The 72,089-nt window shown below is 38.4% G+C and overlaps 3 protein-coding genes and 1 pseudogene across 3 annotated transcripts; 3 read left to right on the forward strand and 1 right to left on the reverse strand.

Moving 5' to 3' along the window:
* Positions 1 to 16,750: 16,750 nt before the first annotated feature.
* LOC104657041 (olfactory receptor 6N2) lies at positions 16,751 to 17,779 on the forward strand. Its single transcript, XM_010356749.1, has one exon. The coding sequence runs from the start codon at positions 16,751 to 16,753 to the stop codon at positions 17,777 to 17,779; it is 1,029 nt and encodes a 342-aa protein (XP_010355051.1).
* A 10,037-nt stretch (positions 17,780 to 27,816) lies between these two features.
* Positions 27,817 to 28,831, forward strand: LOC104657029 (olfactory receptor 6N1). The gene has a single exon (XM_010356739.2). The coding sequence runs from the start codon at positions 27,831 to 27,833 to the stop codon at positions 28,767 to 28,769; it is 939 nt and encodes a 312-aa protein (XP_010355041.2). The 5' UTR covers positions 27,817 to 27,830; the 3' UTR covers positions 28,770 to 28,831.
* Positions 28,832 to 36,096: 7,265 nt separating this feature from the next.
* On the reverse strand, positions 36,097 to 37,256 carry LOC104657027 (olfactory receptor 6K6). The gene has a single exon (XM_010356738.1). The coding sequence runs from the start codon at positions 37,164 to 37,166 to the stop codon at positions 36,135 to 36,137; it is 1,032 nt and encodes a 343-aa protein (XP_010355040.1). The 5' UTR covers positions 37,167 to 37,256; the 3' UTR covers positions 36,097 to 36,134.
* A 15,278-nt stretch (positions 37,257 to 52,534) lies between these two features.
* LOC104657040 lies at positions 52,535 to 53,482 on the forward strand (annotated as a pseudogene).
* The last annotated feature ends 18,607 nt before the right edge of the window (positions 53,483 to 72,089 follow it).

The raw sequence follows: 72,089 nt of genomic DNA on the forward strand, positions 1-72,089 counted from the left end.
TCAGACTTTGGAATGCTAACTGGGCACCCAGTTGGTACTTCTCTGAAGGTTCTCTTAAGACCAGGTGTGGAATTGTAGGATCCTACTAGGAGATTCCCTGTCTGAGGATAACATAGCCATAGCTTATTGAAGATACAAAAAGAAAACTTATTTTTGAAATACAAACTCTCTGGGCAACCTTTTAAAATTTCTTTTTAGTGATAGCGTGAGGTTTGGGTTTCCTGGTTTTGAAAAATGATGTTGAAATGCTTTCTTTCCAAATGCAGGGATGACTTGGCATTTATTTTAGCTTATTTTAAGAGAAAAGGTATGTGTGGAGAACAGTGTTGTGGAGTAGCATACAGAAGCAGTATCTCCTTCTCAATTTAGTAAATTTGACTAAGATCACAGAATGTTCTGGGACCCCCAACTATTAAATGTGGATAAATTGTCCAATTTGAGGTTTTTCTATGACAATATACCCTCAGGTAAATTTTCCCTCAGTATCCAGCTCAGATATGGACTATATTCTCTTTTCTGACATTTGGTGGATCCTAAATAAAGGCAAACCCATTATAATATTGTCAAACCTTAAAAATTAATGCTGTGGAGAAAAACAACAGCAGCAAGATAGTAGAAATTAAAACCATGATTTTTTTTTCCTAGGTAAAAGCAACTTTTCCTTTGCGGGTAGATAGGTTCAAGTGTTGGGGTAAGCCAACATATAACTTTTGAAGACTTGCTTTGAGCAAACACCATTTGCAGCTAGGTGAATTCCACCAGAAGTCACTGAGAATCATTGAACTTCTGATTTAGATGGTGCTTAAGAAGCCATCTGATCTAAACCCCTCTGTCTTTACAAAACATAAAACTGAAATCAAGAGGTAGGGAATAACTTAATTAATTAAGGTTACATGGCAATTTAGAAAAAGACTGAGAATGGGATAGCACCAACATTTTCTAACGCTTTCCAGTATACCTTTTGGAATTTTTTTTTTTTTTTTCATTTTATCTGAAGTAGTAAGCCTCTGGCACCAAGAACCACGCAGCAGATGTAGGTGGGAAATCAGATTCAATGGGTCATAGACTTCTTCTAGGTCCCTGACTATCTTCCCATAGAGTAACTCATACCTATAGAGAACATGGCTGGCCGTGGAGGTTCACAAGTCTTGTCCAGCCAGACTTTCTTCTCTGACTCCTGCAGTCTCAATTTTCCTTTCCAGAAGTAAGTTTCGGTTTCATACTTCACAAACCATCTCATGATCTCGCTTAATTTCATGATCCTTGATTATACAAGGATCCCTGATTACACAAACATATGATTATAGGTGGATGGCCTTTGTCCATTTTCTCATTAAATCTCCCACAAAAGGTAAATAGATAAATGTCTTTTCAACATTAGTTAGTAGATAGATTCTAAGCTTAATCCAGAAGATTTAACTTTCATTTAACAGTCGAGAGGATCTAATCATGCTGACTGAGGCTTCATCCTCCTTACCATCCCTGACAACTGTGGGTTTTTAGAACATATATGACCCCACAGGTCAGCCTACATATGACCTTTCACTTGAATGACCTTCTACTTAAACGTAGGATAGAGAAAGAAAATCCTTTTAAACCTGATTTATATGAGCTTGCAGAGTAATTATTGGGAAGGTATTTTTTGTCTATGTTTATTAAGATCTAAAAGTAATGTCAATTTTTATAGGTATGTTAGTCATTTCTTTGGCTAATATGGTGAACAAACCATAAAATCTTTTTAAGCTTTCTCCCAACATTGATTAGGTGTGGGATAAATGGGGATCAAGTCACCTGGAATCTTCTCAGGTAAAAACTTTAGCAATAGAAAAATATTTTATTTTAATGAGAATATATATCTCAGATCAACTAAATTAGATGCTTTGCAAGTGGGATCTAGTAATTAGTGTTTTAATAAACCTCAAGAAGTTATGCATGCAAGTTAAAGAACTTGGAGAACCACAGGTCTACTCCAATCAGTGAGATTGAAAGGAGGAACTGGGCGTATGTAGCACAGTTCTTTCCTGCGCTGTTCTCCCAGGGAACCAGCCTGCCCGGTTTGTGAGTTCTGCTCTGCTTTCTGCCATTCAGTGGAAGGAAGTCTGTGGCTTTCCATGCTGTACAGTAATTACGTGAAAGCACCATAAGGAAAATTAATACACCCACTATCAGAGTAAGACATTTGAAATCTCTCCCCCGAGTAATAAAAACAACAGGCAAATAAATCATAAGTTTATATACAAATTATTTGTAGAATAATTAACAAGGCCCACCTACTGGAGGCATATGGAATAAAGATTGATTTCAAGCACAGTGGAATTAAACAAAAGCTAGTCCATAAAACAAGTCTCAATACAGTTAATAGAATTAATAATATTAACATAATATAGACCTCTGCTTCTACTAGTGGTATAAATAAATAAGAAATAAATAAATGATACATTTAACATGTCCACATATTTGATATTTAAAGAAAATACCTCTATACAACTTACTCTCAGAGGTAGTCATAGGAAAAGTAGAAAACATCTATATCTGAACAATAACAAAAAGTATAATTTCAAAATATTTGGGAAAAAGTGCTTTTTAGAAGTTTATATCATTTAAATTTAATATTATTAAAAAAGTATAAAATTAATTAACTAAAAACTAATTCAAATTTAAAATTAGGAAGATAATGTTAGGGAGAAAAAAGAAAGTGTAAGAAAAAATGTAGGAGCAGAAATTGATAGAATAAAAATAAATATATGACAAAAATGATATACTAATAAAAATATTGGTTCCTAAATATAAAAATAAACGCCTGACAAGACTAATAAAAATAAAGGAGAGAGGGGGGCAAAAATAAGAAAGATTAAGAATGAACAATTGGCAGAATTACAGATGCATTAATGTTTAAAGTTATAATAAGATATTATCAAAGACATATGCCAATTAATTAAAATTTTAAATTGACTAGATTCATATCTAGAAAAATTACAAATTAGAAATATCAATGTCAGAATTAATACAAAATCTAAATAATATTAAATTAGGAGTTAAAAAATCACTAGAAAGAAAACATCAGTGGCAGCTTGCTTAATAAGTGAGTTCTACCTAATATTGAAGAAAAACATAGCTCTTATTTTTATAAACTTTCTTCTGATAATTAAAACACTGGAAATACAACTCAACAGTGCATTTTATAAAGACAGCCTAACAATGATTCCAAAATAAATAAAACTAGTAATGTGAAAAAATGGACGATAATCTCATTCATTAACATATATGCAAAATTCTTCCTCCAAATATTCCTAAGCCAAATTCAATAATTTCCATTAAGAACAAAACAAGATTCATTACTAATATTACTTGTATTTAATATTGTACAGAAAAAATATGACTTACATCACCAAAATGATAGAGTGAAATAACCTGGCTCCACTACCCTCGATCTCATAGAAAACAAAAAACAAATAACAAAAAACAAATACGCAGTGCAGAAATTATCGCCAGCAATATCTCAGAACCCAAATAGAAGGATGAGATAGTTTCTGGGGTTGCGGAGAAGTAAAAACACTTTGCAGAGGGTAACAGAATCAGATTTTTATAACTATAATGCTTTTCCCCCAATTTGCCATGAACCAGGCATTTGGGAAATTTCCCCTGATTCACAGTTACTACACTGGAAAAGGTAAGTTCAAGATGGACAACCAGCTTCCTGAACATCTTGGCTTTCCAGGCAGGAGATCTGTTCCTGCCTCAACACACAGAAAGCTGCACAAGTACTTGAATGGAGAAAAATTCCTGAAGACTGACAGAGACAAAGTTGGCAGGTGGGTCTAGCAGCATCCCCAGCCTGGGAAACTCTCTGTATCTTGGCTGAAGGAGATGCCAAATTAGAGTGTTCAGTAGAACCTCACTGTAGGAGGTATGTTCTGTTAGTCTCTTGGGCACAAAATCCTAGACAGCTTTCCCATTTTGCTATGTGATCCCCTTTGGGACCTCCCCCATCCTGGACAGGCAGCACTCTGAACAGTTGCTAAAACAGAGGTAAACCTGGACTTAGTTGCATCTTAGTGCTGAAGAGGAGGCAGTGACCTAGTGAAAAATAAAATAAAATTTAAAAAAAGACGACAGGTAATTGTAAAGAAAACGCTAAGCAAACATATCCAATAAAAACAAAAATATATCAGATAAAGGAGACTGGAATAAATAATTTTTTCAATTCAAAGTCATAAATGTACATACACAAACAGAAAATCATGAGCTCTCCAAATTGACAAAGCAAGGAACCAGTAACCAACCCTAATAAGACAGCAATAGGGAAGCTCCCTGATTAAGAATAAAAAGAAGTTTTAAGAAAACTCAAAGATATTCAAAATAATACAAAAAAGCAATTTAGAAATGTATTAGAAAATTTTAACAAAGAGATTGAAATAACGAAAAACAAATCAAATAGGAACCCTGGAACTTAGAAGTATATTTACTAATCCACAAAATTATTTAGAGACTCTCAACAGCAGAATGGATCAGGCAGAGGAAAGAAAAAGTGAGCTCAATGACAGGGTGTTGGAAAATATATAGAGAAGAAAAAAGAATGAAACTAAATGAAGGAAGGCTACAGGATATAGAAAATTACATCAAAGGAGCAAATCTAAAAATTATTGAAGTTCAAGAGGGAGCTGGGCATGAACAAAGAATAGAAAGCTTAACAAAGAGATAACTGATGTACCTTTAAGGTACCAAATAAGAGCCCTCCAGTTTGCCCATGATTACGGAAAACTCTGAAGCATCCTGGGTCATTGAGCCATCCCTCTGACTCTAAGTACTTTCCGAGAAGCCCCTTTTACGTCCTTGTTCCTGCGGCTGGAGATGATGGGTTTTATGAAGGCAGAGACAATGCTGTAGAACAGCACCACCTGTTTTCCCGCTGTAGGTTATACTAGGAGTAAGACCTCATACACATGATAATGGCTGGCCCTTAGAACATGGTGACCACACTTTTACTTTTTTTCCATGATGGTAGGTTGAAGGCATTGTTAACATGATTCTACCATGTAGAAAGACAAAATGGTGTGTAGAGATTCATGCTGTGGACTTTTTCCAAGGAGCAGCACAGGAACTTAACAGAAAAACTGAAAGAAGCCACAAACTCTGTGAAAATAGTAGTGTGCAGCAGCCTACACTGTGAACCAAACAGAAAACGATGAGTCTCCAGAGCATAAGAAGTGGGGAGACTGCTGCCATGACACACATTCCCACAGTGGGGAGACTGTTGCCATGACACCCTTTCCCACAGGAAAGCTGGGCAATCCAGGCCATGCGGGGAGGCCTTAGCCCTCCTCAATGCTGGGGCTGATTTAGGGAGCAGTGGGTAAAATATGAGAAGGAACAGCATGGGGACATACTTTGCATGCACCCCCAGATGCCACTGGAGATGGAGGGAAGCCATTTCTGATCCTACCTCACAGGGGACCTTGCAGAAGTCTTCTGGCATCAGGCAGTGGTCACAGGTTGAGAGAAGCCCCCAACTGAGATTTGCAGTGTAATCTGAGTAGGGGCGAACTCTAGTGGCCAGAACCAACAAGCCAGTGAGAAGTGTGCTATAAACATGGGTATAGAAGCTGGGTGCTCCTGCTTTATGAGCAAACCGGAGGGGTATGGCCTGAAAGCCATAGTTTCTGTCTCCCTTGGGGTTTGGGTTCAAGCCAGTGAATAATGGTTTGGGGCATAAGCCTTCTGAGTGAAGGCTGCCTGGAACTCAACTAACTGCTGCCAGCAGAACACTGTGTATGTGAGACCTACCCTGCCAAGTGCGTGAGAGCCAAGTGGGGCTTATTGCCACTTACTACACCCCCCTGCCTGTTTGGAGTCTTTTGTGCAGCAGAGGAAGCTACACTCTTCCTCGGAACATTACCCCAGAAGCCAGGGAACTGCCCTCTGGGGCCACTGCCTGCACCCACACGTGGGGAGCCAGAGTACAGACTTACCTGACTCAGCCCCCACCTGGCTTTGCTCCTAGACCCACCTTGGTAGTGTAACACAATGTGTAGAGATATTAGGAATTCCATGGGAGCTTTGGGACACCCACCAATTGCTTGAGATGCCAGACCACCTTCCCTGGGTAACATATGGCAAGCACAAATTCCATTGCCATTATTGCAGCTGGTGTTCTTTTAGGAGTACCACCTCCTGGCTGGAAGCAACCAGGATAGCCTTTTACAACATCTGGAGGCACAATAACACTGTGTTTAGGAAGGAGAAAACTTTTGTGTAATCTCTGCTATTGCCATTGACTGCATCATCCTGGGTAGCCAGGAGGTCTTGAATCTATCCACATGCTCCAATACATTATTTCTACAGCTGACATTCAAGAAAACCAACACACTAAGGCTATTTCTAACTAAGGAAACCTTACAGTCTACTAACTTCCCTCCCATCCCCATCAGAGCTGGTGCTGGTACCTGCTGCTGGGAGACTAGAGGAAAGGTCATATCACAGGATCCCTTGCAGACACTCCCCAGCAACAGTGTGGAGTGTGGAAGCCCCACTGGGTGGCTCGACCCAGGGGAGCAGCAGGATTCACAGTAGTCTGGCCCTAAGGGACTGCTACTTCTAGGGGAAGGGGGAGTGCACCACACTGAGGGAGTATCCCATGAGAGAGAAGAGGCCATATTACGGGCCTTAAGTCTCTGAAATTTCCGCTTATGGGACTGAAGAGGCACAGGTGCAGTGCTGGGCTAGTTGGGGAATGTCTGTGAATCTACTCTGACAGTCAGGCAGCCCTGATGCTTGTGAAGAGTATAAGAGAAGGGGACTTTTCTCCCCACTGATTACCACTGCAAACACAGCTGAGACTTCTGCTATGGGAACTCAGCATGTGTGCATCTGTAGACAACCTTTCTGAAATACTTTGGTATGACACATCTCCATAGGAGGAGTGCCCTCCAGGTTCAGGCATAAGAGGTAGAGTCACAATCCCCCTCTACATGGAATGTCAGGATACCTGCAGATAAAAAGAAGTGCCTGTCTAATCTGAATAACTGGAACATCAGGTTAGGAATATGACTGGAAGAAGGATCACATTTCTGATGGCTGGGAAGGAAAACTGTGGTGGCTCCTGCTCCTCCCCCTGAAAAGACCTAGTGCATCTCACTGAGAGATTCCCCAGCTACCTCTGGCAAGGCTGGGACCTCTGCTCACCATTGAGGTATTGCGTTTACCCACCTGCTTTAGCTGCAATTGGATTTTACCCATGGGCACCTCCTACTGACCTGAAGCCTAAACTGTTCAACTCAGTAAATCAAATACTAGGAAATTAGTAGTAGTAGTAGTAGTAGTATTTTGCCTAAGTATTCATAGTGCATTTTTTATTTTATTTTATTTTTATTATACTTTAAGTTCTAGGATACATGTGCACAAAGTGCAGGTTTGTTACATATGTATACATGTGCCATATTGGTGTGCTGCACCCATTAACACATCATTTATATTAGGTATGTCTCCTAATGCTATCCTCCCCCATGCCCCCACCCCACGACAGGTCCCGGTGTGTGATGTTCCCCTTCCTGGGTCCAAGTGATCTCATTGTTCAATTCCCACCTATGAGTGAGAACATGTGGTGTTTGGATTTTTGTCCTTGCCATAGTTTGCTGAGAATGATGGTTTCTAGCTGCATCCATGTCTCTACAAAGGACATGAACTCATCCTTTTCTATGGCTGCATAGTATTCCATGGTGTATATGTGCTACATTTTCTTAATCCAGTCTATCATTGATGGACATTTGGGTTGGTTCCAAGTCTTTGCTATTGTGAATAGTGCCGCAATAAACATACATGTGCATGTGTCTTTATAGCAGCATGATTTATAATCCTTTGGGTATATACCCAGTAATAGTGTGGCTGGGTCAAATGGTATTTCTAGTTCTAGATCCTTGAGAAAATGCCACACTGTCTTCCACAATGGTTGAACTAGTTTACAGTCCCACCAACAGTGTAAAAGTATTCCTGTTTCTCCACATCCTCTCTAGCACCTGTTGTTTCCTGACTTTTTATTATCGCCATTCTAACTGGTGTCAGATGGTATCCCATTGTGGTTTTGATTTGTATTTATCTGATGGCCAGTGATGATGAGAATTTTTTCATGTGTCTGTTGGCTGCATAAATGTCTTCTTTTGAGAAGTGTCTGTTCATATCCTTTGCCCACTTGTTGATGGGGTTGTTTGTTTTTCTCTTGTAAATGTGTTTGAGTTCTTTGTAGATTCTGGATATTAGCCCTTTGTCAGATGAGTAGGTTGCAAAAATTTCCTCCCATTCTGTAGGTTGCCTGTCCACTCTGATGGTAGTTTCTTTTGCTGTGCAGAAGCTCTTTAGTTTTATTAGATCCCATTTGTCAATTTTGGCTTTTGTTGCCATTGCTTTTGGTGTTTTAGAAATGAAGTCCTTGCCCATGTCCTGAATGGTATTGCCTAGGTTTTCTTTTAGGGTTTTTATGGTTTTAGGTCTAACATTTAAGTCTTTAATCCATCTTGAATTAATTTTTGTATAAGATGTAAGGAAGTGATCCAGTTTCAGCTTTCTACATATGTCTAGCCAGTTTTCCCAGCACCATTTATCAAATAGGGAATCCTTTCCCCACTTCTTGTTTTTGTCAGGTTTGTCAAAGATCAGATGGTTGTTGATGTGTGGCATTATTTCTGAGGGCTTTGTTCTGTTCCATTGGTCTATATCTCTCTTTTGGTACCAGTACTATGCTGTTTGGTTACTGTAGCCTTGCAGTATAGTTTGAAGTCAGGTAGCATGATGCCTCCAGCTTTGTTCTTTTGGCTTAAGATTGTCTTGGTAATGCGGGCTCTCTTTTGGTTCCATATGAACTTTAAAGTAGTTTTTTATAGCTTTGAGAGTTCCTTTGGAATTGATTTCTAGTTTCATTTTGCTGTGATCTGAGGAGACACTTGACATGATTTTAATTTTTTTTTTTTTTTTTTTTTTTGAGACAGAGTCTCACATGGTGGAGCGAGAGCAAGAGGGGAAGGAGATGCCACACACTTTTAAACAACAACATCTCACAAAAACAAATGATGGAGAATAGAACCAAGCCCTGAGCAATTCACCCCCGTGACCCGACATGACCCAAACACCTCTCACCAAGTCCCACATCCAACATGAAATTTAGAGAGGACAATATCGAAACTCATTACAGTTCAACATGAGATAAAAAAAAAAAAAAATCAATAGTGTTCAGAGTACAGGTGGTTTTTTGTTATATTGATAAGTTCTTTAGTGGTGATTTCTGAGATTTTGGTGCACATATCAACTGAGCAGTGTGCACCATACCCAATATGTAGGCTTTTTTTTTTTTTCTTTTTCTTTTTCTTTTTTTTTTTTTTTTTGAGACAGAATCTCTCTCTGTGGCCTGGGCTGGAGTGCAGTGGCCGGATCTCAGCTCACTGCAAGCTCCGCCTCCTGGGTTTACGCCATTCTCCTACCTCAGCCTCCCCAGTAGCTGGGACTACAGGCGCCTGCCACCTCGCCCGGCTAGTTTTTTGTATTTTTTAGTAGAGACGGGGTTTCACCATGTTAGCCAGGATGGTCTCGATCTCCTGACCTCGTGATCCGCCCGTCTCGGCCTCCCAAAGTGCTGGGATTACAGGCTTGAGCCACCGCGCCCGGCCAATATGTAGGCTTTTATTTCTCATCCTCCTTACCTTTCCCCCGAGTCCCCAAAATCCATTGTATCATTCTTATGCCTTTGCATCCACATAGCTTAGCTCCCACTTACAAGTGAGAACGTATGATATTTAGTTTTCCATTCCCAAGTTACTTTACTTGGAATAATGGTCTCAAGCTCCATCCAACTTGCTACAAATAACATTATTTCATTCCTTTTGATGGCTGAGTAGTATTCCATGGCGTATATACAAACATTTTCTTTATCTACTTTATCTACTGGTCGATGGGCACTTAGGTTGGTTCTATATCTTTGCAATTGCAAATTGTGCTGCTACAAACATATAATGACTGCTTTTTCTTTGAGTAAATATCTAGTAGTGGGATTGCTGGATTGAATGGTAGTTCTACTTTTAGTTCTTTAAGGAATCTTCGTACTGTTTTTTTTTTTTTTGGTGGTTTTTCTACTTTACATTCCCACCAGCAGTGTAAAAGTGTTTCTTTTTCACCACATCCCTGCTAACCTCTATTACTTTCTAACTTTTTGATTATGGCCATTGTTGCAGGAGTAAGTTGGTATCTCATTTTTAATTTTCATTTCCCTGATAATTAGTAATGTTGAGCATTGTTTTCATATATTTGTTGGCTGTTTGTATATTCTCTTTTTAGAATTTTCTATTCACGTCCTTTGCCAAGTTTTTGATAGGATTTTTGGTTGTTTTGAGTTCCTTGTAAATTCTGGATATTAGTCTTTCATTGGATGCATAGTTTGTGAATATTTTCTTCCACTCTGTGGTATGTCTGTTTACTCTGCTAATTAGTTCTATTGCTGTGCAGAACTTTTTAGTTTAATTAGGTCCCATTTATTTATTTTTGTTTTTGTTGTATTTGCTTTTGGGGTTTAGTCATGATTATGAGATTTAGAGGGGACAACATCCAATACGAGATTAAGAGGAGGGCTTGAAAAGTCTAAAATAATTACTATATGGCCCTTTAAGAAAAAGTTTGCCTGCTCCTGCCCTGAAGTATTTATTAGTATCCTGTTTAGATTGGTAAATTTCATATTGATTAAATTATAATCTTAGAATAAATTATATTCTCAGGACAAATTAATAGTGGTTACATATTATTTTTATGTTAGTTTCCAACTTGGCATCTCCCCACTAATAAGTCTGAATTCTGAGCCAGCATCCTTAGGTACTTTGCACAATGTCTCTCCTAGCTCTATGTAGTTATTACTAGGGATCTTAATTTTTATTTCGCTCTCTCTGCATGATCCCAGTCTTAGGAACATATCCTGGATACACTTTGGGGAGAAAAACAAAAATGTGGCTTGGATGAGAGTATTGTCAGGAGAATTTATAGGTAGATGGGTAGTTTTTCCTAAAGAATGTTTATTTAAAAATGGCTTTCAAGAGAAGGATCTAGGAGTGTGTCACAGTAGTCTCTACTCAATCAACAGTAACACTCAAAAGTTAATAACCCAGATGGGAACCTGGGTTATTATAGACAAGCTGGAGGCCATTTAGCTGGAAGAAAATTCATCAAGGCAGGGTTTGAAAGTTTGAAAGCTGGATTCTAGTATTGGCAGAACTTAGCGTTATGCTGGATTCAGAAAGTTGCTATAGGACCAATGAGGGGAAGTGAAAAGGGGAGAAGTGACGAGGAGATGGATTTCAGTTCATGAAAACTAAATTTCAAACAATCCAGAGTTACATGTTTATTGTGACTGTTTTGTAATACAGTTCTCTAATAGGGAACATTGTCAATTAATGTTAGAAACACTAAAAAGGAAAAGAGTATAACGGGTAGGAGGGAGAGAGACTTAAAGTTTATGGATCACTTACTATGTACAAGACTTTATATTTTGCTCTTTATGTATTTTACCTGAGCAAAACACAAGCTAGCTCATGATATTCTCACAGAATACCAACATCAGACAAAGTCACTCTGTGACCACAATGAAGTGAGAGGAAAAAAAATACCACTTAATAATCCTGTCTAATTACATATAAGACTGTAAAATCAGAAAAATATATTTACTTTTCTAGTTAAAATGAGTGACTGATATGATCTTTCTCAATTACAGATTTAGTCTACCTTAATAAATAGATTCATTAAGATACCTAATCATGGAATTATTTCTAGTAATTGACAGGACCAAATCCAGAGCAAGCTTAGCTTTCTTGAACCCTTCCTCTTCACCTAAAATTGCCTAATGTGAGCCCACATCCTGTAATAATTTCTATCTAACACTGTCTTACAGAAATGTCCCACAACTCCAGCGGTGTGTGATCACCCACATTGCAGTGAGTCAATAAACCTAATTTTGTTAGATTATGGGTATGTTCCTTTCTTTTGCTGGAAGGCCCTGTCCTGTCATTTAATTCTCAAAGCAACCCAAATATGTTCAGTTTAAAGGTAAAGAAAATAAGGCTGTGAGATGCTGAGTCACTTAGGCAAAGTTACTTATTTGGAGAAGTTTAGTTGCCAAACAGGTATTCTACATCTGCAACATGAAGTGGAAAATGTAAACTAACACACTTTAAAACTATTGTAGTTAGTGTTTACATTTTATCTTACTTAATTCTCACAACACACATTTATACATAATAAAATACTGGTTCAAATAAATACACAACTGCCTGAGGGTACATAGGTAAAGAGTAGTAGTTAAGAGCACAGACTTTAAAACAGGTAACACTTTATGGTAATGTGACCTTGGTTATGCTCCTTTGACCATTAGGAACATTTCTGAGGCAGTGGAGCTTAGAGGTGATGATCATGGACTCTGGGGTCAGAGTGATTGGGTTTATAATTCTGTAGAGCACTTGTAAGAGCTTGTACACATTATTAAACTCTCTGTACTTCAGTTTTCTCAAATGTAAAATGGGAATAACAGTCATACCAACCTCATAGAGTAATTGTGAGGACTGTATTAGTACATACATTGTGCTTAGAACAATATGTGTTGCTTGGCAAATGGTCAGGTAAACAGGTCTTTAATTGAAACTGCAATTCAAATTAAGGTTTCTGAAGCTCCACAACCCCAGTTTGTTTGTTTGTTTGTTTGTTTTAAAACAGGCAGCTCTTATCAGAGAGGCTTCTCAAAGGAAGAATATTAGGTGGGATTCAGCACATTATCAGGAAAAGTAATTGGCTAAAATGATGAGGGGAAACAGTGTCTCTTTGGATTTCTGAGGTGAGTCAAGAAATGTGAGAGTGCATGTGTTTGTGATAAGAGTGTTGGGAGGATTAGGGTCATATTTTCGGATCCAGAGTCCAAGAGTCTAGGTTCGGAAGTCACTAGTGATGAGGGAATAGGAGTGGCAAAGGAGGGTGATGAGATAGCAAACATTTGGGAAAGACTTTTCTGAGCCCACCTCTGCAGGTGAGAGGTAAACTTGGCTTCCCAGGAGTCTCTCCTGAGCCTGATTCTCACCTGCCTCTGGGGTTGGAGGTCTCCCTTCCTTCTGTCACTGTGGCAAAAACAGTTAGTGTTAGCTCTGGGGACTCTGCCTCAGGAGGATGAGACTTGCTATAAAGGAGAAAGGGTTTATAGATCCAGTGTCCATCTCCCACACATATACTGATCCAGGCAACATCAAAGCAGACACTGAATGATGTTCAGTGGTTGGTAGGTGAACTAGGGGGCACATTAACTGTATTGATCAGGGATTGCAAAGGTGGGACTGATAATAAGGGACTTGAAAACAGACACTACTTTGAAATCCAACAATCAGTTTAGTGAAAAATGTGAGTTAAGCAACTGGGACTTGAAATAATTCAATTTTCATAATCTTAGAGTATCAGATTTGGAAGAGACTTTGAAGGCCATCTTGTCCACTATTCCCTCAATTTGATTCTTACTTCATTCTACAACCAAGAGTTTAGCAAACATTTGCTTTTAAAACGTTGAGAGACAAGAAATTATCTTACGTGTGTGCTGTCACAGATTGGTCAAGTGCTGACACAGATGGTAGAAAGTAGAGGTTTCTTAAACAATCATTTGTAAAATAGAGGCTATGATTGAGAACATCTAAAGAGGTATAGACAGTCTCCAATGAACAATAATTCTACTTACAATTTTTCTACTTTACAATAATATGAAAGCAATACATATTCAACAGATTAATACATGAGATATTCAATACCTTATTATAAAATTGGCTTTGTGTTAGATGATTTTGCCCAACTGTAGGCTAATGCAAGTTCTCTGAGCACATGTAAGGGAGGCTAGGCTAACATATGATGTTTGGGTATATTCCAAGCATTTTCAACTTATTTTCATTATGGTAGGTTTATTGGCTGTAATCCCTTTGTAAGTTGAGGAGCATCTACATTGTATTCTCTCAGGAGAAGCTGCATTTGAAAATGCTTATCCTAGAGAAGGCCTTACACAGATTTTCTATTTGGAAGAGTAAAGACATTTGGTCATGCAATAATTTGGGGTCCAGAGGCCTTTAGGGTGCTCCTGAAATTATTATGTTTGCTAGACCTTACTTGATCTATACATACAGTTGGCTTCAGAAAAGCTAACTGGTATAAAGGGGAAACATTACCAACAACAGTTCCTTGCACACAAAAGATGATCAAAACCATTTCTTGAATTTAATTTCTCTGAGTCAGGGGGAGTAATGACGGGTCTTTCAACAGGATTAGGGAAAGTTGAGGCCAGACTAAATTTGAGAAGCTAAGTTTATTATAATACTGTAAGCTTTGAATTGCTAAGAAGACAACAAAAAGGATATGTTCAGGTGCAATAGAGAAAATGTAACTTAAATTTAGGCTAGAATACAACATTAATTGAGTTCACAATTCTATGCTTATTGTTTCAGGCATCAGCAGGAAAATATATAATAATTAATGAAGTACTACATTTGCTCTCAAAGATCTTAACAATTTATGGGGAAGACAGACTTGTTAGAAAGGTAACAATATGCTAAATGTAAATATTATGAGGGCATAGAAAAGGAATAAATAATTCTTTTTCTGAGGGATTCAATAGAAGTATATTTAAGGAGTTAAGATTTGATCTGATTTTGAAGGATGAGAAGCAGTTCCCAGATGGAGAAAAGAAGAGAGATGACTTGGAAGAAAATGAAATGTAATGAGGCAAGAATTTCTTTTTTAACATATCTGTTTCCTGTAGTTGGAGAGGTGAATGTACAGTCTCTTTAGGTTAGAAGAGAATCAAGAAGAGTCTTTTAAGTGTCAGTTGCTTCCAGTGAATTTTGTATTCTAAAATATCAAACCCAGAAGTTTATTTCTACTGCAGGGCATTTGAGTTTGAAAGAAATGTTCGGTGTTGGGTGAGTGGTAGAGGTGCAGGGAAAGTATTGGTCTACTAATTATTAAATGAATTGTTTAAATTAATTCATTTGGTTATTAATATCTTATTGAATACTTTTAATGTGACAGCCATTGTGACGAGTGTTAGGATGATGAAAATAAGCAAGAGACTGGTTTGTCAGTATGATAACTAGAATTGGGCAGTTCTCTTCAATTGCAGTATGATCTACACAGGGTCTGGTGTGACTGGCACTGGTTGCCATTTTATGCATTTAAAGTTGCATTGTGATTTTTGTTGTTGTTTTCTTTTTGCATCTGTTACACATTTTGCTTAAGAATAATTAGAATAGTATTTTGTATGAAATTTCACCAAGCCAGCTATATACTTTTAACCTGTATTTATATAATTGATTTTATGAAAACATGAGATGCATGTTTATTGCCACTTATCATGTTTGTTTTTGAATCTGCATTCTTCTTCTTTTCTTTCCTTTTCTTTTTTTTTTTTGAGATGGAGTCTCGCACTGTCGCCCAGGCTGGAGTGCAGTGGCGCGATCTCAGCTCACTGCAAGCCCCACCTCCTGGTTTCACACCATTCTGCTGCCTCAGCCTCAGGAGTAGCTGGGACTACAGGTGCCCGCCACCTCGCCCGGCTAGTTGTTTTGTATTTTTTAGTAGAGACGGGGTTTCACCATGTTAGCCAGGATGGTCTGGATCTCCTGACTTCCACCCACCTCGGCCTCCCAGAGTGCTGGAATTACAGGCGTGAGCCACCACACCCAGCCGAATCTGTATTCTTACACTAAACACGCTAACCACCCTAACCCGTCTTCCTGTCAGCAATACCCACAAGGCAAATTCACACCTTCATCTCCGAGCTTGAGGTCAGAATAGCTAAATTTTAGTTATGTTTTAAAAGTCTACATCTGACCAGGTCACTCGTGTATCACACATTCTTCAGTTATGCTCTACATCTATGGAGCTAAGGTCTTAAAGCACTGAGTGAGCTTTCCCGGTTTGCTTACCATAGAGGGGAACATGTGTTTCCTTATCGTGGGCTGCTTGCTGCTCAGTGCTTTTATTTTTGTCTGAAATATTTCTTTTTCTCTTTTACATAGCTGATCCCAGATCTTCTTGGAAAATTCATCTTATGGGATTCCTCTAAAAGTTTTTTTTCAGTCATCCGGGCATGAGAAATGAGCCACTTCTCAGGCACTCAGAAGTGTTCTGTACTTTACAAATCCTATTGAGATGTCTGCTTCTTTATAGGGTTGTAAGCTTTCTGGTGGCAGAGACTGTACATTGCTGAATTTTATGTTCTTTCTGCCTGACACATATTTGCTCAATAAATATGAACTGAACTGAACAATAAGAAAAGATTTGCTACTATATTAATCTCATGCCCAAAATTCACTCTTTAAGACTTAACTGAAGGAAAAACTATGACCTGGGAAGAGGAGTTAGAATGTTTGAGAACAGTCATATAGTACAGAGCTAGAATGTTTGAGGATGGTCTAAATATTGTTTCCTTTAAAAATGTATCTATAGGAAATAGAAAAGTGTTCTAATTGCTTCTTTCTCTCTATTCCCGAATTTTCTTATTTGCAAAATAGGCAAAACAATGGTGCTTATCTCATTGAAGTATAAAAATTAAGTAAATATCGAATGTAAGACACTTGTAAAACTGTTTCATGAATAGTTAAGGGCTAATAAGAGTTAGCTATTATTATTTTCACAGTAATAGTAATAGTAGTGAGAGTAATAGTAGTAATTTTAGTGCTACTTTTAAGTTAAAAAGAGGGAGAGAGAAATGAAGTTTTGGCATGGATTCAGCAGTCATATCAATCCAATGTTTTCTTCTTTTCTTCTTTACCTCAGCCTCCCATTGGATCAACACAACCATTCAAGCCTGGCTGAATTTGTGTTCCTTGGCTTTGCCAGTGTGGGCTATGTCAGGGGCTGGCTTTTTGTCCTGCTGCTGTTGGCATACCTGTTCACCATCTGTGGCAACATGCTCATCTTCTCAGTCATCCGACTGGATGCAGCTCTGCACACACCCATGTACCACTTTGTCAGTGTTCTTTCCTTCTTGGAGTTGTGGTATACAGCCACCACTATCCCTAAGATGCTAGCTAATATTCTCAGTGAGAAGAAAACCATTTCTTTTGCAGGATGCCTCCTTCAGACCTACTTCTTCCACTCCTTGGGAGTTTCTGAATGTTACCTTCTTACAGCCATGGCCTATGATAGATACCTGGCCATTTGTCGGCCCCTCCAGTACCCTGCAATTATGACCACCACACTCTGTGCCAAGATGACTGCTGCTTGTTGGATTTGTGGCTTCCTGTGTCCCATTTCTGAGGTCATCCTGGTCTCCCAGCTCCCATTCTGTGCTTACAATGAAATCCAACACATTTTCTGTGACTTTCCACCTTTGCTGAGCTTGGCCTGCAAGGATACGTCCACTAACATTCTGGTGGACTTTGCCACTAATGCTTTCATAATTCTTATCACTTTCCTCTTTATCATGTTTTCTTATGCAAGGATCATTGGGGCTGTGCTGAAGATAAAAACAGCATCAGGAAGAAAGAAGGCCTTTTCTACCAGTGCCTCACATCTTGCTGTAGTCCTCATCTTCTTTGGGAGCATCATCTTCATGTATGTGCGGCTAAAGAAGAGCTATTCACTGACCCTTGACCGAACACTTGCTGTGGTTTACTCCGTACTAACACCAATGGTCAATCCAATTATCTACAGTCTTCGTAACAAGGAACTCATTAAAGCCATCAGGAGGACCATCTTCCAGAAGGGAGATAAAGCTAATCTTGCTCACCATTGACTTTCTTCCAATGTCCTTTCTCACCACAATGTTCAATTCATAAAAGTTCTATGTCCCTTTAGCTTGGCCTTGAATAATCTTCCCATCATCACACATGCTCTGAGTTTCACTTCCTTTCACCTCTTCAAATACTTCATTTCTTTATGGTTTTCTCATTTTCTACATCTCTACTTTTTCCATTTTTTACTTGATCACTTATGTCAGCATTTAAGAATATTTTAGAATCTACATTCTTCTTTTAAAAAATAAGCATGTATATTTCCTTGGTCACACATTTGCATCCAGCTAGAGATCAATTTCTCTGCTCCTTTTTCCAGTCAAACTTCTCAAAACACCGTGTCTCCTCTTCTTTACTTCATATTCACTTCTCAGCTTATTCCAATCTTATTTTGGCTCAGACCGTCCAACTAATATTTTTGTGAAGGCCATTATTGACCTCCATGCTGCCAAATCCATCAGAAACTTCTTTTCCTTCCTCTCTCCTGAACTCTTGACACATACAACCAGTTTTTATACCTCAACTCTCTTAGCTTTTTACTTCTTAAGTCTCCCTAAATCTCATGACATCATTACCTCCCAATTTTCTTCTTATCTTTCTGGTGAGTCTTTCCCAGCTTTCGTTGTCCTGCTGTGCTATATCTCTAGATACTCAGAGTTATTCTTATGGATTTAAATACGATCTCTGTCTATCACAAGGGCTCTTAAATTTTTATCTCCAAACCACATTTTTTTCTCTGAGATTTAGACTTATATATTCAACTTCCCACTTATCAACAGTGCCTGGATTGGAATTCTCAATAATTTAAAACTCAACATGTCAAAATTGATTTCTTAAAATTCCTAACCATGAAATCTTGATGCTTTTGTTTCCCTATGTTTCTTCTAGAAAATTTTAAATATTCTATTTTGCTTCCTTTTCTTCCACTCACAATTGCGATCAATTATTAATGTGTGCCAATCTTTTCACAAAATATATTCTTAAATCAATTTATTTCTTATTCACTTTAGTGTTTCTACCCTGGTGTAAATTGCCAACATCTCTCAACTGGATTAATATAATAATATTCTACCCACGTTCCTTTCTCCTACTCTCATTTTATTCGAATATATTTTCCACATCAAATATAAAGTAACGTGTTTGAAATCTGAATTGTATATACCATTTTATAAAAACATGAGAAATTCTCAATTGCCCTTAAGATAAAATTAAAAGCCTCACCATACTTTATAAGGCTAAACAAAATTCTTCCCTGCCTTCCTCGCCAACATAGACTCATACCTCTTCTCCCTCAACTCCCTCTTCCCTAGCTACATGATTACTCTTTCAGGTCTTCAAATACATTATGGATTTTTCTGGCTTCAGGATCTTCACCCTGTTTTTTCCCCAATATTTCATTTGGCTCACTCCTCCTAATTGTGTGATTTTTCTGTTCAAATATCAATTTCCAGTGATGCTAGCTTTGAGAGGACTTCTGAACCCTCAGTCTAATTTATGTCACTCATTTTTATCTCTGAAGTGTGTTTTGCTTCTCTTCAAAATATGTATGGCAATTTATTTGTTTGTGGACATTTATGTATATATAGATAGATGTAGTTTGTCATTCTTTGCTACAAGCATCTATAAACTAGATTTTGTCTCAAATTATTTCAGTTTTTTAATTTGTCATATGTCCAGAATCTAGCACAGCACCTAAATAGGATGAGTATTCAATGCAAGTGTAATGAATGAAACATGTAATGAATCTTACCCACACCTGGTCAATAACATATTTGGCCTTTAACAATGACATAATGATTCTAATCATTACTGAAACTCTTCCACAGAATGCATTGGTCTTCCCTAGTTGTACTCACCTGTTTTCTGCACATCCCACCTCAACTTGTCTCACATCTGCCTTTTGAATTTCCTTGGATAATACTGGTAACTGGTCCTTACTTAGTCACTGTGCATCATACTAGGTTGTCTTTTCTGGATCTGTATTTAATTTTTACTCACAGACTTCAGTGAGCCGGTAAACTATCTCTAGATAATATTCATTTTTAACATGATATGATTATGTGTAAACATAAATTTTCGTGTTGTTTAAGAAAATGCATAAGTGTAGGATTGCTAGGACGCATGATAAATGTATGTTTATAATTAACTGTCTATCTGTTTTCCAAAGACTAGTGCTTTTTGGGTCCCTCCGCTGTGGTGCAGTGTGGGGTATGTATAGTAAAAGTCCATTCAGTCTGGACAGCTTTCCTGAGCTGTGGGAATGGGCTTGTCATGAACCCCAGGCTTCTGTTTCTCATTGCTGCCTGTCTATGAGTAACAAACCTGCTTTTCTTGATTTGTTATGTGTTTTGTCTCACCAGATTCATGAACTAGGTAGAGAACCTTTGCATATATATGTATGTCCTTTATTCCAAATCCTCCCTGCTGTCATCCACACTATTTTATCATATATTTTTGTAAAATAAACACACAGTACATTGCTACTATTTTTCTTTATACAGTCATTTTCTGTGAACAGTGATGGTAAAAGACATTGCAAAAGGGTGAGAGGTTAGTGAGTATTGAGGAAGTCAATGGAGTTGCAGTTTCAAGTCATGTGATAACATAAAAAAGACCGGCAGTTATGTGCTAAAGTCTGCTCATAGTTTTTGAGAAATGATTGACAACTTATTAGAAATTCTGTGGCACCAATAGCTTGGAATCAGATACAGTGGGAGTATTAGCACTATGCCAATCAGCAAATGTTATAAATCAGGGTCTTTTTAAAAACGATAGGCTATGTCAAAGCTAAACAATGCAGATGCTAAAGTGGTAAGGACAGATTTAATCAGTAATATACAGATATACAAATATATATACACACACACACAAACACACACACACATGCACACACACACACATAGACATAAATTGTTTTGGTAGCTTTGAATTTTCTCAGGCAGGCACTTAAAGAGATGCTAGGATCATCTATGGCCTTGAGCTCTTAGAAACTATATCAGTGTTTAAGTCTTTTAATACATGTGGTGGGGGAGGGAAGGTGGGTGGTGAAATCATTTTTGCTGACAGTCTATAGATTTTGTAAGCCAAGGTTGAGGTTTAGTCAAAAAGAGAACTAGAGTTCAATGAAGTAGAGAATCTTTGTTAGAGGAAAGTCAGTTATTAAACATTTACCCCAACACAAGTAGAGACAGAATAACATTTGGAGGGAGGGTAGCAGAACTGATGGACATATTTTAGGGATAGATGATATTCTAGCAGAATTGATGGACATATTTTAGGAATAGATGATATTCTAGCTCACAGAAAAGAAGTAATTGAAATGAAACTGACAGAGGTGGAAACTTTAATTTAAAAGGTAGTGGTTATTTAACCCTTAATTGCCCAATAGGGATTTAGAAAACCTGAATAAACTTTTAGTCATTAAGTAAATAAAATTATTACTTAAACTCTATGTATACAAATCAAAAAACAAAATAATGCTTTGACTCAAAAATTATGTTATTAGTTAAAAATCTGTTTACCACAAACAAAATATTAAATACTTGCAACTCAGTTTGAAAAAAATTATCTTCCAGAAAGAAAGTAGGAGATAGAAAAATATAAACTTGGGTGAAGAGTATTGAAAGTGTGGGTGGGATGGGGAAAGTGACAAAAATTATTTAATTCTTCTCATGGTTTATATTATAGTTTGTAAGTACTTTTTTTTACGCTATCACATTTGATTATTACTTTTATATGAGGAAAGTAAATCTTCTTTATACTTTTTAAAATTTTTATCTGACAAACAATTATATATGTGATGTTTTGATACATGTACGCAGAGTGGAATGCTCAAATTAGGCTAATTAACATATTCATCACCTCACATATAGTACTTATCATTTTTATTTTGTGGCAAGAATATTTAAAATCCACCCTTCTGGCAATATTGCCAACCAAGGCTTAATGAAGTGCCTAATGTCACATAAGTATTTGGAAGAAAGGTTGGAACTGAAATCCAAGATTCTGAAGCAGCACTCTTTACGGAGCAGGTAACATTAGAGTAGAGAGGAGAATGCAGTGGGTAAGACAACATATAACTGCTATAAATATGAGCAACAGACAAGATGAGGAGTCGGCCTTGATGGTATTTATGTCCTCAGTGTCTCCCTGTCCTCAAGCTTTCAGGGTCAGAGAAGGTCAGTTACATTTTATAAAGATCCTATCATAATTGAAAGTTGTATGCTTACTCCCAAGTCATGCAATACAGGAACCCATTTGAACCTAGTTTTCACATCAGTTATTGTTATTTACTAAAGGAAGTAATTGCCTTGAGACATGTTCTATCTCAACTTGGACTGGTCGTTATAGTTGTAGTAACTAATAGGTAATGAAGGACTACTAGCTAATGAACTTGCTGTATGTCAGTTCCCTTCCTGAGAGACCACTTTAGTGACCCCAGGAGGTCTGCTCAGAAGGCCCATGGGCTTCTGCCTCTGTAAGAACCCTATCAAGAATCCAGGTTTTATGAGAGAAGAATTTGTTTTATGGTTTAACTTATTCCCACAGGTTCCATCAAAGTGATAAACTTCAACCCCTCCAAGCCCCTGGAGTGGCTGGGTATAATACTGCAAATGACACATAGGAAGTGAGCAGGAAGTTCTTTTTGAATTTCAGACCAGACTCTGAGCAGTGGCCGGGCTTCCAGAGTTAAGCTGTAGCAGAGCCCTCCCCACCATCAATCTCTAGGTAAGACTTTATCAAGCAGGTATTTTCATCTTCACATTCCTTCTTAGCCTGATCACTAAGAGACCTAGAAGATTCAGAAATATGGAGAGGTTTTGAATAACCAGGGCCCATAAAACGTATAATTCAAACACAGAAACTATTTTAAAAAACAGTTATTCTGTTTTCAAATGCTATAGTGAAGAGTCTGGCTTCAAAATTAGTAAATTGACTATATTTTTCATTAATTGTGTAAACTGGAACAAGTCTTCTCCCGTTTCTGGATCCCAGTTTTTTTTTTTTTTTTTTTTTTTTTTTAAGTGAAGACATTGAGTGAGATAATCTCTAAAATGGCATCCCCCTTCTCACCCCCAGATCTTTGGCCCTATGCCTAAACAATTATGAACTATGAATAATGCAGCTGTGGTATCTGAAGAAAAGAATGCAAGGCATATATTCTAAAAGCTTTCTAGAATTAGGGAAATAAACTAGGATTTCAATGGACCTAAGTAAGATAAATGTAAACTTGTATATGTGGTAGGTTTTAAGAGAGCCCTGATTCCAATATCAGGAAATGGGAGTAGATGAGTAACTGATGAGTGAAAGAGCTGCACAAGTCATCTCGATCACCCTCTTTTTCATTACCCACCGTAACTCTGATATATCAGGCATTGTGCTAAGTACTCTAGGAGGTATGACATGGTATGAAGTTTCCTCATTAATTTCAAGAAGCTCACAAAGAGCTTTGGAGTGATAAGACATATGCATGGAAAATAATTGCAGTGCATTACAGGATATATTTGGGGGGACAGTGAGAAAGTACTACTGAGAATTTAGAAGTGTGAAAGAACAGTATTTAACTTAGATGGTTGGGAAAAAATGACAGACTTGAGCTAGAAAATGGTTCAAGTGTCTTCAGACTGATAAAAGATAAAGCGTATTTCTAGTGAGGGTACACTGCAAACAAAGGAGTCTAGGCTAAATACAGAAACTCACTTGGCAAACACTGAAATTACTATAATGGTGATGAAAAGAGTGTTTAAAAACATGACTCTGGACCAGAGCAGTAGGGTTGTATCACAGAGCAAAGCAAAGAATAATGGTGAAAGCCAGGTTTCTGGTCATTGGAAGGGACAGTTGTAAACTAAAGTATTTCAAAAATGGAAAGAACTGTCTTATGGGTCAGGAAGCTTCCACTGCTGTAAATCCAGGCAGAGGGTGGATGCCCATTTGTGGGGACATGAATTCCTTTATGAGTGAGAAGATATCAGTTTTTCCTGGGCTGAATCAAAATTAGAAACATAAGTACAATATGAAGTTTGATACACATGATTTATCCTTCTATTTTAGCCTTCCTTTTTGTGATATTTAAAGGTCTTTTCTTTTTATGAACTGTTGGAAATACATAATACATTTAAGATATTCTAACCATCCAATGAAATCCAAAATTATGGGGGCCACTGGAGAGGCATTGTTCCTAAAGCTTTTTTCAACACTAACTTAAGGTTTGTCAGTACTAGAAGTTACAATCATAATTAGAAATAATAAAAGAAATGTTTTTTTAAAAAAGGGAAAACCATCAGTATTTTTGCCATATTAAAGGAAGTGTGAAGAAGAGAAGGAAATGGTCCAAACCTCTGAGAACTGTGAACTTGTAAGATGAAGGAGTTGGGGGTGCCAGTTTTCCATGGGAAAATAATACTTGATCTAATCCTGATGACTTTGATTGCTTAGGCAGAGTATGGAGGGAGTGAACAATAGCTGGTCATTAATGAGTGATGATACAATGTATAGTGTGATAATAAGTATTTGGAGTTATGTGGAAACTTTACCTTCTTAGAAAGGAGAAGACAAGATACTGGCTTCTCATATTCAATCTTCTGACCAGCCATCCATGTAGATCTGAAAATTTAGTTAAGGGTTCAGAGTCTAGACAACTCATCTGTGAGTGGGACTGGAGGCCAGAGAAGGAAAGAGGCAGCTCTAGAATAGAACCTTTAATTTATATTTAGAAGGGAAGGAATGTAGAACATCTAGAAAATAAGGTTCTGAGAAGACGTAGACATTTAGGGATAATCCTTTATAGAAGGCAGGTATGCATCCAAGACTCGAAGGAAACAGAAGGCAGAATTGGGCAGTGGATAGACATGGATATGCAGTGAAAAAAACTAAGACAAAGAAATTTTGGATAATAAAGTAATTATGCTAAAGCAAAATCACCCATATAAAAGTCTGGCCCAGAAGTAGGTCTCTGGAATCTTAGTAGAGAAACGTCCTATATTAAGTCTTGTATTGAGAAAGGCTTTTGTGTATGGGATGGACATGCTCCCTAGGTTTAGAAAAATGCCAAGAAAAGTCAGAGTAAACAAAGTTAGTCTGGATGAATTTTAGGATCCTGGAGAGGGAAGAAGCGATAAGAAGACTGGAAGGCAGAAAGAGAAGACTCAGTGTCTTTTGTAACTCTTGGCCTTTGCACAAGCACTCCCTTCTGTTTCAAATACTGTTTTTTCATTTTTCCATCTAAAAAATTCTGACACTTTATTCACTTCAAATAAAAATTATATATTCTGGCAAGGCAAGGTGGCTTATGCCTGTAATCCCAGCACTTTTAGAGGCCAAAGCAGGTGGATCACTTGAGCCCAGGAATTCAAGACCAGCCTGAGCAACATGGCTAAACCCTGTCTCTACTAAAAACGCAAACATTTGCTAGGCATGGTGGCGCATGCCTGTAGTCCCAGCTACTTGTGAAGGCAGAGGCGGGAGGATTGCGTGAGACCAGGAGGTCAAGGCTACAGTGAGCAGAGATCCTGCCACTACACTCCAGCCTGGGTGATAGAGTGAGATGCTGTCTCCAAACATAATAATAATAATAAATTATGTGTTCTATGAAATTTTCCTGATTTATCTCCACATCCAGCCCATGACTCATAACTCCTACTACATATGCAAATTAGCAGTTATCTTAATTGATTTGCGTATTAATTATATATTTATTGAGTTGTAACTATATTTCAGACATGGCTCTGAGCACTTGACATACACCAGTAAACAAAATAGAAAAGAAAAAAATCTTTGCCCTTAAGGAACTTATACTCTCAAAGAGGAGAGAACCAATAATCAATAGGAATAAGAAATAAGTACATTTTACAGATTAGAACATGATAAGTCTTCTGGAAAAAAAGTTAAAAGTTTAGTAGAGAAAGGCAATAGCAGTACAGAATATGGATGTAAGGTTGGAGGCACACTGCTGTTATATAGGGTGGCCCAGGTAGTTGAGCTGGTGAAATTTGAGCAAAGATAAAATCAATGAAAGAGCTATCCAAATAGTGAAAGAGATTCAAGAAGAAGGAAAGAGCTACAGCAAAGGTTGTTAAATGATATTCACTGAACACATTTGAACAATGGAAACGCAGAACCTAGTTTAAAATTTAACAGGATCACTCTGCTGTGTTAAGATGAGGCTACAAGTGGACAAATGCAAGTAGGGAGGTCTGTTAGGAGTGAATTACAGTAATAGAGGTAAGATAAAAGTGACTTGGACCAAGGTGGTAAAACACAGTCAGTTCCTAGATATATGAGACAAAGACAGAAACAAGGATGACTGCAGGAGTTTAGTTTGTCAGTTGGAAGATTGCAGTTGCCATCATTTGTGATGGGGAAGACTAGGGGTAGAGCCCCCAGGAGTTCAGTTTGAGATGGCTCTTAGACTCCCAAGAGGAGATGTGAGTAGGTAGTGAAATATATGAGTCTGGAGTAGGGGAGAAAAATAATGCCTGAGATATGGATTTAGATGTCTTCAACACATTTATAGTGTTTAAAGCTCTGGTATTGGATGGTATTAGCAGATGAGTTGAGTTTATACAGAAGAGAAAAGAAAAGATTAAACATGGACCATGGGCACTGTGACATTGAAAGGGTGGGGCATGGAGGAGAAACTAATGATGCAGAACGAGAAGGAATGACTAATAAGATAGAAAGTAACTAAAAGTATAGTACCCTGAGAATCAAGTGAAGGAAGTGTGTGAACAGGCAGGATAAATCAACACTGTCAAGAAACACAGATAGTCGAAATAAGCTGAGGAGTGAGAAATGACCACTGGATCCAGGAAATCTTAGATAATTAATGTCTATGAGAAAGGAGGTTTTAATGGTGTGGTGGTAGTGCAAATCTAATTAGAGTGGGTTTAAGAAGCAACTTAAAGAGAGACATTAAAGGCAATGCATATAGCCGACTCTTGGAAAAGTTTTCTTTTAGGGACATAGAAATAGAGCAGTGGCTGTGGGATGAGTAAAGAGAAAGAATTTAAGGCTCTTACTTTTTTGTTTGTTTAGTAAATGAGAATAATAGCAGGTTTTTACATTGATAGAGTGTTCCATGAAAGAGCTGTATAATAGTTAGTTGTTTCCCTATACTCTGTATTAGAATATTAGTTTGTTAGCATCAGCTGCCACATTTTATTTATCCGTTTAGTCCCTGTTCTAAGTATAATACCTAGAGTACTGAAAATGCTCAATTGTTGTTACATTGACCTCAACACAGCAGAGCATGTATATGTAATATCTACAGAAGCAATAAACCAGAAAAGAGCATTTGAAGTTGACAGAGGGGGAAATGGCAGGAAGAATTGATGAAGTGGTCACAGTCTGAAGTTGAAATGCAGAAAGATAGATTTTCCTCCTGTCTTTCTTTGGCTCTTTTATTTACTCCAACCTTCTTATTTTTGACTGGAGCTCTCACCAGTGTTCAAAAGAGGTCTAAATTCTGACCTACATGCCCCTGAAAGATGCTAGCAGGCCTGAGTTCTCATAAAGGAATAGGAGGGAGCAGAAGGGAAAACAATTGATTCTTTGGTAGCCAGAAAGTTGAAGAAGAAAACAAATTAAAATAAGAAGTTAGAAAATAATATTCAAATTATATATATTTGGTCCAGTACAGTATCAATATATTATCAGTAAAATGATGATTTGTACCTTAGATGAACAATATGTATAAATGTTAATATACACCTTGGAATAGAAACACTTAAATTTCTAAAATCTATATAGATTCTACTGAGAAAATCAACTGGGATACAGGATGGATTAGGAAGGCCAAAAATGAGCTGTGTTAGTCAGGGAAGACTAAACATAAAGGTGAATAGTCTGAAGGAGGCTGTTGACAGGAAGGGCAGGGAGGCATGGAATTGAAATGTTGACCTCTCAAAGCATTTATTGAGAGGGTTTTACTTTGGAGGTGAGTGAAGGGAGGGCAATAGTAATTTGAGGGTTGCCTTCTTGTTAGAACCTCTATAGTTCAACTTTCTTTCTTGTCCTTCCACACTTCACATGTAGGGACATGAATGGTGAGCAATGGACACAGGGAACTGGAGCCAGGTAACAGAATTCATCATCTTGGACTTCCCCCATCTCCAGGGTGTCCAGATTTATCTCTTTCTCTTGTTGCTTCTCATTTATCTCACAACTATATTGGGAAATCTACTGATATTTCTGGTGGTCTGCCTGGAATCCCGGCTTCACACACCCATGTACCACTTTATCAGCATTCTCTCCTTCTCAGAGCTTGGCTATACAGCTGCCACCATCCCTAAGATGCTGGCAAACTTGCTCAGTGAGAAAAAGACCATTTCGTTCTCTGGGTGTCTCCTGCAGATCTATTTCTTTCACTCCCTTGGAGCAACTGAGTGCTATCTCCTGACAGCTATGGCCTACGATAGGTATTTAGCCATCTGCCGGCCCCTCCACTACCCAACCCTCATGACCCCAACACTCTGTGCAGAGATTGCCATTGGCTGTTGGTTGGGAGGCTTGGCTGGGCCAGTAGTTGAAATTTCCTTGATTTCACGCCTCCCATTCTGTGGCCCCAATCGCATTCAGCACATCTTTTGTGACTTCCCTCCTCTGCTGAGTTTGGCTTGCACTGATACGTCTATAAATGTCCTAGTAGATTTTGTTATAAATTCATGCAAGATCCTAGCCACCTTCTTGCTGATCCTCTGCTCCTATGTGCTAATCATCTGCACAGTGTTCAGAGTTCCCTCAGCTGCCGGCAAGAGGAAGGCCTTCTCCACGTGTGCCTCCCACCTCACTGTGGTTCTCATCTTCTATGGGAGCATCCTCTTCATGTATGTGCGGCTGAGGAAGAGTTACTCACTGGGCTATGACCGGGCCCTGGCAGTGGTCTACTCAGTGCTCACACCTTTCCTCAATCCCTTCATCTACAGCTTGTGCAACAAGGAGATCAAGGAGGCTATGAGGAGGCAGCTAAAGAGAACTGGGATATTGGCATGAGTTGGGGCTGGGAGTAGGCCAAGGCTGGGCCTGAGGATATGGTGACCCCAGGGATCAACAGTGGCCAGAGACGAGAAACCAAAAATTCTTTTCTATGTGGGATGGTGGAGCTGCAGCAAGTGCTAACTGACTTTCAGTGTTACAGCGACCTTCATACTGTCTGCTGGAGCCACATTAGGTTTGAGACCAGAGACTAGGGAAAGTACACATCCCTTCAACATGATGTGGTGCAGTGATTTTCAAAACTCAGATGTTTATATATCATACTTAGGATTTTTAAAAATCTATGTCTTAACTATTTTATATATATTATATATATATATGCATTTTTCAAATTTACTTGACTTAATATAAATATAGGCAGTCATGTCCTAAACAAAATGTGCTAAAGAAAATTTAGAATATAAAATTCATGATGTTTTTTGTACCACTTGTAATCATTTCATGTGGAGAAGACTGGTACAGTAGAAAAAAGCACGTTTTTTGAACTCACATATATCTAGATTTAAATCATATTTTGTTCAGTCACTTGCTAATTACTTAATCTTTAGAAAGTAACTTAGCATCTCTGAGTCTTAATTTCATTATTTGGTAACGATATTTTCTTGAAGAGTCTTTTGAATATTAGTGTTAAGATTTGTAAACCACAGTGCACAGTGTCTGACATGTAGGTGATAGTAAATAAATAAGGACTTATTTTTATTTTATTCTGCAAGACCTCTCATCATTATTCTGAGTCTTAGAACAATATCTAGTAAAACATAAATAAACAAAAATACTTTCCAGGTGTTTTCCCCAAAGGAAAGGAGCAAACTAGCCAGAAGGAATACTTGTGTAGTATACAAGTATAGTATACTTGAAAAGTATAGTTTGTCACAGTTCTGTTTGGACAAGTTTCACGTACCTGTCTTAGTGGTCCTAATATCTATGCCCAGGGTAATGTAAGAAAGTATGGGAGTCGAGTCAGTGGCAAGAAATAGGATTACTTTTACATCAGACCATTTCTTTATTTAAGAGATGGCTAATTATTTCCTGAAACGTGAAAAATAATTCTAAAGTGTAGCATATGAAAGATCTGGGAATTTAATTAATAGCTAATATTATGTATTCTTTATGTGTCCTTCCATGAATGGAGGATCAAATATTAGCTACAAGAAATCTTTGAATTCTATAGAACTTCCTAAGAAGATCGCAAAGTATTTTTAATATCACACTTTTAAAGGTATTCATCCATCCATACATTCAATTTAACACATGTTTATTCAGCTCTTACTATATATCAGACACAGTGTCAGCCCTACAAAAGCAATGAACAAGACATATATATGTCCAGGTCCCATCTTTAGGGTGTTTTAAAAGAGTTGAGAATATAAATATTAAAATTACAATTAATTTACAATTAGTTATAATTAATTATAATTGTGGGAAGTAGTATTAAGATAAACATGCATTCTTTCCTTGAGAAAGTTGCATTTAAACTGAAAACTGAAGAATAAGTCAGTTAGCCATTTTTATGAAAGCATGCATAGCAACTATTACATCTATTCTGAAATATTAGAAATTCAGAACTCGGTAGATGAAACAACTTGCCAAAACTATTGAGTAAGTCAGAGTCAGGGACTCTGAATTAAGAAAACTATTCATCCTTCCAGGCTAGGTTTCTCTAACCTTTAAAAGGACCAGGGAAGGAAAGGGAAAGGACTAAGATACAAAAGTAATAGTTTAAAACTTAACACCAGGTTATGGGTTTGGAAACAAAAATGCAGTGGCTGAGCGGCTGCCAGGGGTGCTTTGTTCTTTGGAACTTCACTCCCTGTTTAAAGAAAATGATTTAAACTGAGAGAATGACGTTCTTTGCCCCAGTTTTAGAGAAGTTATTGTCTAACCCCATACTCTGAGAGTTTCTGACTCTTTTGCTAAAGCATTCAATTACAAGACTGATAATTTTCCAAGTCCAAAATAAAAATAACTGTGTCTTATGAAAGTTAATAAATTTCTAACATGAAGGAAAAATGCTGCATCATAAATGGGACTCTATTTCTTTCTTTCTTTTTTTTTTTTTTTGGAGTTGGGGTCTTACTCTGTTGACCAGGTTGGAGTGTATTGATCACTGCAGCCTCAAACTCCTGACCTCAAGCAATCTTCCCTCCTCAGTCTCCTAAGTAACTGGTGTTACAGGAATGAGCCACAGCATTTTCTACCTGTGAAATGGTAAATTGCTATTTTGTTTGTGTCAAAATATTATGTAACAGTTTCAGTTCTTGGCCCTGAGAAAGTTACTTTGTGAAATTTGGGGAACTAGGATTTCAGAAAGCAGAAACTAAAGATTTAATAGCATCCTCTGGAGTTTTCCAACATGTTGGCCCTATAAGTAATTTTTATCTCATAACAATAGTAAAAATAACTACTAAACATTATAGGCACTGTGCTCAGTATTTTTATATGTATATATGATTTTATATATATAACATATATTATATGTATAGTCTTTACAATCTATGAAATTCCATATTATAGATAGAAATATTGAGACCCAGAATACCTGTGTCAGTTTTCGAGGTTGTAAAGCTGATTAGTGGAAAAGCCATGATTTGTGTTTGGATATTAGGATTTTGAAGTTCTCAGTCTTAATGAGACCTTAAGTCTACTCTAATAAAGAGAAGCTTTCTGGTTATTGGAACTAGTTAACAATGGGAAGGCCACCTTAGTTAAATGTTCGAGCAGAGGCTAAATTACCTTTTTTGTCATATGCTGATGAGGAGTTCATATATTTAGATGTAGAAAAAAATAGATGTCTTTTTTTAACTTTTATTCTAAGTTCAGGGGTACATGTGCAGCCTTGTAATATAGGTAAACTTGTGTCATAGAGGTTTGTTGTACAGATTATTTCATGACCCAGGGATTAAACCTAGCACCCATTAGTTACTTTTTCTGCTCCTCTCCCTCCTCTCACTCTCCACTTTCTGGAAGTTTCCAATGTGTGTTGTTCCCCTCCACGTGTCCATGTGTCTCATCATTTAGCTCCCACTTATAAGTGAGAACATGCAGTACTCAGTTTTCTGTTCCTGTGTTAGTTTGCTGAGGATAATGGCCTCCAACTCCATCAATGTCCCTGCAAAGAATATGGTCTCATTCCTTTTTATGGCTGCATAGTATTTCATGGTGTGTATGTACCACATTTTCTTTACCCAGTCTATCATTGATGGGCATTTGGGTTGATTCCATGCCTTTACTATTGTGAATAGTGCTTCAGTGAACATACATGCGCATGTGTCTTTATAAAAAAATGCTTTATATTCCTTTGGGTATATATGCATCTGACAAAGGTCTAATATCCAACATCTATAAGGAACTTAAACAAATTTACAACAGAAAACAAACAGCCCACTTAAGAAGTAGGCAAAGAACATGGACAGATACCATCTCACACCAGTTAGAATGGCTATTATTAAAATGTCAAAAAATAACAGATGGTGGTGAGACTGTAGAGAAAAAGGAATGCTTATACACTGTAGAAGGAGGGTAAATTCATTCAGCCATTGTGGAAGACAGTGTGATGATTCTTCAAAGACCTAAAGACAGAACTAGACATCTTCCAAGGTAACTTCAGGTTCAGAGCAAATGAGTACAAATGTCTATTCTTTTACACAGATGACCTTAAGGAAAAGGTAAGAACACCAAACTAATAGGAGAAAGCCCTATACTGAACTAGGGCTGAGACTAAGAAGAAGTTAAGGGGGGTACCTAAAAATAAAGTACTGAAGGATCTGGATAGACTTATTATTTTAGCCTGGCTCCTTTGAGTTCTGTTTCTACTTGGGTGGCAAGTTTTCCATTCTTTACTCCTTCTCCTTCTGTTATCTTAGGCCGATATGTGCATTGCTTATCATTGACATCAAAGGCTGCCCCTTCTCACTCTATCTCATTTCTTCCCACAGGCCTTGATCCACCAATTCTCTCAGCCAGCCCAACCTGTCAATCAGTTAGTGCACTAGCCAAGAACAAAGCTTGGATATTTGACAGATAATCTGTAGAATTATATACTGTGTTCTGGCTATCAGAAGGATGAGAAAATGTTTCTGCTATAAGTGAACCCCTACTTAGTCTAATGAGAGATGTGGGACAAACAAAACTATATTAATAGCAAGAGAAACAAAAAGAAAAAAAATCATATCAAAATAAGGGCCAATATTGGTCATAAAATCAGTGCCAGAGATATTAGTGTGAGGAATCTTTCTTAAAGACTGCAGTAGTTTGGAACCAAGTTGAGAAGCTGGAGGCAACAGTATTAAAAATAATTATTTCTGAGATTCAGTCGTAAAGGTTAAGGATATCTTTGTGAAAAGAATCAATGTGCAGGATTGAGAGAGAGAAGAGAATTAAGAAGGGTACACATCTAAAGAGGTTTCAAACACACACAAAAAAACTTCAGAAGGTTTAGAGGAAACAAAATGGCCTAGGGTTGGGAACAATGAGTCCATAGGGATTATCTCATCTCATGACAAGAAAAACAGTAAGTTTTGCGGGTAATGACAGTCCCATTAATAGCAGCAATAATGATTCATTAGACTCCAAGGCCTCCAAAGCCAAGACCACTCATATGATAGCCACTAAGTGAATCCTCTGCACCTAACAGGGTGCCATAGAATTTCTACTCGAACTTTTAACAAATAAATAAATATTGATGACTCGAGGAATAAACCCTTTCACCACTTAACGTATGATAATTTGTCATTACATTTACTTATTGATTACCATGTTTCCTTTAGAACTTTTCTTAAGTTTAGGGATTAGGATGAAAGCCTGTGAACTAGGTGTAAGATCATGGTCAATAAAGACATGGCTCTGGGACCAGACATAATGAATTTCTGCCTTAGATTCAAAACAATTATCTCTGTGTACTTGGACTAGTTATTGCAACTCTGTGTATCATGTTTCTCATGTAAAAAGTTCATACTTATTACATAGAATTGTTGATGATAAATGAGATAATCATGTTAGGAAATTGTTAAAAATGAGTATTAAATAGCCTCAAGACTAGAAATGATCTTAGTGATCATCCAGCACAGCTGTTCCTAAATCTTACCCATCATCTGAATTTTCTGGGAGATTTTTAGAAATGCAAAAGGCCAGGCTTCACTTTCAGATTTTCTGAACCACAAATGTTAATGATCAGTTTGAGCAATCACTGATCTAATCCAACCACGTAATTATAGAGGAAGCTGAAGGCCAGCAAATTAAGTAGATCATCCAAAATGGCACAACGTAGTGTCAGAAAAAGTTATAAAATACGGTCCTTACATCTCCTTGTCCCATAGTCTTTCCATGATGCCACAATCACATGAGGGCTGGGGAATTCATGGAGGAAAGAATCATTAACTCCTAGGACTCATTGAAAGCCAGTAAGGTTTCATTAAACTTTGGGGAAAAGAAGTTTGCATAATTTAGCTTTTTGAACATCAAGTAAATTACACAAATTATATATTTATTGGGGACAGAGAATACAGTAGAGTACCTAAGATTAAATCCCAGCTCTGTCACTACGTATATGACCTTAGGCAGGTCATTATTCTGTGAGCTTTAGTTTCAACGTTTAAATAATAGTGATCCCTGACCCATTTACTTCAGGGTATTTTAGATTTCAAGAGGATTTATACCTGTGAAAATATTTTAAATAGTAATGTGCTCAAGACATATAGTAGACTGTTATTGTTATTAATTTTGGTGGAACCTCTTGGGGTCTAAAATTCTGTAACACATCATGTACATAATCAGTTCACATTTGCTGAAATGAGTTTGGGAATTAAATGAGCTAAAAGTGGAGAAGACCTCTCTCTAGTATCAGGAAACGATTTATTTATATGGAATGCCAAATCACAGGGGATGCATTTCCAGAAAGGGAATTGGGGAAGTTAGCAGTAGCAATTCTCAGAACTTTCTTGTCTGTCATGCCTCTTCTATTCTGCTTCCTGGCTCCACTAGCATGTCAGATCACTGAAGAGACTAGCAGGAGCCTTGCTGCTAGAGTGCGAGGAGGAAGCCAACCTGTGTTAAAAGCAAGAGTCCATCTATACTGCTTCAGCTATCACAAGCATGGTATGGGCATTGATGTAACGGGCCATCCACTTACCATCCACAGCCTGTATACAGCAGTTTGTTGCGGGAAGTCAGGGACCCCAAATGGAGGGACCGACTGAAGCCATGGCAGAAGAACATAAATTGTGAAGATTTCATGGACATTTATTAGTTCCCCAAATTAATACTTTTATAATTTCTTACACCTGTCTTTGCTGCAATCTCTGAACATAAATTGTGAAGATTTCATGGACACTTATCACTTCCCCAATCAATACCCTTGTGATTTCCTATGCCTGTCTTTAATCTCTTAATCCCATCATCTTCGTGAGCTGAGGAGGATGAATGTCTCCTCGGGACCCTGTGTTGATTGCGTTAACTGCACAAATTGTTTGTAGAGCATAAGTGTTTGAACAATATGAAATCTGGGCATCTTGATAAAAGAACAGGATAACAACAATGTTCAGGGAACAAGAGAGATAAGACTTCTGACTGCCAGAGAGCCGGACAGAACAGAGCCATATTTCTCTTCTTTCAAAGGCAAATAGGAGAAATATTACTGAATTATTTTTCTCAGCAAGGAACATCCCTGAGAAAGAGAATGCACCCTGAGGGTAGGTCTATAGACGGCCCCCTTAAGGTGGCTGCCTTTTATGGTCAAAGCTGAAGGGATGAAACAAGCCCCGGTCTCCTGTAGCACTCCCAAGCTTATTAGGAAGAGGAAATTCCTGCCTAATAAATTTTGATCAGATTGTCTGCTCTCAAATCCTGTTTCCTGATAAGATGTTATCAATGACAATGCGTGACGGAAACTTCATTAGCGATTTTAATTTTGCCCCATCCGGTGATCCTGTGATCTCGCCCTGCCTCCATTTGCTTTGTGATATTTTATTACCTTGTGAAGTATGTGATCTCTGTGACCCACACCCTATTCGTGCACTCCCTCCCCTTTCGAAAATTGCTAATAAAAACTTGCTGGTTTTACAGCTCAGGGAGCATCACGGAACCTGCCAACATGTGATGTCTCCCCCAGACACCCAGCTTTAAAATTTATCTCTCGTACGCTTTACCTTTGTTTCTCAAACCAGCCGAGATGCTTAGGGAAATAGAAAAGGACCCATGATAAATATTGGGGGTGAGGTTTTCCCCCAATAGCAGTTTATCATTCTTTTAAAAAATAATAGAACAAGTAGCTGCAGCAATAGGAAAAGAGGATAGACATGGAAAAGATAAGTAAACAGTGAAATTTTGCTCTTCCAAGAGGCTTTCCAGAGTCTCCAGGATCTGTATCTATTTCCCAGCCCAACTAGCCCTCTTCTGATAGCGGAAAAGCCTTCCAATAGCCTCTTTCATGTCCTTGTTTCTCAGACTGTAGATGATGGGGTTGAAAAAGGGAGCAAGGATAACAAAAGTGACAGCAATTGCTATGTCCCAAAACACTGAGTAGGTGGCTGAGAATCTCAAATACATGACAGCCACACTGCCAAAAAATAGCAAGAACACAGTAAGGTGAGCAGCACAGGTGGAAAAGGCCTTGTGACGACCTTCAGTTGAGTGCATTCCCAGAATCACCATAATAATCCGGATGTAGGATAGAGCAATGACCAGGAAGGAGGCTACAATTTCCACTGCATGGATGGCATCTACAATGATCACTAGGGATGTATCTGTGCAGGCCAAGCTCAGCACAGGTGTGAAATCACAGAATATCTGGTGGATCTGGTTGGAGCCACAGAAAGGCAAAGTGGCAATCCATGCAATCTCAGGAAGCACAAGGAGGAAGCCACAGAAGCAGGATCCAACTGTCAGCTGGATACAAAGTTTGGGAGTCATGATGGTTGGGTAATGGAGAGGATTGCATATAGCTATGTACCTGTCAATGGCCATTGCTGTCAGGACACAGCCTTCTGCAATACCAAGTGAGTGGAAAAAGTACATCTGCAGGAGGCAGCCAGCCATGGAGATGCTCTTCTGCTCACTGATTAGGCAGGACAGCATCTTGGGGATGGTGGTTGTGGTATAGCAGATCTCCAGGAAGGAGAGGACACTGATAAAGAAATACATAGGGGTGTGCAGGGCCATGTCCACCTGGATGACAACGAACATTATTAGATTTCCAGTTAGGATGAATCCATAGATGAGAAGCAAGGGAATAAAGAATGAGAGTCCACCTCTTTGAGGATGCAGGAATATAGAGAAGAGGAACTCAGTCACCATTGTCTGATTCCCACTGGCCATCAACTGTGTCATCTGTGAAGACAGAAAAGGAAACAAGAGACTCCTATTATTGGAATGTTGATTCCCCACTGAATATTGCTTCATTCCTTTCTGTAATGAGTTACTTAAGCCGATTCTGGAATCCTGAAGAGACCAGTTAGAAATGTCTCTTAAGCTTTACCTCCATGCCAAAATCATCTGAAATATTTGCTGTCGGACTCCTAAATACCTTTTTGTTTTCTGGTAAACATCTTCAACTGATGTGCAAAAAGCAAAGCAACATACAAATTTCATTATCTGGAAATATTTTCTGTAGGTTTGGTCATTTTTAAATTTCTGCTTCTGTCCCTCTGTTTTTAGCATTAAAATTTGTACTTTCATTTAAAACTATTTTTTTACTCTTGTTCTTCAGAAAAGTTATAATTTAAACATACATTATTGGAGCTCTTTTTCCAGCAATGTTTTATGTTGCTTCCCCATCTTCCCCAGCACTGATATCTAGCCTGAGCCTAGCTAAATAATTCATCTTTATAGCCTTGTCTTTTTTTCTGTTGGTTTCATAGTAGCATGTCTGTTCCTCATCCAATGGTAAGCACTCAGAAGTCAGAAAATATTCCTTTTTGCATCTTCTGCTTTCTCTGTAACTCCCCCCTCTCTTTCTCCCATATCGGTTGTTGATATTGATAGCTGCTCCAACTAAAAGTCTTTCCAGAATTGCCTTGCGGCTGATTAATGGCCATTGATTTCTGGTCAAGCAAATAATTCGATCTCCACAGACATCATCCCTCCTATGAAGGTCATATCTAAGAGCCAGAGTAAGAAAATCATTCTGAAATTTTAAAAATTAGTTTTATTGTAACTATGGCTGCCTTGGGAAAGAAGTATCACAGAAATCAGCTGCAATGGGAATCAAACCAACATCTGTTTCTGGGGATTAAAAGGCAACTAAACTTTTTGCAAGGCTAACTAAATGTAGTGATAGCAATTAACATTCTCTCTCATGTTGACTATGTTATCATCTTTTTCACTGATCTTCTTTACCTCTAATGAGTCATTCTACAGATGAATATTCCCAGCATCTTTCTTTACTGCCCCTCTTTTTTTTTTTTCAAAAATATTCAAGGATAAATCTTCAAAGTATTAGCCTCTGATAAGCATTGCCTTCTCTAATCAGGCTCCCATCAAATTTTGGAGCCAAGTATCCTACATTTTCAGTAGCTCAACCATATAAGACTAATGTCCTGCATTTCTCTTTTTGCTTATGCCATTACTTCCTTCCATTTTCTTGGTATCCTCCTATTGGAATCCTACGTGTCAATATCTACTAAATGTCCCCATTATTGTGGAAGTGTCATTGATCCTTCATGCCAAAAGTAACCACTCTTTCTTCTGACTCTTAAGAGGAGTACTATTTTTTCCCTTTCACGACATCTAATACATCTGTCCTTGCATTTTAAATATTTGCATATCAGCATTATCTTCCACAAGGGAACTGAAAGCTCCTAGAATGAATCATATAAGAGAAATGAATTAGTGTTATTGAAATGTTGCCTTGTAGTGATTATGGTCATGATCCTGGGCATTTTGCATGTTTTACTTTATATATTTTATCTCATTTTTCTCTCTATTATAGAGAGATTGTTGTCATTTTTTTACAGCTAGAAAAATTGAGAACAAGAGAGAAGAAATAACTTGTCCAAATTTACATAGCCAGGATCCAAAGCAATAACTTGGATGCAGGTCTCTTTGCTGTAAAAGTTCAAGACTATCCTATGTGTCACAATGAGAAATACAGCTCAGGACTCACTGGCCATTCTATCTGTTTTCTACTCTGAGTACCTCAGTATATTTAGGACTGTCTTGGGTGTGAGGTGAGAAAGTTGACATGATTTCTTCAATAGGTCAAAAGCAGATACAAATAAATGCATTTCAGACTAGGAAAATTAATTATTGTTATTATTATTATTATTTTGAGACGAAGTCTTGCTCTTGTTGTCCAGGCTGGAGTGTAATGGTGCAATCTCGCCTCACAGCAACCTCTGCCTCCCGAGTTCAAGCGATTCTCCTGTCAGACTAGGACAATTAAATTTTAAAAGATGCCTCTGCCTTGCACCTTAAACTTTGAGGAAGGTAGTTACTTGTTCCCTTGGGAGTTCCCTTCAGTGCTCAGCAGAAAGACAGAGCCTTTAAGAGGAAAGGTATAAAAGATTGGAGTTGTCTTCTGACTAAAACATTCACTTCTCTGTCCTTCCTGTGTTTTTCTTTTCTAAGCCATTGTATAATCATGCTGAGCAATCATTATAGAGAATAGGGAAGGACAGAGAAGGAAACATAGGTCTATAATAAAAGACAAGAAAATAGGTGCTAAGTGGCTCATAAAAGCCAAATAGAGTGACTACTTTGTTGCTGTATGCATGGGGCCCTTCTCAGTAGTAAAGCTGCATCATTATTCATCGTTCGTACATTTATTCAACTAGTATTCATATATTGATTGATCTTCTGCTATATCAATGATGCCATAGGTTCAAGGGCTATATAAAGGTAAATAAATATTATTCTTGTTCCTGAAATACATAAAGAACATCAATAAAATCCTATTGCTAAAGATATTTCGTAGGGTCCAAGGAGTTCAACCTAAAAATATTTCTTGTATAATGTAGAAACACGTGAATTAGATTAGACTTGACTTCGAAGAAAAGTAGTAACTTTCTCTGTGACTCTTCAAGAATCCACAATTATTAGCGTTTCAACAGGATTTTAGTGTCTAAAAGAACTTAGACATTAACAGTATCTTCATACTGTTAGCTGAACCATATTCTTTCCGATATCCCTTCCGGATTTCATTTACCCTTATTATAATATTTTACTCATGTAACAAAGTTCTTAAAATATGACACTTTGCCATGAAAGAGTAGGGCAACAGTTGGGTTCTGAAGAGTTGAGGATGTAAGGAAGCTATTGGGCAGGCAAAATAGAAACAAAAGGAGGTTGGAGGATGCCCTTTCAATGCAGTCATTAGTACTTACCCTGCCTGACACCATGAGAATGCTCCTCAAAAATCTCTGCAGCCACCTGCCTCTTCTCCTAGCTCGACAATAGGGGTACAAATGTCTCTGAAGCCTCTTCCAGGAATAACTAGAATGGAAAGATGGTCTTTCCTGGGAGTTTGTCTTTGGATGATGCAATGTCTAAAGGAAAATTATGTATCTTTCTCTTCCCTCTAAGGGACAAATTAGGAAAAAAATGTTACATCATAATTAGACATTCCCCAGGGTCAGGTTTCAAAAGCTGTCCTGGGACCACAAAGCCTTATCTCTGATAGAGGAGTAGAGTATAAAGCTGGGAACTGAGGCATAGCTGTGGGAGTCAGAATAAACTTCATCCAGGATCATGATTCTCTGGAATACTCAATCAGTAAACACTTTTTCCTCTCCACTTTTACTCATTTTCACTATGATTTCTATTCCCTCTGCTGATATAGTCAACATCATTATATTTTTAGAAGTTTTTAAATGTATGTCTCATTTGATCCTTTAAAAAACCTATTTGTGTGCTGAAAAAAAATAGTAAACATGGTAAGATTTATGTGATTTGCTTTTCATCACACTAAAATAAAATCCTCTTTGTATAAGGTAAGGTAAGCAAGACTACAGTGATTCCCATTTAGCAGATGTAAAGGCTCAGAGAAGCCAAAAGCTTTCTCCAATTCACATGGGCAATACAAAGCATGGAAGAAACTGAACCTTAATCCTCTAAATTCAAATCTAGTTAAACACTAGCATTACCTTTCAATTATCTCTCTACTGTTCAGTCTCAAGCATATATTCCCTGACTTGGGAATATATTGCCAGTATTCATGGCAGCAGTGGGCCATCTGTAGCGGCCAGTGCCTTCAGACCAGCTGCAGCAGGGAGGTGTGGCCGGCACAGGAGCCAGGGACAAGGGGGAGTCCTGTGCCTTCTGAGTTGGGGTGGGAGCACCCCAGGAGTCACTGCTAGCCAATCCTGCAAACCCAGGCATCGTTGTGCTCTTGGGGCCAAGGAGCAGGTGACAGCCCCGCCCTCCAAGCACAGCTGCAGCCACCCCGACCCAGGCTGTAGATCTGGGCCACCTGCTCCATGGAGCAGGCAGAAGTCCCACCCAGGAGGTTTGGGTTACAGCCATCCAAGTCATGACTGCGGATCATGGCCTCCCACTCCCCCATGCAAATGTAACCACCCAAACCAAGGCTGCAGACCCAGGCATCTCTGCACTCCTGGCGGCCTGGGAAGGTCCGCCTTCACTTGCAGGTTTGAAAGTGCATGCTCCTGCTGCCTGGTTTCTCCCTGCTGTTGATGTCCACTCCAATCTAGGAGTAAAGTAGGGGCTGAGACCTGGTACTATTGCAGTCTGTCCAGGTGTGCACACGCTACGAGCAGTGCTGATACACCAGCCCCTTGATGCCTTGTCCCCCTCCAGACTTTGGGCACCAAGAATAGGAGGGAAGCCGAGGTGGGCACAGAGGGCATCTCAGAGCTGGCATGCAGGCCCCCCTTCACACCTACAGCCTGGGAGCCATGAATGGCAATAGGAAGCAGACAGATTCCTGGGCAGAAGGGGGCAGGTCCCTGGTAAGGTCCCACATTCAAGCCAGGGAGGGCTTGAAAACAACTGGTGGCTGGACTGCCAGTCCCTCAGACCAGAGTGGGAGCTTGCGGTGCCCAAGTTCCCTTAGAAAAGAAAATAATTTTTGTATTTTTAGTAGAGACAGGGTTTCATCACATTGGTCAGGCTGGTCTTGAACTCCTGACCTCAAGTGATCTGCCTGCCTTGGCCTCCCAAAGTGCTGAGATTACGGATGTGAGCCACCATGCCCGGTCAGGGGTTCTCTTTTTTGTGCTTGTAAAGCATCTAGTGCCTACATCTGTTGTTAAAATTATCTAGTTGTAAGTCTAGATTCTAAGAAATTTGATGATTATCTATCAATATTAATTTATATTTTAACCTTTAATGCATAACACTAAGACTTACCTAAACTCAGGTAATGTATGTTTAATAGAAGAGGATCATCTAGGATTTTGAGGTGATAATACAAGATCCATGTTTATAGATTATTTAACACATATATGCCTGTCTTCAATCATATGGCACGTAGAATGTAATAGGGAAGAGACAGAACTGGAAGGTAGGGTTTGGCTGTGTGGAGGTCTTTGAATGTCAGACATTGGGATTTTGAAAATATATTTTTACATAACAGAAAGTTATGAGATAATTTTGAGTTGGAATTAATGCACAAAATTGCATTGATAATATGTAGAATGCATTTAAGTAGAGAAATTATGGAGGTAAGAAGTATTATTTATTCAACTCACATTTATCGAGTACCTATCAGACATCAGACCCTATTCTGCAATAGTCTGGAGTAAAGGCCTAAAATAGAACTGTAATAATGGAATTGAAGGACAGAAGAGATGGGAGTAATTGTGAATAAAGAATCAATAGGACTCCACACCTGACTATATTTGTGCCATGATGAAAAAAGGAACATTAAAGATAACAGGTTCATAAGCTTGAGTTAGTCTGTCAGATGGCACTATTATCAGATATAGGATCAGCTAAAACAAAAGCTTGTAGGGGCAATTATAAGAAGATGAGTTATAGATATTTTACCTTGAAAATGTGAGAGAACTTTTAAGTAGAAATGTCTATTTGTCATTAATGATGAAGAACTGGATTTCAGAAGAGACGACAAGTCTCTTCTTGGACACATCTGTGGACACAGATGTCTGTTATTTAAGTAGAGATTATAATTGAACTATGAGAATGCACTAGATAATTGAAAAAGAATGTAGGGAATATGAGAAGTGACTGGAGGATTATAATTGGTAGATGAGAAAAAAATGACATTAATGGTAAATAACTTTCATTTATTAAATATGTGACAAAATATGCTGGGGCTTTTTTTTTTTTTTTTTTTTTTTTGAGACGGAGTCTCGCTCTGTCGCCCAGGCTGGAGTGCAGCGGCCGGATCTCAGCTCACTGCAAGCTTCGCCTCCCGAGTTTACGCCATTCTCCTGCCTCAGCCTCCTGAGTAGCTGGGACTACAGGCACCCGCCACCTCGCCCGGCTAGTTTTTTGTATTTTTTAGTAGAGACGGGGTTTCACCGTGTTAGCCAGGATGGTCTCGATCTGCTGACCTCGTGATCCGCCCGTCTCGGCCTCCCAAAGTGCTGGGATTACAGGCTTGAGCCACCGCGCCCGGCCATATGCTAGGGCATTTTTATAGTTCATCTCATTTTATCCTTTCATAGTTCTATAAATTAGTCATTATTATTTCCACTTAAAAGATGAGAAAACTAAAATTTAATGACTGTGTATCTTCTCTGTAGTCGGGTAGCTAAGTAGGTGGCAGAGTAAGAATTTGAACCTAGGTCTATCTTATTGTCTTATCCCGAAGTGTTCAGGAAACTAAGAGAGAATCAAGGCAATGATGTATTACAGAAATCAAAGGAGAGAATTACAGGAACAAAGAAACAATCGCTGGGTGAAATAGACTAGCTTTTTCTATTATTGTTTGTAACATTCAGCATCTAGAAATTTATATATATTTTATAATAAATATAATCCCCATTAAAAATTATATACATATATGTATATATACCATATAACGACATATATATTTAAAAATAGGTATCCATCATAAAAAGTAAAACTTTGTTTGAAAATAAGAAAAAGAAACACACAGCATCAAGACCATAAAGAATAAAGAATGCAATTAATTAAAGATGATATAAAATTTCCAAATGAAAATAAAAACAAATTATAATACAAAGTTCAGCGACTGCATAGATACAAATGGATATATGTAACATTGCATTATTATATATCAGTAACAGTTGGCAAAAAATGTAATAAAAAATGCCATTTGAAGTATCAACAAAAATAAAAAGCTATAAAAGATATGTTACATCTAAATATAGCACTTTATAAAACTGTATTGGAATATATAAAAAACATAAATTGATCCATATGCTGTATAGATGAATATGTATAGATGAATGAGTAGAATGTCTCAGTTACATAAACATGCCAATCATCTACAAGTCAGTAATTTCAATCCAATTTCAATCAAAATCTCATTTCAAGTAGAGAAGAGTGAGACATGTAAGAATGAGGGCCAAGAATAAGACATTTCAAAGGAGGAGATTAAAATGGTGGCGCTTGTCTTACTACTTATTAAAAGTTATTATGAACCAATATTTGTAATAAAATACCAGTGGGAGTAAACAGCCAATGGAAGCAAAGAAATAGACTAATATAATATGGGATTTTAATATACTTGAGAGCAGGTATGGCAGATCACTGGAGAAAAGATGAACATAGCCAGCACAACAGGTCTGTGGAAAAAGGTGCATTGTTTAATCAATTGTATTGGAACTTCAGTTAAAAAGTTTCAATTCCATATAAATATAAACCATAAATTTAAAGACTGATGAATTAAACCATTTAATATTTCCTTTCATCAAATAACATCTTTAAAAAATAAAACAACAAGATATACACTAGGAGTCTGTATTTGTAATAATACATATAACTGATTATTATTATTTAGAATATATAAAAAGCTTCTGCAAAGTAATAAGAAAAAGATAACCGAATGAGGAGTATACACGCACACACACACATTCACACATACACACACACAACATTCAACTGTAAATCAAAGCAATAGCATATTGTTTACACAACAACCGAGTAGCAAAAATATGACCACCCAGCACATTAGAAAAGATGTGAAACAATAAAATTGCATTCATTGTTGATGGCAGACAGATTTTGGAAAACAATTTGGCAGCATCTAGTGAAGCTGAAGATGCAAATGCTCCAGAATACCAAACACTGAAGGCTAACGAATGATTAAATTGTGCTACATGTATACAAGACAGCGGGGATTTTCCTTTAAAGTTGCAGCTAGATACATTGACATGAATGATTCTCAAAACATATGCTGAGTGAATAACCAAGTTATAAGGTAAGGCCTAAAATACAATTCTATCTATCATAAGGTAATGCCTAAAATACAATTCTATTTGCATACAGTAAAACAGACAGAACTAAGCAGTATATTGCTTTTGAGTGTGCATACATGTGCTAGACATAATAATAAACACAAAATTCAGGTTAATGGTAATATGTAATATGGCAAGAAAGAACTGTATTGGGGAGGAGAGTATAGTGGTCTTCAAAGTTATTCATAATATTCCATCTCTTAAGTGGGGCTATAGGTTCGCGTGAACAAGAGGTGAAAAAGTGGAGACAGAAATATGGATGAAAGAGTGAACTATGCTTTTAGGAAAATAAGAAAGGGAAGAAGAACGTCAGTATGGTACACTTACAGCAACAATGAAAATGAGAAAGAGTATATACTTTAATATGTTTGAGCATATTCATAAGCTGCATAAGCAGACTAAAAAGAGGAAAAATTTGAGGATATATAGGTAAGTGAGACAACTGAAGGAACAATGTCTCTGCATGAGATGAGACAAATAGGTTCGAAGCATAAAAGGAGGAATTTATCTCAAATGGGAAGACTGGATAAAATCAGGGTCAAAAAGGTAAACGTCAGTGTGGCTACAAATTAGGCTATCTTTGGGTCACGATCTGATTCTTTAGTTATTCACCAATTCATTTAATTGTTCATTTATTTAGCCACATATCCATTAATCAAATGCTTATTGAGGGACTGTCTTTATTTATTGTTGTTGTTTTTTATTTTTATTTTTTAGAGACAGAACCTCACTCTGTTGTTCCAGTTGAAGTGCAGTGGCTGCTCATAGGGGTGATCAGAGTGCACTGCAGCCTCGAACTCATGGCCTCAATCAGTGCCCCTGCCTCCACTCAAGGGTCTGCCTTTAACGTCACCTATTACAAATGCCTCTTGTTCATTTGCCTGATCAACATCAACAACCCCTCCCTCTGATCATTTCCAGTTGATTGTCATTTTTAGGAAAAAATGGAACAGCAGACCCTTTTCTCTGTTGACCTATGTCCACCTATAGGTTCCCCAAAATCCACATTCTCCCTGGGCCCAGAGGACTGATTCTTTGTCTCTCTTCAACCTTCATCTCAAATTGTCTCTAAGCACTACCTTCCCCAGAGCTTGCTAGGTTGGGTTTTGAGATTAGGGACAGGGTATGTGGAGAATGGTTTAGAGGTTGAGGACAACCACGGGTGTCTCATTGCTGCCGTTTCTCCTGAGGACATAATCACTTGGTCACCTTGGACCCTGTCACTTCCTAAAATTACTCATTCTGTCATGCCATAGAGGTCAGTTTTCCTCTTTCTTGGCTTCTGCCCACAAACATTCACCAATCGTTCATTCGCTCATTCAGCAAATATGCCGCCTCTGCAAGTTGAGCTCCCTTGCAGGCAAGCATGGTCTGAAACATTCTTTGAGCAGTTTTTATTGAGTGCCTACTATGCGTTAGGTACTGTGCCAGGCACTGACAAGCCAGTGGTAAGGGAAACACAGCTCTAACCTCACCTCATTCTCCAGGTTACAAAGGCCATGAGCCCCTTTCAATCTGGCAGAGAAAGTTTCCTCGTTTTAAGTATTTGCATCTACTTCAAGCCAGATTCTTCTGCCTCTTTCTTCTTACTAGACCGCAACTCTGTGCAATGCTGACCACAGCTAGAGCCACCAACCCCATTGCTCAACCAGTGTTTATTTCCCTAAACAACCCTTCCTCACATTCCCTTCCCTCCACCTCTCCTCACCAAGCACCCAAAAGAGGATTTAGAACTAGCAGGGTGGACATCAACTGGTTGTTTCTACTTTTCTCTGCCTAGCACAAAATTGGGAGAAAACTGGAGCCTCCATCTGCAGTCACACATGTATAGATCTGGGGATTTGGATGTAGGCTTTTTCTAACTTCTCTCTCAGAAGCTTCCACAAAAACCCTTCCATCTGTAGCCTCAAGGGCCCACCTCCAAGGGAAGGCTTAGGCAATGATCCTGTTTCTACCAACACCACACCTTATCCCAGGAATTTGCCCTAGACCTCTAGTGACCATATTTTCTCTCCCTCCATTTCTACCCAGACCTCCAGGCCTCCTTCTGGAATCATAGAACCTTAGAATTGGAAGGAATTTTAGAGGTTATCTAGTTCGAGTTGTATCCAACAGAGTTCATTAACACCAGCCTAGGCTTGTTTTTCCTCCTCCCTCTGGATTTTTTTCATCTTTTCATCCACCTCAAAAAACACTCGCACACAGATTCTTCTTGTACAGGCACCAAAAACAGCTCATCTGCCCCTAAGGCTGTGTCCCTATGATCTCCAGCCACCCCTGCCCCAGTCACTCACCCCTTCCTCATCTCTGGAATTTGGCCAGGTAGTCCCAGAAGACTCTGGAGTGACCTCCTTTGCTTAAAAAGCAGACAGATAGGCATGCCGCAGGCTGTGAGTGTGTGAGCAGAGGAGGACTGGAGGCTGAGAGGGAAAGAAAATGAAGGTGACTTTCATGGAAGATTCATTTATTTTCCCCGATTGTACCAACTGCATGTATTTTTGGCCTGGCTGCAAGGAGCAATATTGGTTTACTCTCGTATCCTTAAAAAGTTGCAGAACTGTGTCTTAAGAGAATTATTTATAGTTACTATAACTGAGTTGAGAAATGTCAACTTAACTGATAAATTATATTTGTTAAAATAAAGAGGACGTTTACTTAAAAAAAATGTAATCATTCATAGTGAAAAGTCCCCTCTGCTCTGACTCATTTTTTTGAACCATATATGCCTGTGTCCCATCAGGTATTTTTTTTCTGATTTCAAATCTGCTTTCAAATTCTGTTGCATTTCCATATCCACTGCTACTATTCCACTAAACGTTTAACATTTCATGATTATTTTGTATCTTTTTTGTGACAAAAGAAAAAAATCTTATGTGTTGTATGTATCTATTTCTTTTGCCTTTACCCACCTGAAGGTTAATATTAAGTCCAATTTCAGTTTTTAAAAGGTTGGAAAAATAGAAAGGAAAGTATCCTTCTGCTTCTATTTCCTGTCCACTCTATGAGGGCTTTTTTTTTTTTTTTTTTTTTTTTTGATCTCAGGTCTGTACAAGGTCTAGCTCACGTATACTCATCAGTACAGCTTTCATGTAGCAGGAAAGTTGCCCTTCAATCCTTTCCTGACTCCATACACTTGGGATATCTGCTGCTGGAACCCCTGTAGCCCATGAAATCTCATGAGAGTCCCCTCATTCCTGCCACTACTGCAAACAGCCCTGTGATCCCTGGATCCTTCTGAAGAAATTCTACTAAGTTGTGCTGGATGGCAACTGGCTGAATCTTTTGCAATGCACTTCAGGGTTGTGCTGTGCAATCAATAAACTGCTTCGAAGAGTAGAGAAAATTCTCTTGCCTTTGAACCACATTTTGTTAGTTTCATTCCTTTTGTTCCTTATCCTTCCCCTTTCTCAATAGATTTTGTAATTTAAACTATTCTTTACCCCTTGGACAGAATGGAAAGTCCAAGTACTCTTTTGATCTGACTTCTAGCCTGACTGAAAAACCTAGCTTCCCATAGATGTGTTGACCTCATGAAAGGGGAGTGTGGCAGCAAGTGTTTTCCTAATTAGCCACATGAAGCATAGAGTTGCTTTTCCCTAAGTCTAAGGCTTAGGGAGTCCCCCCGGGAGAGAGCCTTTTAGAAGAAAGCCTTTCTCCCACTTAGCAATTCCCTATGAAGCCTAGAGTTGTGGCTGTGGTTATAACCTTCCTACTTATTGGCCTGCAGAGCAATGAAGATGGAGACATTTGGAAAAGAGGAGGTGACTCTGTTGGTTTCTGAAAGAGGTAGCTATGGACTGAGGGTGGACTTTCTACTTTGAGATATGAGTGAATGACTTTGTTTACTAGATATTGGGGGACAATTGTCACAGAACCATATTATTTCCTATTGGACTCTAAGGAAGGACTTGTGGACATTTTGTTGAGACTGTGATAACACATGAGGTAGAGGAAAGGACCATAACTTAGGGATGGAGGGCTTTGGTGAGTGTGTGTCCTACAATTAGAGATAGTCATAAGATAACAAACACCTGGACTAAATCTATCACCTTGTGTCTGACCCACTAGCTCTGTGACTCTTCCACAACTCTGCTATTTTCTGAGCTAAATTCTAATCTGGGATGTTTGTATTGTATTTAGTGGCATCAGGACAGGCTCTTAAGAATAAAGGAATGTCAGGACAACTAGTGGAGCTTATGGTTGAGATTCTGGGGTATCCATTCCTACAGAAAATAGGAGAGTCCTGTTAGGTTTAACTTTGCTCCCAAGACTCTATATCAAATTGCCTTCCTATAGGCGTCCTCTTTCCTTCTTAAAGACTCAAGTTCCTAAAGACCTACCTTTTTAAAAAAAAATTTCCAGGTTACAATTTTCTAATTCCAATTTTCTAATTCTATGTACTGGACATAGAGTTTAATACTAGTTTCCCTGTTTATCTCCCTGCTGCCTCTGTAAGCAGAACACACAATTATACGGGTATCATTTTCTATCACAGTAGGAAAGCCTGTTGGGGATAATACAGTCATAAGATATTGGGATGACAAAATAATTTTAAAATCTCATATACAGCCATATTATCTGGTCTGCTTAAAGGCTCAGGTTTGATTTGGAGCCTTATAGAGAGCCAGTATAAGGTTTTCAGACAGAGGATTGACAGATTTGCATTTAGGGCAGATTATTTCAGTCGCTATGTGAAGAGTGAGTTGTAGTAAGACAAGTCTGGAAACAATAAGCCCAGATAAGAGTCATTAAGATAAAAATGGCTAGAGTATAAATTACTTTTTATGAACCTCTATTTTTTATGTAAAAGTTTTCTTCAAGAAAAACAAGGGAATTTTCACCTCATATTTTCCTGTTTCAACATAGACTTACTATTTTGCTGTATGCATAAAAAGCAAGAGAAAAAAATTGTGGTTGCCATATGCCAAGCTGGGTTCTTATTTGTGCATAGCCTCTGGTATTATGGTTTCCAAATAATTTTATCTATTTGTTATATCCATTGGCAGTTCACAGCTGTCTGACTGTTTTTGGTGGATATGGTAGCTTTCTCTATTTAGAGATCCCATCTTCACCTCAGTACCAAGTCAAGAGTCAGAATTCTGCCATGCAAACAAACATTTATTAGCACACAGGCAAAAACATACTACTATTAGGCCTTTTCCTGGAAGCTCATGGAAGTCTCAACTCCTTTTCCTAATGCTTTCTGGTTAGTATAATAAATGAAAGTTTCTATCAAAGATAAAATGTAACAAAATTCTCTCCAGTAGAAAAGCCAACTTTCTAGTGAGATTAGGTGATAAATATCCCTTTAAAGAGGGAACACAGGAATGAATGGATCATGTGCCTATTGCAGCTCTCCAAGCTCTATAGGCTGCCTAACTCATCATATTTTACATCCCTGCAAGCCAGAGGTTAGGTATACTTTCAGCCAATCAACATATCTTGATCACCTGGTTTTTCATTTAAAAAAATTTTCTGTCTGCCAGTGGTTCTTAACTGGCACAAATTTTCTTGTACTTCTTCCCTACAGGAACATTTAGCGATTTCTAGGACCATTTTGGTAGTCATGATGGAGGGAGGGGTCTTTGCTACTGACACCTTATAGGTGAGACCAGGAGTGGCTGCTAGACATTCTATAATGCACAAACAGCCTCGCCTTCTCTCCGAGCAATGAATTGTGTGTTCCAAAACGTCAATAATGCTGAAGTTGACAAAACCTGCTTTACATTCATTAATAAACTCTACAGTGTGGATACAGATAAGAATATTTGAAGATCTTGTCAAATCTGCCTCTTGAGGTAGACTATTGATTAAAGTATTTCAAATGTTAGCAAATTACACCTAGAATGTAATTTCTAGATTAGTGCACTTCAACCATTAACCAACCCCCTGTGAAAGTTAATACCGAGTGTCAACTTGATTGGGTTGACGGATGCAAAGTATTGATCCTGGGTGTGTCTGTGAGGATGTTGCCAAAGGAGATTAATTTTTGGGTCAGTGGGCTGGGAAAGGCAGACTCATCCTTAATCTGGGTGGGCACCATCTAATCAGCTGCCAATGTGGCTGGAATATAAAGTAGGCAGAAAAACATGAGAAGACTAGACTGACCTGGCCTCCCAGCCTACATCTATTTCCTGTGCTGGACCCTTCCTGCCCTCAAACATCAGACTCCAAGTTCTTCAGTTTTGGGACTTGGACTGGCTTTGCTTGCTCCTCAGCTTGCAGACAGACTATTGTGGGACCTTGTAATAGTGTGAGTTAATATTTAATAAGCTTCCCTTTAACTATATGTGTGTGTGTGTGTGTGTATATATATATATATATATATTCATCTCCTATTGCTTCTGTCCCTCTAGAGGACCCTAATACACCCCCTTTAGGGTGTAGATTAGATTAATTTGCACATCCATATATATCACATGGGATTAGCCTGTTGTCTTAAATTACATTCAGTGGAATATTTGGATTTTTTCTTCTCATTCAATTGTTAATAATGAGTCAGACTAGGGAAGCTGGTAATCATACTTTAGTTTTAAACATGCTGACTTAAAAATGAGCTTATTCTTATCCACAGAGGGTATCATTTTGTCATGATTCATTCTGTGTCCCCAACACTTCATCTCAAAAAACATAAAAATGTCTACTTACTTAAATTGTTTCTAATTTACTGTTATAATAAATATTCTAGCTAATATTGTCATATATCTCTTTTTAATATCTGACATACTTTCCCTAGACTACATAGTGAAAGACAGGCTCTAAATAGTCTTAAACTCTCAATATAAATTGCCAAATTGCCATTCAGGGGAGTTTGTACCAATTTATATGTCTAACTAGCAATACTGTTAGCTTATCCAACAGAATAATTAACAACATAAGTTATAATTAATAAAAAGCATTTGGAAATTTGACAGGATAACTTCATACTTTGCAAAATAACTCACATAGTATATTTTATTTGACCAGCCTAATTTCAAGGCTGTTTAACTGCTTGAAAAGAAAGTTTTTATTTGTTCTTTGTATGTACTTAGAATGCTAACTGTGGCCGGGCGCGGTGGCTCAAGCCTGTAATCCCAGCACTTTGGGAGGCCGAGACGGGCGGATCACGAGGTCAGGAGATCGAGACCATCCTGGCTAACATGGTGAAACCCCGTCTCTACTAAAAATACAAAAAAAAAAAAAAAAAAACTAGCCGGGCGAGGTGGCGGGCGCCTGTAGTCCCAGCTACTCAGGAGGCTGAGGCAGGAGAATGGCGTGAACCCGGGAGGCGGAGCTTGCAGTGAGCCGAGATTGCGCCACTGCACTCCAGTCTGGGCGACAGAGCGAGACTCCGCCTCAAAAAAAAAAAAAAAAAAAAAAAAAAAAAAAAAAAAAAAAAGAATGCTAAGTGTGTTTTATTAGCCAACAAGTGAAACTGCTGAAAATATGGATCCAGAGAATCAGACAATGGTGACTGAGTTTCATTTCTCTGATTTTTCTCAATCTAAGAATGGCAGCCTCTTATTCTTCATTCTTATGCTCTTTATTTATATATTCATTATTGTTGGAAATTTCATGATTTTCTTTGCTGTCCGACTGGACCCCCATCTCCATAATCCTATGTACAATTTTATCAGTATCTTCTCCTTCCTGGAGATTTGGTACACCACCGTCACTATCCCCAAGATGCTCTCCAACCTTCTCAGTGAACTGAAAACCATCTCTTTCATAGGCTGCCTCCTGCAGATGTATTTCTTCCACTCACTCGGGCTCACAGAAGCCCTAGTCCTCACAGTGATGGCCATTGACAGATATGTAGCCATCGGTAACTCCCTTCGCTATGCAATCATTATGACCCCTCGACTGTGCATCTAGCTCTTCACTGGCTCTTGCATTTTTGGCTTCTTCATGTTATTGCCAGAGATTGTGTGGATTTCTACTCTTCCATTCTGTGGCTCCAACCAAATTCATCAACTCTTTTGTGACTTTGAACCTGTGCTGCCGTTGGCCTGCACAGATACATCCATAATTCTGGTTGAAGATGTGATCCATGCTATTTCTATTCTGACTTCTGTCTCTGTCATCACCCTTTCCTATTTAAGAATCATCACGGTGATCCTGAGGATTCCCTCTGGTGAGAGCCGTCAGAAGGCTTTCTCCACGTGTACAGCCCATGTTGCTATTTTCTTGCTGTTTTTTGGCAATGTGGTTCTCATGTATCTGTGCTTCTCTGCCACGTTCCCACCACTACTGGACAAGGCCATTGCACTGATGTTTGCTGTCTTTGCCCCACTTTTCAACCCAATAATCTATAGTCTGAGGAACAAAGATATGAAAAACGCCATTAAGAAAATCCTCTGTTCTCAAAAGATATTCGATGCCTCTGGGAGCTAATGGGAGTTCACACACATCTCTTCAAAGAAATCTCATCATCTCCTTAAGTTTAAAATGCTAACAAATCAGTTTTTTAAAATTACCATGCACTTTTTCCTTTTTAAAAAAAAATTAAAGAAATTTTGGCATGTATTTTCAAAGTGAAGTATCTCTTTAAGATTTTTAATATGAAAAACAACGGTACTAAGTTATGTGTCTATACATTTCAATTTATAGATCTTGTATTTCTAAAGCTATAATAAGTATGATTTATAAATTTATCTGCATTGTTCTCTTTTCCTGCACTCTGCATTTCTTTGTGAAAATCTGTATTCATCTGGTGTCATTTTCCTTCCACCTGAGAAGCTTCCTTCAACTTTTCTCACACCGTGGGTCTGCGGATGATTAATCTTTTTTGCTTTTGTAAGTTTCAACAAAACTTCGTAAATCTGAGCAAGTCTTTTATTTTGTCCTCATTTTATAAGATGTTTTTTCTGGATATGGAAGTCCAAAATATAAGATTTTTTTTCTTTTTTTTCCATGAGTTAAAGATGTTGGTCTACTTTGTTCTCACTTGCATTGTTTTTGATGAGTAATCTGCTGACATCCTTGCCTGTGTTTCACAGTATGTTATGAATGTCTTTTATCATCTCTTTTATTTTTTAGTTCTCATTTATAAGTGGAGCTAAACATAGAGGTTACATGGACATAAATACGGAAACAATAGACACTGTGGACTATCAGAGGGTATGGAGGGGTGGGTAAAACAACCACCTATCAGCTAAAATGCTCACTACCTGAGTGACGACATCTGTACTCCAAACCTCAATTTCACACAAAATCCCCCGTAACAAATCTGCACATAAACCCACTGTACCTGTTTTGATTTATGCTGTTGATTTGCTATACTTTCCAATTTTCTAATGTAAGGACTAATGTTTGATCTGACAGGGGATGTCTGCTATAGATTTACCTATGTTTCTATCATTCACAGATTATAATAGAATATTTTCTTCACTTTGTAACTTCAGGTAGTGTGATATCATCTTCCCCAAATCAAAAGAGAATACTGGCCTAAACAACAATCATATTTATTACTTTATAATTAAGTAAATCATATTTATTACTTTCTAAGTGTTTCCATTATGAAATTTTTCATTTAATATTTACAATACCCTTATGTCAGTTTTTTTTCCACTATAAAAAGATTAACAAGATGCACACCAGTGAAGTGATTTGGGCTTGGAAAAGAAGCCTGGCTCCTTAACATTCAGTCCAGAGACCTTTACCCCTCCATCAATTGTCCTCTGAGATATCACAATGATTATGCGGCACATAGAGTCACTGAACTTGCGATATTTGTATAATGCTGTTGCATGAATTCATTTATGGATTAATTTTCACATCATTTTGTAGATGTCAGAGCAAATGCTCTTGGGTCCTTGAAGATTAAATAGATATATAATATATAGGCTTAGGACCAAAAACACAAATACACAAATTATACAAAGATATATATTTATATTTTGGTAAATTTTAAAAAATTAATGTCACTACTATTAAAAACATTCCATGTTATGGTTATGTTATGTTATGTTATGTTATGTTATGTTATGTTATGTTATGTTATGTTATGTTAAAATGCTGTGCAATTTTATATCTCAACATCTTTGTTCTCATTGCATTTTTGGTCTGGAGTGTTGCTCCCTTTCTTCTCTGCTTTGGAGCTTATACTCAGAAAGTTCACACACACATTTTATCTTCTGAGATAAACGTCCCTGCCTTCCTCCCACAAAACTACACTAGCATTTTTAAGAGCTGAGTAAATTGTCTCTAGAAAAGGAGTTTTGCTCAGCTCCTGTGGAGAAAAAAGCAGGGACACAAGGCAACTGCCAGTGGAATCATAATGATTAGGAGGCCAGCTAGAGGTGTGGGGAGAAAATAAGCAGATCATAGTGGAAATATCAATAGTACTGGTCAAAAAAAAAAAAAAGTCCCAATCAACTGTTTTCAGGCAGGCAGTTAAATTCTTCTATCGGCTTGGGAGTGCTAAAGTGGAAAAAAGACCTTAGTCCCAACATCAGTTCAGCTCCATACCTTATTTTCTCCCCTGCCTTGTGGACCCAGCCCTACCATTTGTCCCTTCTCACTCCTGTATCATTAAATCCTCTCCTGCATTGATACGAGATTTTAAATACTGATGACAATACATTTTACATGCAGAAAATTATATATGTTTCTTCGATTATGCAATTTAAATTTATTTGAGGTAAACATTTAAAAAATTTAGGTCTTCTTTAATTCTTTGAATTCCCAGTTAAAAACCTTAGTATTCTATTTATAAATCTAATACATTTTATTCATTTTTAAAGGTGTTACACATATATTTTGTCTGATTCATAAACTTGGCATTTGATTCTCTTTAAACTATGTTTAAATATGATCTGTGTATTTCATTTATTTATTTATTTATTTATTTATATTTAATTATACTTTAAGTTCTATGGTACATGGGCACAACGTGTGGGTTTGTTACATATGTATACTGGTGCCATGTTGGTGTGTTGCACCTGTCAACTCGTCAGCACTCATCAACTTGTCATTTACATCAGGTATAACTCCCAATGCCATCCCTCCCCCTCCCCCTCCCCTTAATAGACCCCGGTGTGTGATGTTCCCCTTCCCAAGTCCAAGTGATCTCATTGTTCAATTCCCACCTATGAGTGAGAACATGCAGTGTTGGTTTTCTGTTCTTGCGATAGTTTGCTGAGAATGATGGTTTCCAGCTGCATCCATGTCCCTACAAAGGACACAAACTCATCCTTTTTTTTTTTTTTTTTTTGAGACAGAGTCTTGCTCTGTTTCCCAGGCTGGAGTTCAGTGGCTGGATCTCAGCTCACTGCAAGCTCTGCCTCCCGGGTTCAAGCCATTCTCCTGCCTCAGCCTCCCGAGTAGCTGGGACTACAGGTGCCCGCCACCTTGCCTGGCTAGTTTTTTGTATTTTTTAGCAGAGATGGGTTTCACTGGGTTAGCCAGGATGGTCTCGATCTGCTGACCTTTTGATCTGCCCGTCTTGGACTCCCAAAGTGTTTGGATTACAGGCTTCAGCCACCGTGCCTGGCCAAACTCGTCCTTTTTTATGGCTGCATAGTATTCCATGGTGTATATGTGCCACATTTTCTTAATCCAGTCTGTCACTGATGGACATTTGGGTTGATTCCAAGTCTTTGCTATTGTGAATAGTGCTTCAATAAACATATGTGTGCAAGTGTCTTTATAACAGCATGATTTATAATCATTTGGGTATATACCCAGTAATGGAATGCCTGGGTCATACGGTATTTCTACTTCTAGACTCTTGAGGAATCACCATACTGTTTTCCACAATGGTTGAACTAGTTTACAATACCACTAACAGTGTAAAAGTGTTCCTATTTCTCCACATCCTCTCCAGCACCTGTTGTTTCCTGACTTTTATAATGATTGCCATTCTAACTAGTGTGAGATGGTATCTCACTGTGATTTTGATTTGCATTTCTCTGATGGCCAGTGAGGACGAGCATTTTTCATGTGTCTGTTGGCTGTATGCATGTCTCTTTTGAGAAATGTCTGTTCATATCCTTTGCCCACTTATTGATGGGGTTGTTTGTTTTTTTCTTGTAAATTTGTTTGAGTTCTTTATAGGTTCTGGATATTAGCCCTTTGTAAGATGAGTAGATTGCAAAAATTTTCTCCCATTCTGTAGGTTGCCTGTTCACTCTGATGGAAGTTTCTTTTGCTGTGCAGAAGCTCTTTAGTTTAATTAGATCCCATTTGTCAATTTTGGCTTTTGTTGCCGTTGCTTTTGGTGTTTTAGTCATGAAGTCCTTGCCCATGCCTATGTCCTGAATGGTATTACCTAGGTTTTCTTCTAGGGTTTTTATGGTATTAGGTCTAACATTTAAGTCTCTAATCCATCTTGAATTAATTTTTGTATAAGGAGTAAGGAAAGGATCCAGTTTCAGCTTTCTACTTATGGCTAGTCAATTCTCCCAGCACCATTTATTAAATAGGGAATCCTTTCCCCATTTCTTGTTTCTCTCAGGTTTGTCAAAGATCAGATGGCTGTAGATCTGTGGTATTATTTCTGAGGGCTCTGTTATGTCATGTCCCATTGGTCTATATCTCTGTTTTGGTACAAGTACTATGCTGTTTTGGTTACTGTAGCCTTGTAGTATAGTTTGAAGGCAGGTAGCGTGATGCCTCCAGCTTTGTTCTTTTGACTTGGGATTGTCTTGGCAATATGGGCTCTTTTTTGGTTCCATATGAACTTTAAAGCAGTTTTTTCCAATTCTCTGAGGAAAGTCATTAGTAGCTTGATGGGGATGGCATTGAATGTATAAATTACCTTAGGCAATATGGCCATTTTCACAGTATTGATTCTTCCTATCCATGAGCATGGTATGTTCTTCCATTTGTTTATGTTCTCTTTTATTTCACTGAGCAGTGGTTTGTAGTTCTCCTTGAAGAGGTCCTTTGCATTTCTTGTAAGTTTGGATTCCTAGGTATTTTATTCTCTTTGAAGCAATTGTGAATGGAATTTCATTCATGATTTGGCTTTCTGTTTGTCTGTTACTGCTGTACAAGAATGCTTGTGATTTTTACACATTAATTTTGTATCCTGAGACTTTGCTGAAGTTGCTTATCAGCTTAAGGAGATTTTGGGCTGAGACAATGGGGTTTTCTAAATATACAATCATGTCATCTGCAAACAGGGACAATTTGACTTCCTCTTTTCCTAACTGAATACCCTTGATTTTTTTCTCTTGCCTGATTGTCCTAGCCAAAACTTCCAACACTATGTTGAATAGTAGTGGTGAGAGAGGGCATCCCTGTCTTGTGCCAGTTTTCAAAGGGAATGCTTCCAGTTTTTGCCCATTCAGTATGATATTGGCTGTGGGTTTGTCATAAATAGCTCTTATTATTTTGAGATACGTTCCATCAATACCGAATTTAATGGAGCGTTTTTAGCATGAAGGGCTGTTGAATTTTGTCAAAGGCCTTTTCTGCATCTATTGAGATAATCATGTGTTTTTTGTCTTTGGTTCTGTTTATATGCTGAATTATGTTTATTGATTTGTGTATGTTGAACCAGCCTTTCATCCCAGGGATGAAGCCCACTTGGTCATGGTGGATAAGCTTTTTGATGTGCTGCTGGATTCGGTTTGCCAGTATTTCATTGAGGATTTTTGCATTGATGTTCATCAGGGATATTGGTCTAAAATTCTCTTTTTTGTGTGTGTCTCTGCCAGGCTTTCATATCAGGATGATGTTAGCCTCATAAAAGAGTTAGGGAGGATTCCCTCTTTTTCTATTGATTGGAATAGTTTCAGAAGGAATGGTACCAGCTCCTCCTTGTACCTCTGATAGAATTCAGCTGTGAATCCATCTGGTCCTGGACTTTTTTTGGTTGGTAGGCTATTTTTTATTGCCTCAATTTCAGAGCCTACTATTGGTCTATTCAGGGATTCAACTTCTTCCTAGGTTAGTCTTGGGAGAGAGTAAGTGTCCAGGAAATTATCCATTTCTTCTAGGTTTTCTAGTTTATTTGCATAGAGGTGTTTATAGTATTCTCTGATGGTAATTTGTATTTCTCTGGGGTCGGTGGTGATACCCCCTTTATCATTTTTTATTGCATCTATTTGATTCTTCTCTCTTTTCTTCTTTATTAGTCTTGCTAGCGGTCTATCAATTTTGTTGATCTTTTCAAAAAACCAGCTCCTGGATTCATTGATGTTTTGGAGGATTTTTTGTGTCTCTATCTCCTTCAGTTCTGCTCTGATCTTAGTTATTTCTTCCTTTCTGCTAGCTTTTGAATGTGTTTGCTCTTGCTTCTCTAGTTCTTTTAATTGTGATGTTAGGGTGTCAATTTTAGATCTTTCCAGCTTTCTCTTGTGGGCATTTAGTGCTCTAAATTTCCCTCTACACACTGCTTTAAATGTGTCCCAGAGATTCTGGCATGTTGTATCTTTGTTCTCATTGGTTTCAAAGAACATCTTTATTTCTGCCTTCTTTTCCTTATGTACCCAGTAGTCATTCAGGAGCAGGTTGTTCAGTTTCCATGTAGTTGAGTGGTTTTGATTGACTTTCTTAGTCCTGAGTTCTAGTTTAATTTCAGTGTGGTCTGAGAGACAGTTTGTTATAATTTCTGTTCTTGTACATTTGCTGAGGAGTGCTTTACTTCCAATTATGTGGTCAATTTTGGAATAAGTGTGATGTGGTGCTGAGAAGAATGTATATTCTGTTGAATTGGGGTGGAGAGTTCTGTAGATGTCTATTAGGTCCGCTTGGTGCAGAGTTGAGTTCAATTCCGTGTTAAGTTTCTGTCTCGTTGATCTGTCTAATGTTGACAGTGGAGTGTTGAAGTCTCCCATTATTATTGTGTGGGAGTCTAAGTCTCTTTGTAAGTCTCTAAGGACTTGCTTTATGAATCTGGGTGTTCCTGTGTTGGGTGCATATATATTTAGAATAGTTAGCTCTTCCTGATGAATTGATCCCTTTAACATTATGTAATGACCTTCTTTGTCTCTTTTGATCTTTGATGGTTTAAAGTCTGTTTTATCAGAGACCAGGATTACAACCTCTGCTTTTTTTTATTCTCCGTTTCCTTGGTAGATCTTCCTCCATCCCTTTATTTTGAGCCTGTGTGTGTCTCTGCATGTGAGATGGGTCTCCTGAATACAGCAGACTGATGGGTCTTGATTCTTTATCCAGTTTGCCAGTCTGTGTCTTTCAATTGGACCATTTAGTGCATTTACATTTAAGGTTAATATTGTTATGTGTGAACTTGATCCTGTCATTGTGATATTAGCTGGTTATTTTGCTCGTTCGTTGATGCAGTTTCTTCCTAGCATTGATGGTCTTTACATTTTGGCATGTTTTTGTCATGGCTGGTACCTGTTGTTCCTTTCCATGTTTAGTGCTTCCTTCAGGGTCTCTTGTAAGGCAGGCCTGGCGGTGACAAAATCTCTAAGCATTTGCTTGTCTGTAAAGGATTTTATTTCTCCTTCACTTATGAAACTTAGTTTGGCTGGATATGAAATTCTGGGTTGAAAATTCTTTTCTTTAAGAATGTCGAATATTGGCCCCCAATCTCTTCTGGCTTGTAAAGTTTCTGCCTAGAGATCTGCTGTTAGTCTGATGGACTTCCCTTTGTGGGTAACCTGACCTTTCTCTCTGGCTGCCCTTAAGATTTTTTCCTTCATTTCAACTTTGGTGAATCTGACAATTATGTGTCTTGGAGTTGCTCTTCTCCAGGAGTATCTTTGTGGCGTTCTCTGTATTTCCTGAATTTGAATGTTGGCCTGCCTTACTAGGTTGGGGAAGTTCTCCTGGATGATATCCTGAAGAGTGTTTTCCAACTTGGTTTCATTTCACCCTCACTTTCAGGCACCCAATCAGATGTAGATTTGGTCTTTTCACATAATCCCATACTTACTGGAGGCTTTGTTCATTTCTTTTTCCTCATTTTTCTCTAGACTTCTCTTCTCGCTTCATTTATTCATTTGATCTTCAATCGCTGATACTCTTTCTTCCAGTTGATCAAGTCGGTTACTGAAGCTTGTGCATTTGTCACATATTTCTTGTGTCATGGTTTTTATCTCTGTCAGTTTGTTTATGGCCTTCTCTGCATTGATTATTCTAGTTATCCATTCTTCCATTCTTTTTTCAAGATTTTTAGTTTCTTTGCGCTGGGTACATAGTTCCTCCTTTAGCTCTGAGAATTTTGATGGACTGAAGCCTTCTTCTCTCAACTCGTCAAAGTCATTCTCTGTCCAGCTTTGATCCATTGCTGGCGATGAGCTGCATTCCTTTGGAGGGTGAGATGCGCTCTGATTTTTTTAATTTCCAGTTTTTCTGCCCTGCTTTTTCCCCATCTTTGTGGTTTTATGTGTCTTTGGTCTTTGATGATAGTGACGTACTGATGGGGTTTTGGTGTGGGTGTCCTTTCTGTTTGTTAGTTTTCCTTCTAACAGTCAGGACCCTCAGCTGTAGGTCTGTTGGAGATTGCTTGAGGTCCACTCCAGACACTGTTTGCCTTGGTATCAGCAGCGGAGGGTGCAGAAGATAGAATATTGCTGAACAGCGAGTGTTCCTGTCTGATTCTTGCTCTGGAAGATTCATCTCAGGGGTGTACCCTGCCATGTGAGGTGTGGGGTGTCGGTCTGCACCTAGTGGGGGATGTCTCCCAGTTAGGCTACTCAGGGGTCAGACACCCACTTGATCAGGCAGTCTGTCCGTTCTCAGATGTCAGCCTCCGTGCTGGAGATCCACTGCTCTCTTCAAAGCTGTCAGATGGGGTCATTTACATCTGAAGAGGTTTCTGCTGCTTTTTGTTTAGCTATGCCCTTTCCCCAGAGGTGAAGTCTACAGAGACAGGCAGGCCTCCTTGAGCTGCTGTGGGCTCCACCCAGTTCCAGCTTCCCTGGAGGCTTTGTTTACCTACTTAAGTCTCAGCAATGGCAGGCGCCCCTCCCACAGCTTTGCTGTTGCCTTGGAGTTAGATCTCAGACTGCTGTGCTAGTAATGAGGGAGGCTCCTTGGGTGTAGGACCCTGCCAGCCAGGTGTGGGATGTAATCTCCTGGTGTGCCATTTGCTAGGACCCTTAGTAAAGTGTAGTATTAGGGTGAGAGTTACCCAATTTTCCAGGTGTTGTGTGTCTCAGTTTCCCTTGGCTAGGAAAAGGGATTCCCTTCCCCCTTGTGCTTCCCAGGTGAGGTGATGCCTTGCCCTGCTTCAGCTCTCGCTGGTTGGGCTGCACCCATGGCACTCTCCAGTGAGATGAACCTGGTACCTCAGTTGAAAATGCAGAAATCACCCATCTTCTGTGTCGCTTGTGCTGGGAGCTGGAGGCTGGAACTGTTCCTATTCGGCCATCTTGCTCCCGTCTCGTATTTCATTTTTAAGAATCTCAATTTGCTGACTTAATAAAGCCTCATCAGACTTTTTAAATAATCTTTTTAATCTAAAAAGAAAATTATAAATAAAGCAAGTCTTAAATCCTTTCAAATGTTTCAATACTGTGATCAATGAAGTAAGATTTCAACTTAAAATAGTAAGCTTAGTATCTTGATTAACTGGGTAATTTTTATTTACTATTAAAATTAACCTGAATGAAGTTAATTTTTAAAAGTCCAAGTTAATTTTTCAATTACAAATTTTAAATTATAATTACAAATTAGATCTGGTATTCAAATAGACAAATTATCTTAAATAATACAAACCCAAAAATATTAAATACATGCAGATTTACTAACAAAAACATGAATAATAGGTTTCAATCATTTTAAATAATTTTAATTTTGGCTCTAAAATTCTGGTGAGTTTTAAAGATGCTAACCCATGAAGGAAATAATTACATAACCCATTTTTTCATTCATGAAACAAATATTTACTGAGGCTACTCTGCCAAGCACTGTTTTAGGTCCTTAAAATAGAACTGACAAAAAAATTCCCTGCCCTATGTAGCTTATGCTATAAGGAGGAGAGGTATTTTAAAAATGCACACTAAAAATAAGCAAGAAAATATAACTATTACATGAAACTATGTATTCTGTAGAAAATGTAAAAGAAAATAGAATAATATGATCTGGTGTCGGTAGCAGGATAACAATTTTAGAACAGGTTGGTAAAGTTCAACCGTATTTAGAGGGCCACAATTGAACAAAGATTTGAGGAAAATGGAGTTAGTCATAAGGAGGGAGTGTAAAAGTTAAAGAAAGATGAAAGAAACACGAAACATGGCTTCACAGTTCAAGAAAGGTTTTCTTTGCATAAAACCTGAAAGGGGCTTCTGGCTGATTTCGGTCAGGACTGCTTTCTCTTACAGACTAAGAGTATATATTGGTTTTCAAGTGAAGAGAGTATTACAAGCTTGGAATGTTTCTGTGTGAGGGAGAAGTTTTGTGCTGGGGTTGGAATGTCTCTGGGAGGAGGGGAGGTTATCTTGGGGCTGACATCTTTCCGGCTGGAGGGGGATTATCTCGAGGCTGGCATTTTCCTGGCCAGAGGAGGGCTATCTTGGGGCTAGCATGTCTCTGGTTGGGGAAGAGTTTGGAATGTTTCTGGCTGGAGATGTTATGTGTGGTTTATATTCATGCTGACCTTAGCCATTAGGCTGATGCCCTTTGGATTTAGGGGATTTAGGTGGTTTTTTAATAAGGTGAACTTTAGAATGAGGGACTTGTCCAAGATGGTGATGCTCCTGCTCTGTCAGGGAGAATAAGCCAGGCAGTACTAAAAGCTAGTGAAAAAGCCATGAAGTGGGTGAGCCTCTGGCCTGTTTAAGGAATCAGGAGACTGATATGGGGGAAATGGAATCAGAGACAGTTCTGGAAAACTAGACGATGAGTTCAGGGGAAAAAAAAAAAGATAGATTATACAGAGCAAGCTTGTCCCACCCGCAACCTGGAGGCCACATGCAGCCCAAGATAGCTTTGAATGTGGCCCAACACAAATTTGTAAACTTTCTTTAAAAATGAGATTTTGTGTGACACTTTTTTCACCTCATCAGCTCTTGTTAGTGTTAGTGTATTTTATGTTTGGTCCAAGACAATTCTTCTTCCAATGTGGCCCAGGGAAGCCAAAAGAAGGAACACTGATACAGAGATTTGAAGGTCATTACAAGATTTAGATTTTTCTAATTTACTCTGAGAATTGGGAAGTTATTGGAAAGTATAGAGCAGAGGAGAGACATCATCTAATGTTGAGTTTAACAGAGTTAGGCATGCCTCTGTGTTGAGGAGACATTGAAGGGAGGCAAGTGTGGTAGCTGCAGTCCTTTGGGAGCTTCGGCAATAACCCTAGTGAGAGATGATGGTGGTTCAGATCAGAATAGTGGCAATGAAGATGGAGAAGTGTGGTCGGTCCAATTCTAGGTTCAGTTTGACAACAGAACAACAGAATTTCCTGATAGACTGCAAATTGAGTGTGAGAGGGCAGTCAAGGATGACCAACTGGAATGGTGGAGTTGCCATTAAAAACATAGAGAATACTGACAGAGAATACTTCAGGAAGATGTTGGGAGAAGGGATACTACAAGTTTAGTTTTGCATATTTTAAGTTTAACTGGACTGTTAGACATCTAATAAAAATGTTGAGTTTGGGAGAAGGGATACTACAAGTTTAGTTTTGCATATTTTAAGTTCAACTGGACTGTTAGACATCTAACAAAAATGTTGAGTAGGCTGTTCCATAGTTGGATACTCAGGACTGAAGGCTAGAATGGAAATACATGTGCAACTTTTTCATAGAATTTTACTACCATTGAGAAAAGAGAATTGGGGCAACAAGGAGCAAGTGGGATCACTAAAAACTTTGTTGGCTGTGATTCACAATAAATAATATACTTTAAATCATAATTTAGGACATACATACATTTACACATTCATATTCATACTTCTAATAGAAAAGTATTTTTATAAAGCAGTGCTTACACTTACTCCATGCAATACTTTTGATCTTTTCTATTCTGTTTTTTCCTATTCTATGTTATTAAAAACATTTTTGGAACTGATTTCACTCATTAACAGGTTGTGACCCTCAATTGATAAACAAAGTGAGATTAGGTATTTAAACTAATTTAAATTAAGTTTAGCCTAATTTAAATTACCTTTGAATAAAAATTTGACACATGATTTCTATTTTTAATTTTTTATTTATGGTTTCTAATTTTTATTATAATAATTGCATTATATTAAAAGCTAAGTTTTATTTTTAAAAGCATATGATGATTTTAAGGTGATGAAGAAAATATATACTCTCTGACAATGCTAAGATATCAAATAGTATAATCCTTTCTAAAGCAAATTAGCAATGTGAGTCAAAAGAATTAATAAACATGAATATCCACTTAGAAGTGACAGATAAGACTTCATCACTGCAGTAGAATTTAAACTGAAACTTGAAGATTGAGAAGGAATCAGCCAGAAAAACATGTAAGACAAGTCATTTGTGCAGATTCCCTGAGTTTAGAAACAGCTGGGTTCATTAAAGGAACCAGAGGTAGGCATGTGTAGATGGGACACAGTCATGAGATGAAGGCTGGAGGCAAAATATGTAGAATCTTATAGGTCATGCTTTGAGAAATTGGAGTTTAATCCAACCTACAAGTGAAGACATCGAAGAGATTAAGTAAGACATTACACTCTTAGAATAACATTCCTGGTGTGATATGAATAGTAGATTGGACTTGAAACAAAACTGTGGAGGTGGGAAGGATGATTTAATATAATTTATCAGTTATATTTTGCTATATAACAAGCCACTCCAAAAGTTAATGGCTTAAAACAGAACCTATATGTTTGTCTCAGAATTTCATGAGTTAGAAATCTGGGCTGGAATTAAATGGGTAGTTTCTCTAGTCCTGGTTCACTCATGTATCCAAGATCAGCAACTGGTTGGTTAGAGCAGGCTGAACTGGGACAAGATTAGCTAAGACAATTCTATTCCCATTCGTGTGGTGTTTTACTTTCCAGAAGTCTGATTCTGAGTGTGTTCACCCAGTTACCATTTAGAGTGTTGAAACAGTCTAAGTGTGCAGACAAGGTCTCTTGAGGCCTAGGCTCAGAACTGGCCCATAATCTCTTCTGTTATGGCCCAATCCAGTCACAAGGGGACATAGAGGAAGGGAAAGAGATTCTATCTTTTAATGGCAAGACCTACCAATTCACCTTGCAAGAAGCATGAACACAGGGAACAGTTAAGATGGTGTAATTTTCTTTGCAATGTAGAGATTATTGGTATTTTCACATTATGCTAAAATCTTCCTTGGAACCATGAGAACTAATCATGTGCTTGTGGGCTAAAAGAGTAGGGTATGGTCTATGTTTACAACTGTGGCAAAAAGTATCTTGAGCTAAGTAAACAAATTAATTATAGCATTGTCTTTTATGTAATCAATAGTGTTGCAATGAATTATGTCTTCTTTCAGAAAAATGAACAGGCCTTGAAAAAATTAACTACCCTTTCAGAGGATAGAGAAGTAAAAATAAACAAATAAATAAATAAATAAATTCTTAATTCTGTTGAAAGCAATTCTTCAAAAGAACGTGTATTCATATAACCTGTTGATTCTGAGCAAATCTATGAAATGAGATTCATACTTTACTTATGACACACACTTATGATATAGCAGACACTTCAAAAGGACCTCAGCCAATGTCTTCAGATAAAGAGACTTAGGATGAAGGCTCTGGGGCTAGGAATAGAAATATGCAAAGCATGACCAGCCTGAGTCCTTGACTAACTCGCTTCAGAGGCTACAATGTATTGGTCCTACACAGAACCTGGTGTAGGAGGAGCAGCTTTCTTCATGAGCCTGCTAGGTAAAGCCTTTACTTAGATACTTGGAGTTCCTGACACTATGGGAAACTAATGAGAAAATATCAGAGACAGAGGTTTCTATTAATTAAGCCCTGGGGAAATAGAATTGCTGCTTTTTTCTAGTTATTAGGGGAAATACCCCAGTATAGAAATATCCCCAAGAAACCTTTAGAAACAGATATAACAGTGCTTCCGGCTGAACAGAAGGGATTTAAATTTCATAAACCCAGGAATGGGTAGGGACCTCATTGTCACTGCTAGAGGTAAGTGGAGAATGCACACGGGTTCAAGATGTAGGCTTGTCATGGGTCAGGGAGAAAGTAAATTGCCAAATAGGTAGAGGGAAAAGAACATTTAGCTAGTGATCTTTCTGTTGACTTAAATAACAATATTTGGGGACATATTTGAGGCTGCATGGGTGGCTGAATAGAATTAGTCTTGGTGGAGGGAGGGGAGAATAAACACAGGATTAGAAATCAGAGATAAGGTTTTATTTTTTTCTGGAGCATGACATATTGAATAATTGAGACTTTTCCACTGGTCATAACATTGTTTCTCTGCTTTCATATCCTCAGAATTTTCTAAATTAATTATGATTCAGGGGGACACCATTGCACATACTGGTACCTTGTTTGAGCCAGATAAATATAAATCATCAGTATCATTAATAAGCGAGGTCAGATGTATCAGAAGAGTCTATAACTGAAAATATTATGTCAGGATATTGATGCAAACAGAACACAGTCTCTATCCCAGATCAATTTTTTATGCTTACCTTCCTTTCTCTCAGTGGGATTGGGTGAGCTTATGTCTTTCCTTCCAAGTCTCCAACAGATAAACTTCTAATTATCATATTAATCTCTGAAGAGTAGAACACTGATTTTGCCAAAACACGGGTTCCCTGATTTTATGAAAAGGATTAGCATCAAACACTTTGAAGAAATACATAGGAATTCCAGAAACACAGTAAGACAGTAGCTCTGACTGCTTTAGAGGTCCTAATGATCTCATATTTCTGGAATTAGTAGCAGCCATCTCTATGCTAATTTGAAAATTGAGATAGTAGTAAATCTTTTTACCTTTTTCTTTAATCTCTTCATCTGTATAGGTCAGGGGCTCAGTAGAGTTGAGAGAGAGCATTGAGCTGCCAGGTGTAGGGGTAGTCAATTAGAGCAACGAGGAGACATGTTGAAAGTTAGCAGTGAAGTCTTTAATCACTTATGGAGATAATGTGAGCAACAAGCTAAACCCGAAGACGGTGCTGTTCCTCTCTGTTCTATCTTCCCCCATGGACTTGTGCTCAGGTTAGGTGGATCAGTGCAGACTTGGGGATTGTTCCACTGCTGAGGGAGCCCCCAGAAATGCTTGCAGCAATTTTATGGATCCTGTGGTAAGGGAAGGAAGACAGCTAGAAGTGGAAAAGTACTGAGCTAAGTCAGAATAGGGCGACACGTCTTCAAGGTTTTCTCTTTTTGCCACCTCCCCCCATGCACACCCACCAGAGCAGAGGTCTCAGCAGAGACACTTCAAAAGGACATCAGCCAGCATCTTCAGATAAAGAGACTTAGAATGAAGGCTCTGGGGCTAGGAATATAAATACGCAAAAAACATGACCAGCCAGGAGTTCCTGAGTCCTTGACTAACTCACTGGAGAGACTGCGATGCAGTCTTGCTTCTGCACCAAGTCTGGTGTGGGGAGAGAAGCTTTTCCCACAAGACTGCCAGGTTTCCCAATGGCTTTAACCTTTGTCGTTGCCTGTTTTTAAGCCTGAAAATTCACACATAGGTTTTAACCAGGAGCTGGAACTCTTCAATTTGATTTTTTAGGACGTGAGTGAGAAACATAGGCTACTTTAACATGGACCCGAGTCAGGTCAGACACTGAGGTACTGTGAAAGCAACAGCACAACAATTAGTCTGAGGCAATAGTAGACCTAGACTATGATCGAGATCATTCCAAGTAAGATGATCAGGCTTGCCTGGAGGATTGAATGGAACTGAGTCCCAACAGTTACCAAGCAAGGAAAAGATGTTCCAAAGCCCACTAGGATCTACTTTAAAAGAGCCAGAAGGCTTTCTCCTATTTCTATATGAATCTCTTTTACCTGCCTGGAGCATCAATTCAGAAACAGAGCAACTATGCCAATAAGCTGACTTAAAGGCCTCCCAGGATTCTAGCATTGTCATGACAATTGGGGTACACACATAAGAAGAATCCTTTCAGAGGACACATATGGTAAACAAAGAGTTAGCAATGTTAAGGCAAGCCACTCCGGGCATACATTAGGCTAGGCGGGTAGTCAGGTTAGCAGGGCCCCCAATATAGCTTCCCATCATGGGGCCTCCTGCCTTGGTGTTTCCAGCTCAGTTTGAATAATGTAGGTGAATCTTTTTTTTTTTTTTTTTTTTTTTTACTGTTACTTTTTTTTTTTTTTTTTACACTTTAAGTTCTAGGGTACATGTGCATAACGTGCAGGTTTGTTACATATGTATACTTGTGCCATGTTGGTGTGCTGCACCCATCAACTCGTCAGCACCCATCAATTCATCATTTACATCAGGTATAACTCCCAATGCAATCCCTCCCCCCTCCCCACCCCCATGATAGGCCCCGGTGTGTGACGAATCTTTGGCTTTAGAGTAACCGTCTGGGGCAGTCAGTTTTAAATAGTTTTATTTGTCTGTGGCATTTGTCTCTGTGTCTCACAAGTGCGGATGACATCCACAGTTATTTTTTGTGGAATGTGTAGAAACTGACACCATCCTCTGATATCTCACAGTCAGCGTTATCAGTTCTCAGCAGCTTGGAAAGGCAACACAGGGAAGAATTTTTGGTTCATTTTTCTTTTTACTTAATTGCTTCATTCTTTTTTAGAAAAAAGGAAAACTTTTAAGAGCAAGCCTGAAAAAAAGATTATCAGTATCTTTCCATTTCCCCATGTTTCCTCAGGTGCCAGGTTTTAGTTTATTGTTATCAATATGTCTCATAAGTAACCAAAATATTATATTTTAAAAATAATTATTGCTTATTTTTTATGTGTTGTGGAGCATGGAGAATCCATCCTACGGCCCATGATTGGGCTCCTTGATGTGCAGCTTTGGTGGAAAATTGGGGACATTATCAGAAGCGATGTGCTCAGGAAAAAATGAACAGAAAGCATATGTGTTTTTCTAGGACCTGGATAGTATGGCCTGGGTCAGTGGAATGCACAGGAATGACTAGGTCAAACCCAGAGAAAGTGACTGCTGTTGTCAGGATCTGAGAACCCCTCTGAATGGGATGATGTTACTTACATGGCAAGAACGTCCTGGCCTGTTGGCTTTGACCTCTGTCCATGGGCAGTGCCGTTAGCCTTAGTCAGGTTTTGACAAGCAGACCAGCTTTTCGTGCTGTTTGTGAGACTTCTGATGGCAGTGGCAGTCCATACACGTAGGCCCAATCTAAGATGGTTCCTGAGTATTTATGGGCCATCCTCTTGTGGATCAAGGAGGTGATCAACCACACACATCAGCTTGCTCTGGGACAGAGGACAGTTTGCACTGTGTGCTTAATTGACAAGTGCAGTCTGCTCATTGGTCATGTTATCCTTGTTAGCATAGGGGCCTCTCTGGTCAGAATCCACATGGGTAACAAAAAGTAGGAACAGAACTGATTTCTATCTAAATGTCTTGTCCTCACAGTGGGGCTTCTATATGTCAGTACTAGGCTTCCCAGTGGTGCCAACAAACGGCCAGGCTAATAGCTAGTGTCCATGTATCAGGTAGGTTTATAGTTTTCCATATGCCTTGCTAAAATGACCTAAACTGCAGCAATTTCAGAGCATGAGGGCAAAGACATGCAGAGGTGTACATAGACTACACATTAGTACTGATAATACATTTAATAGTAGGGATTATAACAGTGAAGATTTATAGGGGTCTGATGGAACCCACTCATAGTTGAGCTTGGGCAAGGATACCGGTGGTGGTGACCTCAAAACAGAAAGCGTCATATGTTTTATCCTCATTTTGTTGCCAGTGAGACTCATAGTCACCTGTGAATGGGTAGCTTAAAAGTTTAGGGTGTACAATTTTCTTTTATTTCCCTTTTGAGTGTTAACCTTGGTTTAGAGTCTCTAGTCCCCTATGTACAGAAGGACATTGTTCAAACCCCTAGTTTTGTTTAATTTTGAAAACTGAGATATCTGGGCAAGTCAACGAGGTCTTCTAACCTATCCCTAGACCCACAGGGAGGGGCAGAGAGATCCCTTATCACTTACAGAGGCTGGTCCATCAGGATTTGGTGATGAGTTTTCTGGGGCAGGAGCAGGAGTTGGAGAACAAGGAGGAGCAGCAGGTCGAGGTGGACAGTTATTTTTCTTTTTGACCAGAACTTACAGAGGCTGCAAAGGGCAGGCTAGTTTCATCCCAGTTTCCTTAGCTTTCTCCTGGCCCCTCTGTTTGGTCTTTAACAAACAGGAGCTAAAGGAAAGAACTAAAGTTCTCCTTCAGAACAAATAGTTTATATAAACTATATGCTAGCAACCTCCAAGAATATCCTATTGCTTCTACTAGCATGTCCCCAGTCTCACTGGCATGCTTAGAGAAGTTCCCCTTGGGATTCATTGGCACCTCCCTGCATGGCAAAGTGCCCTGCAGGACCCTCAGACTTTTGCAAACAATCTGGTAGCATCTCTCTACAATGTCCTGCAGACTCTTCTACCACCTCCCTACAGTACCCCATAGGATCTTCATGCTTTTTGCTTTTGCAGAATGGGATTGTTCTTAGTTACTTGCCCTGATTACTGCCCCAATTTGTCAGGACCTCAACTGAGCTGAGAGAGAAAGAAAGAGACAGAGGGAGAAAGACTGGAGTTGAACTGCCAGGAGTAGCTGATTAAAAGAACAAAGAGCCAAAATGAAAGTAACAGTGAATCCTTTAATCGTTTACTTTGATAGTATGAGCAAAAGCCTAAACCCCCTCCAAAATAAACGCTGATTCTCCTGTTTCATTTCTCCCGTGAAACGAAGGTTGAGAGTCGGGTGGATCAGTGCAGATTTGAGGGTCATCTTACTGTATAGAGACAGTAGATACACTGCACATAATCACGTAACGATCACCAAAATCAAGACAAGGAAAAAGTCCACTCCTTGCAGCCTCTCCTCCAAATTTCTTAATTGTGCCATTCATAATTGACATTTCCTTGGACAAGACCCTCTGGCATGGCAATCATTATCTGGTTCTGTTCCTATGCTTTTGCCTGTTACAGAATATTATATAAATGA

This window comes from Rhinopithecus roxellana, chromosome 8 (genome assembly GCF_007565055.1).
Source record: "Rhinopithecus roxellana isolate Shanxi Qingling chromosome 8, ASM756505v1, whole genome shotgun sequence".
NCBI lineage: Eukaryota > Metazoa > Chordata > Mammalia > Primates > Cercopithecidae > Rhinopithecus > Rhinopithecus roxellana.

Bases quoted from the DNA above. Each gene is read 5' to 3' on its own strand.
- LOC104657041 (XM_010356749.1), top strand. From the start codon at position 16,751: ATGAAGTTTTGGCATGGATTCAGCAGTCATATCAATCCAATGTTTTCT.
- LOC104657027 (XM_010356738.1), bottom strand. From the start codon at position 37,166: ATGAAGCAATATTCAGTGGGGAATCAACATTCCAATAATAGGAGTCTC.
- LOC104657029 (XM_010356739.2), top strand. From the start codon at position 27,831: ATGGACACAGGGAACTGGAGCCAGGTAACAGAATTCATCATCTTGGAC.